Source organism: Gopherus evgoodei, chromosome 4 (assembly GCF_007399415.2).
Source record: "Gopherus evgoodei ecotype Sinaloan lineage chromosome 4, rGopEvg1_v1.p, whole genome shotgun sequence".
NCBI classification, from domain to species: domain Eukaryota; kingdom Metazoa; phylum Chordata; order Testudines; family Testudinidae; genus Gopherus; species Gopherus evgoodei.
In genome coordinates this window covers 150,143,621-150,211,084 of record NC_044325.1, presented here as the reverse complement: position 1 = coordinate 150,211,084, position 67,464 = coordinate 150,143,621, and the positions used below count along the sequence as shown (strand labels likewise).

Genomic DNA, 67,464 nt, shown 5'->3' with positions numbered 1-67,464 from the left:
GCAGCAGCATGGTGAGCAGCAACCCAGTGTCTGGCTGATGGCCTGTTCAGGATCTCTTCACGGGCCCAAATGGGAGCAATGATTGAGTCAGAGTCACTGGTTGGTCTCTTTCTGAGCAAAGTATGACAAACGTGTAATGCCAACGCAACCCCTGGGTGGGGGCTGCTCCAGCTAGCCCCATGCTGGAGGGGTTGAGCTCGGATGAGCTGAGTAGCAGGCATGTAGGTTCTTTTATTGGTTTGAATGTTTTCCCTGTAGTGCTTTTACCATAAGAATAAAATGCTCTTGCTTAGAAGAGCTGAGTGGTACCTTCTGTGGGCAGTCATGCTGTTGTTGGCCGATGGAGAGAGAGCAAGCAGGCCTACTTAGACAGTCTGTTCCTGAAAGGATTGGCCAGGACACATGTGAAGGGAAAGGTGGGAAGAGCGCTTCTTGTTGGGGGATGACTCCCTTCCCTGGGGTGCCTCTCTCTGCACTGGGAGGGAGTAACCCTGCGCTTGCCTGGCAAGAGGAAGACAGATATGGGTCTCCCCCTGTGAAAGGCAGTGGCTGGGGAGCTAGGCAGGGCCGTCCCTAGCTATTCTGGGGCCCTATGCAGCCACCCCACAGGGGGCAGGGCTAGCTTGGGGGGTGGGGGAGAATCACCCCCCCCCCCCAGCATCACCAGCAGCCACCCCACAGGGGGCAGGGCTGGCTTGGGGGGCAGGGGAGAACCACCCCACACCCAGCATCACCAGCAGCACAGTTGGGGCCAGATTGCTGCACTTCTCGCCACCGGTGAGTGCAGACCCAGCCCTGCTTCAGTCCCCAGGGGAGTGGGGGCAGAGCTGGGGCGGAGCAGGGGCGGGACTGGGGCAGAGCAGGGGCAGTGTGGAGGCTTTGGGGAAGGGGCGGAGTGGGGGCAGGGCTGGGGTAGAGGAGGGACAGGAAGAACAGGACTGGGGCAGGGGCTTTGGGGAAGGGAAAGAGCAGGGGCAGGAAGAGGCAGGGGTGGGGCAGGTGCCCCAAATTTCCTGTGCGTATGGCTAGGGCCGGCCCTGGAGCTAGAAGCCTTCAGGTGGTGGCCTGGCTGGACTAAGGAGGGGGAAATGCAGGTGCGGTTGCCCCGACCAGTGACACTATCCAGGTCCACACTGGTGGGGCTCGTGCCAGGACTGGTACAGCTTTGGCTGTAGCTGAGGGCTCAGAAGCTGAAGTTACGCCCCAAGGAAAGCCCCAGCCCAACAAGGGCTAAGGTTTTTCTGCCAAGCAGAGGTACAACCGCTTCCCCAAGCAGGGGTGGTCTTGGTGCTGAAATCTCAGCAATCTCCCTAGCTGGGCATGAACAGATGAGCCCCGGCTCTAGCCAATCTGGTGCTGATCGGTGGTGATGGTAACACCGGCCACACAGAGCAGGAAGCATCGGTTACGTGTGCCTGCCACCTCTGTGTCCCACAGTAAGCCTTGGAGAGAGCCCCAAACTGGGCGCCTGCCCCAGCCCAGCCCAGCCCAGAGGGACACTGATGAGAAAGTGAGTTTTATTGATTAAAAAGCCCTGGCATGGGAGAATGGAATCAGCACTGGAGGGGGGTAATAGCACGTCCCTGGGCCCGGATGTCCCGTCATGACCAGGACAGCTTCCTCCCCCCCCCTCTGGAATCTGTGAATCTGCCAGGATGGAAATAGAGGCAAATGTGGGGAGAGCACCTGTCAAAGTTAGAATCAGGACTTACAATTTGTCAGACTACTCTGTTTTATTAGCACAGCGCTCTGCCAATAACACCCAGATAATGTGAGTGGCCATGCAAGACCCAAACAGTCTTATTTATACAGATAAAAGAGTGGGAATTAGACAAAGGGACAAAGAAAGCAAAACAGTAAAATTCACCTGGGGCACAGCATGCATATCCTACTTCCTTACTAACTCTGCTAGATCTAAGGCCACGTCTACACTAAGGCATAAAATCGAAATTATTAAAACCAGTTTTATAAAACTGGTTTTATAAAATCGATTTTACGCGTCCACACTAGGGCATATTAATTCGGTGGTGTGCGTCCATGGTCCTAAGCTACCATCGATTTCTGGAGCGGTGCACTCTGGGTAGCTCAGTAAAAGAATGAGACCAATAACTTCGATTTCCGTCCACACTAACGCTAAATCGATATAGTAATATCGATTTTAGGGTTACTCCTGTCGTTGGGGAGGAGTACAGAAATGGATTTTAAGAGCCCTTAAAATCGATTTAAAGTGCCTTGTAGTGTGGACGGGTACAGAGTTAAATCGATTTAACGCTGTTTAAATCGATTTAACTGTGTAGTGTGGACCAGGCCTAAGGCTAATACTTCACCAATTGCCCTTAAACGGTGCAATTGTTCTATGTTAATGTCTGTATTCCTGACAGCTGGATTGCAGCATTCCAGCAATTTTGCTTAAAGGTACAGACAGCATTTCTTTAATCCTTTCTATTTTCACAATATAATTCATTCTACTTTCACAATCCCTCCAGGGCCAGCTTTGCCATGACCAACATTGGACTGGGTTCCACATATTAACCGTTCCTTACCTCTTTGTTCCTCAGCGATATTCAAAATCATCATATTAGCACTCTGTTTTGGGGCAGTCACCTGGGTGACACAATTCTGGATACAGCAGGAGATTAACTGAAAGCATACAAAAATCACTAGGATTCCAAACAGGATAGTCAGGGCTCCCTGAAACAACCAGTTTCCTATGCCAGAGAAATTGAACAGGTTACTTAGCCACTTCCATAAAGAACTCAGCTCTTCATGGGGAAGATATGTGATTTATTCTAAGTGGCTAGCGCGATCTATTACCTCATTGGTATTGTCAGGTATAAACACACAACATTCTTTTCCAGTGAGAGGTCAGGTCCCACCTTTGGCTGCCAGCACTATGTCCAATGCTTGACGGTTTTGGAGGGCCACCTGTTGGATCGCCCCTGTTTCTTTGGCCAGGGTTTTTAAACTTTCTCCGGTTTCATTTGTCATTATTTCAACTACTGCTTGTAACCACAGGAGTCTTTTTGCGTGGTGTATTACTCCCCCAAGTGGGATAAGGGAACCGCCAATGGCCTCTCCCCAGGTTAAGGGGCTGACGTTATTTATATACCATTGGGCATCTGGTAAGTCCCTTCTTTTTCGCCTGAAATTACGGAGGTGTTCTCGTGGGAGGGACCCTAGTACTCGGAATTGTGGGAAGAGTTGGGCGGGATAAGAGATACCTGACCAGTTAGCTGGTAATGCAGTATAAGCTTTGGTTCCACAAACCCAATGATGGCCTATAAGGCCGGGAAGGGTCGATTGCATCCATTTATTACATAGGTATCTGCAAATGAGGAGTAATATCCTCCAAAGGGCACAGGTTAATCCTCCTTACGAGGAGTGGTAGTGTTTGTATGGCATTGGAAGATTGTATTATTTTTACTAAGATTACTGTAGGGGGAACATGAGATTGATTTTTCTGTTTGATCCCAGGTTGAGAAAAAATTCATATCCCCATATCCGGCCCGCCACTCTTTAGTTTTGTTTGAATAATCCCATACGTCACTGGCCACAATATGCTGAAGGCAATGGCTTTTTCCAAGATCCAGCCCTGTCCCATTACACACCCAACACCAAGGACCTTTTCCCTCCACCACACTTATCCATTTAGATACATTTATTCCCACTGCTTCCCAAGTGTCATTGCTGTTCCATGTTCTGTTAAACGGACGATGTCCTCCAGTGAGGTCTGGGGAATTGAGTGGGATAGCCAGGACAGGAACACCAGCTTGAGAGTGGGCTGGGATGTGGCTGCAGACCCAGCATTTAGAAATAATAAGGGTCTGAGCTATCCACACTTGCTGCTGGATACAAGAATTGCCATTGTGGGCTCCCCAGACCTTAAGACACCAGCAGCCGAGGAACAGGCGCCACCAGAGGCGCATGTTGGAGGCAAGGCCCTTCTGGTTCTGACAACCTCAACTGAGGGAACCGCAGTCATGGTTTTACGTCCACCAGGCAGCAGGCGCTGGGCTCACTACTGCTTCTTTTGGTGGGCCTTGCTTTAGGTTGTCGTCTGCTCCCGGCAACCCTTATGAGAGCATAGATTGTAAGGTATTGCAGGCTGTTCCTCTGCGTCTTCTTCTGGGGTCAAAACTGACTCTGTGCAGTTCTGAGGTGATGATTGGTTCGCCGGGGAGGGTGTCTTCTTACACTGTGAAGCATGTATCCACGCTGCGATGCCAGATAGTTTAACAGCTGTCTAGGTTGTAAGCAGTACCTGATGAGGACCCTTCCACCGAGGTTCCAAGGCATGTTTTCGATGGTGATGCCGTACGTAGACCCAGTCACCTGACTCAAGGTTGTGGCAGGCGTCAGAGGTGGGTTCCGTCGGCCAGGCGGCTCGAACCTGTGAATGGAAGTGACTTACAGCTTGCATTAATCCCTTGCAATATTGAAGGAGCGTACTGTGAGTCAAGTTCAAGTCTGGGACTGGAGTAATGGTAGCCACAGTTCGCATAGAGCGTCCCATAATGATTTCAAAAGGACTCAGTTTATGCCTTTGGGATGGAGTGGATCGCATTTCCATAAGGGCTAGTGGTAAAGCTGCTGGCCAGCTTAACCCTGTGGAGTCACAAATCTTAGCAAGCTTATTCTTAAGTACACCATTTCACCTTTCCACAGCACCTGCACTTTGTGGGTGGTAGGGACAGTGCAGCAGGTGTGTGACATGTAATATATGATCCAGGTGTTGGACAATTTGTCCGGTAAAATGTGTACCCCGGTCACTGGACAGAGTGGCAGGAATTCCCTTGGCAGGCATAATATGATTTAACAAACATTTAGCAACGGACAGTGAGTCAGCCTTGCGACAAAGAAAGGCTTCAATCCAACCAGAAAATAAACATGCCATAACCAAAATAAATTCATATTGTTGACACTTAGGCATTTGTACAAAATCAAGTTGCCAATGCAAGAAGGGTGCTTGGGGCAAGCCCCGGAATCCCTGAGCCACTTTTACAGGTTTACCAATATTGTGGCTTTGGCAAGTGGTACAGGCGGCACAGTAGCGGGCTGCAAAAGAGCTGAAATGGGGAGCCCACCATCCCGCCTTAGTTAGAGCAGAGACCATTCCCTCCTTTCCGACATGCGAAACACCGTGTAGCAGGGTGGCCAGCGATGGGTAGAATGAAAAGGGGGCCACAAAGGCACCAGTGGGCGAACGCCACAGGGAATCAGGATGTAGAGAGCAACCCTGGGCAACCCAGGAGTCTTTTTCGGTTTCTGGGGCAGAGTCCCGGAGCAGGGTGAGGTCAGTGAGGGACGACGGTGGTATAGAAACAGAGAGGGAACCTAGAAATGCATCTGGGGAAGGTTCTATGGCAGAAGCATGTTTAGCAGAGGCATCAGCAAATGCGTTACCTTTAGCAACATCAGTATCCGCCGTGGAGTAGCCAGGGCACTTAACAATAGCTAGGGCAGAGGAAAGTAAAACTGCATACAGGAGAGCAGCGATATAGGGGCCATTTTTAATAGGGCTACCAGCAGAGATAAGGAAACCCCGAGCTTGCCAGAGGGTGCCAAAGTCATGTACAACCCCAAAAGCATAGCGGGAGTCAGTGTAAATGGTGGTGGAGCGTCCCTCCGCCAAAAAGCAGGCACGGGTGAGGGCAACTAATTCAGCAACTTGCGCAGAGGTTACAGAAGGTAAAGGCGCAGCTTCTAGGGCTTCAGAGAGTGACACTACAGTGTATCCTGCAAGGAGACGACCTTGGTTGTCTCGAAAACAGGAACCATCAGTAAACAAAACAAGGTCAGAATTAGGGAGAGGGACATCAGAAAGGTCAGAGCGTGGGACGGTGATAGCAGAGACAGTTGCAAGGCAGTTGTGAGGATCATTGTCATTAGACAAGGGAAGGAGAGTGGCAGGATTTAATTGAGAACAACGCTTTATGATGATATACGAAGCCGACAGCAGGAGAAGTTCATACCTGGTAAAGCAAGTGGAGGAGAGGTGGCTTGTATTGTGTTGTAACAGCAGAGTTTCCACAGAGTGAGGGACCATGAGAGTAAAGGGGGAGTGAAGGACAAGGGATTCAAACATTTCGACTAGGCGTGCTGCGGCAGCCGCAGCACGCAGGCAGGGGGGTAGGCCTTGGGCGACAGGGTTCAAAGTGGCAGAGAAATAAGCCACTGGGCAGTTCTTGCCTCTGTGCACCTGAGTGAGAACTCCAAGTGCACATCCAGATTGTTCATGGCAGAAAAGGGTAAAAGCCTTAGAATAGTCTGGCAGCCCTAAAGTGGGGGCAGAAGCCAAACTTTGTTTGAGGGAAACAAAGGTAGAGTCTGCTTCAGGTGGCCATGGCATGGGATTAGGCACAGAGAGTCGAGTGAGTTCTTGGAGAGGTTTTGCAAGGGAGGCATATTGGGGAATCCATTGCCTGCAAAATCCAGCCATGCCCAAAAATTTTTGGACCTGGTGTGGGGAGCAGGGTCAGGGAAAGTGAAGGATAGCCTGGACGTGGGTGGGAGAAAGCATATGGGAACCCTGGGAGAGGAGACAACGAAGGTATGTGACATAGGCTTGACAGAGCTGTAGTTTAGAGCGAGAAGCCTTGTGACCTTTGTTTGCTAGGGCAGTAAGGAGCACTAAAGAATCAGTTTTTGAGGCAGATAACGAGGGGAAACAGAGGAGCAGATCATCTACATATTGGACTAGAGTGGACCCGGATGGGAAAACAAGATCAGCTAGGTCTCGGGCTAATGCCTGGAAAAAGTAAGATGGACTTTCCATATACCCCTGAGGGAGTGTGGTCCATGCATATTGCTGTCCCTTGTAGGAAAAGGCAAAGAGGTACTGGGAGTCAGGGTGAACCGGAACAGAAAAGAACACAAATCAACAACAGTAAAATGAGTTGCAGCTGGTGGGACAGAAGCCAGGATCGTTGCTGGGTTTGCAACAACAGGAAAAGCGGGTATGACAATACGATTAATGGCTCGAAGGGCCTGAACAAATCGCCATGATTTGCCATCAGCTTTTCAAACTGGGAGGATAGGGGTGTTACAGGGACTGAAACAGGGAACAATAATGTCTTGCTCCCGCAGGGCAGTTATGACCGGAGCAATGCCAGCCTCTGCCTCAGGGTTTAAAGGGTACTGAGATAGGCGACACAGGGGTTTGGAAGAGTCAACAGTAATGCAGATGGGGTCACTATTTAAGCGGACCACCTCAGAGGGATGAGTTGGCCACAGAGAGGATGGTACCTGCAAAATTAGGTGTTCAAGGGACGGGACCAGTGGGCAACAAGGGACTGGAGTGGAAAGGGACGTTTCAGACAGCAGGGAGGCTACAGAATCACTCAGGGAGGACTGGGGAATCTGTAAATAGACCCCATCTGGGGAACAGTATATATGGTGCAGCCAAGCTTAGATAACAGATCCCGACTCAAAAGGTTTACTGGAGTGGAATCAGAGAGAAGGAAGGCATGATCCACAGAAAGGGGACCAACCTGGACTGGTAGAGGTTTTGAAAGGGGATAAGGGGTTGGGACTCCTGTAATGCCCACAGCGGACACGGTTTTTCCGGAGCGGGAAACCGCAGGCAGATCGGTAGTATGAACTGCAGAGAGCGAAGCTCCTGTATCAACAAGGAAAGGGAGAGAAAGATCATTGATAGTTAACACACACTCACCCAGGGAGTGAGAGGTAGTAAAGGAGCTAAAATTTCCTGCGGTTCCCCAGTGTCCCATCATTGCTATGGGGCAAAGTAAGACTGGGGACTGACTGGCTGTGCTGGCAGGGGGTCTAACTGGTTATTCACAGAGTTACCAGGCCGGCTCAGACATTCATTCTTCCAATGTCCTGGCTGTTTACAATAATTACAAATATTTCCATAACCTGAAAATCCAGTTCCCAGGCCCCTCCCACGACCATGTCCCCATCCCTGGTATTTTCCGTCCCCGGTACTGTTTGCCCTGCCCTGAATAATGCTGTATTTGCAAGGCCATTAACTGTTGAGCTGATTGTTTTTCCTTTCCTTTTAAAGTACGTTGCCAGTGCTCTGCCACTGTTTGCAATTTGTCCACGGTTTCAGTCTCCCACCCAACACTTATTTGTTTTAGCATATTGCCAATAGCAGGCAGGAGGCCATTAACAAACGCACTAGCCAGGGCGCCCTGTTCATTTCTATCTGGTTGCTGTATACCAGAATGTTGCAGAAAAATGTCAGTTAGCCGGGTGCGATAGTCGTCCGGGTTTTCTCCTTGTCGTTGCTTACAGCCATTTATGGCTGTCCAGTAGCTTTTAGGAGTCCATACCCAGGGGATGGCTTCAAATAGATTTTTAGCTCGTTCCTTACACTTTTTCCGGTATTCAGCATTAGGACCAGTGTCTGGTAAAGTAGAGTGGCGGTCAGTAGCGAGCCAATCTGCTGCTGTGAGCCATTTTTCATGCTCACTAGGGGCTGCTACAAGTAGCTTGCACAGCTGCAGGAGGTCTGCCTCAGAGGGTTCATAGGTATCACATACTAACAAAAATTCCTCTGCAAATTTGGTAGGATTTTCTCGGGGCCTTGGAAAGCCTTTTACAATTGAAAGGAGCTCTGTGCGAGTCCAGGGTTTATAGCTCCAAGTGGGACCCCCATCTTGGCCCCCAGTATGCAGGATTCGGAGGGGAGCCTGGATATTTTTAAGGCCCAAGCACAAGCTTTTACGAGGCAGAGCGAGTCCAGAGGAATGGGCCTCGGCAGTACTGGACGATCCGGATGGGTCTGAACTGGAGATCTCTGGGAATTGTTCCTGAGCCAGGAAATCTGGTGACAGTCATTCCTGAGCTTGGAGATCTGGTGACAGTTGTTCCTGAGCTGGGGGCGTGGGTGGCTGTCTATTGATTCGACGCAAGGCTGCCAGGCCAATTAATGCATCTTCTTCATCCTTGTCCCTGGAATCTAGCAAGGGGTTTTCTTCGTCTTTTCCCACCCGGAGACAGAAGTATGAAGTGGGGTCTCCTTGGAGAACAGGGTAAAGGGGAGCGCTCGGTCTAGTGGTGGGAGAAGAGGTTTCCAATAAAACTTTTAACTTATCATTTGAATCTTTGAGAGAGGCGAGTTTCGATTCTGTCCATCTACAATTTGCCCCTTCCCATCATTGCATGAAACAATCGACCTCTCCTTTTGCCAATTTAGTTTTAGAATGGCTGAGTTTGTCTTTTAAGACATTTACTCGGTCCTTGTCCCAAGATCCTAACAGTGGCCACTGAGTTTTGGGATCTCCCTGAGTTAGCCTAGACCATTTTTCCAGAAATTTAGAGGAGTCTGGACCTTTCCTAAAATACATAAAATGAGCCGGTGTTCCTTTAGGGAACTGCCCCGACTTCGACGTCTGGTTACCTATACGGGAGGACTTTACACATCAATCACACAAGAAGGAAATTTGGGTTCATCAGAGCGATGCCCAGTGCAACACACAAAAGCAGCCCACAGGCTACTGTCTCAATCACCCTTGCTTTCACACCAAGGGTTTTACCCAAAGTGCAGTGCGGCTGCGATTGTGCATATTTTACTCACTCAGACCGCGGGACAGGAACCTCTTGGTCGGCCGATCCCCAGACGGAGACGGCACCCAGACTCAAACACTCCACAGAGAGGATGGATAGACTCAGAGACAGGACAGTCCTCAGTCCAGACAAAACACAGAAATAATTACCTGACCAGATTCTTGATGTCAGATCCCAGGATCCCTACCAGAACAGAGTGGGAACCAACAGGTTCGATGTTGTAGACTTCACTGTGGTCGTGCACCCTTCCATTCAGAAGGAGGACCGCTCGGGCCAAATGCCCAGGTGCCGGCTGCCACGGTCGTCCCACAAAACGGTCAGGAATCACACGGCCCCAGTGAAGATGGTTGCCACCTTGGTGGAACCTCCAAATTGTCAAAAGTTAGAATCAGGACTCACAATTTGTCAGACCACTCTGTTTTATTAGCGCAGAGCTCTGCCAATAACACCCAGATAATGTGAGTGGCCATGCAAGACCCAAACAGACTTATTTATACTGATAAAAGAGCGGGAATTAGACAAAGGGACAAAGAAAGAAAAACAGTAAAATTCACCTGGGGCACAGCATGCATATCCTACTTCTTTACAGACAGCATTTCCTTAATCCTTTCTATTTTCACAATATAATTCATTCTACTTTCACACACCCTCCGCTGGCAAAAGGAGACCCCACACTCCCACCATTGGGTGCCTCTCTCAGTGCTGGAGAGAGCATCTGAGCTGGAGAGAGCGCCCCCTGCTGGGACATGGGAACCAATCCCATCCACCCCTCAGTCCCAAAAGCGCCCTCCCGAGCTCTCAGCACCCAGCCAAACCCAGAGAAAGTGCCCCCAGTTGGGACAAGGGAACCAATCCCATCCACCCCTCAGTCCCAAAAGCACCCTCCCGAGCTCTCAGCACCCAGCCAAACACAGAGAGCGCCCCCTGCTGAGGTGCACACACTCCCCAGGGTGAGGAGTGCTGCCCATTTCTGGTACAGTGCCAGGCATGCTTGTAACCGAGTGGTGCCGGTACCAGCAGCAACCAAGTTGGCCCCTGCCTGCCATGCCTCCTCCCTGGCACTGCCCAGGTTCAATGGGGAGGGAATGGTACATGCTTCCTGAGGGAGATGGCAGCGCTTTCATGAGGATGTGCCGGAGGAGAGATTTCCGTCCCCTTGGCGAGGGGGCCCATGAGGAAGACTCTGGCCAGTGATGAGGAAGAAGCAGAGGATCACAGGAAGGGGGTGTACAAAAGATGCCCTTGCCAGTGAACAGGGGTGAGGTGCCTGCAGCCAGCAGGGGGCGGGTAGGAAACTGTCCAGTCGCCAGGGCCAGGGGCGCTAGAGGCCGATGGAGTAGGCCCCCGAATCGGTGGACTGCTTCTCGTCGTTCCGGCCTCCCAGCATCTGGCTGCTCCTGTACGCGGGGCTGTGGCGCAGGGTCACATCCGTCACCTGCAGGGGGCACAGAGCCGGGTCGACGCCCACTAAAAGGGCATGGAATGACCTCCCCACAGGCAGCACCCATGGCAGGGACTGCCAAGCTACTGCCACAGCCTTGCTGATAGGAGTCAGGAGCCTGCCCCACAGCCAGTGCTCCCAACCCCACTCCCCATAGTGCCCCTTGCTGGGAGAAGCTCGGACTGGAGCAGCTGGGTGCTCCCCCCACAGCCAGTGCTCCCAACCCCACTCCCCACAGTGCCCCCTGCTGGGAGAGGCTGGGACTGGAGCAGCTGGGAGCTCCCCCCACAGCCAGTGCTCCCAACCCCACTCCCCACAGTGCCCCCTGCTGGGACAGGCTGGGACTGGAGCAGCTGGGAGCTCCCCCCACAGCCAGCGCTCCTGCCCTGCTCCCTGCAGCGCCTCCTGCTGGGAGACACCAGGACTGGAGTAGCCAGGCGCACCCCTCAGATCCTGCACTCCGCTCTCTGTTGGGTGTGCCAGGCTCTGCAGCACCTTGGGCTCCACCTCCCTTGGACTCACCTCTTCGAACTTCTTTGCCTTGTACTGCTCTGCGCCCTTCAGGAAGTTGAGGAGGATGATGTCACACAGCACAGTGCCCTGCCGGGGAGGGGAGACAGGCTGAAGGGGGGCCCAGCCAGGCTCAGCAGAGGGCAGGGCCTTCCTTTCTGGGTGTGGGGCTGTCCCCAGTCACCTGGGGGTGACAGGGGCCCAAAGGCAGCAGGGCAGGACCCACAGGCCTCTGGGTTCATGGCGGGGGGGCTCTGGGAGCGGGAGGCAGGACATGGATCCTGAGCCGAGAGAGGCTGATGAGCGGGCCTGGCTCTTCCCCTTCAGAGCAGGGCTGAGTGCAGGTGCCCAGGCACGTGCGTTCAGAGCCCGCACTGCTGGAGTGTCCGTAACCCTCTCTGGGGTCCGGCCAACACGAGCAGGGACAAAGCCCTACACCGAGTAGGGTGGGTGACACACTGCTGAGTGGAGGCTGGAGCACTTCCCGTGGCATCGCCATGCTGCCATCTTGGATTCCCCCTGGGGCCATTGCCATGGTGCCATCTTGGATTCCCCCTGAATCGTTACCACAGCCCCCCACCCTGTTACTATGGCACCATCTTGGATTCCCCTGTGTCATCACCATGGTGCCGTCTTGGATTCCCCCTGGTCCATTGCCATGGTGTCATCTTGGATTCCCTCTGAGCCATTGCCATGGTGCCATCTTGGATTCCCCCCGCATCGTTACCACAGCCCTGTCTTGGATTCCTCCCACCCTGTTACTATGGCACCATCTTGGATTCCCCTGTGTCATCACCATGGTGCCATCTTGGATTCCCCCTGTGTCATCACCATGGTGCCATCTTGGATTCCCCCTGGGCCATTGCCATGGTGCCATCTTGGATTCCCCGTGTCATCACCATGGTGCCATCTTGGATTCTCTCCGTGGCTCTGCAGTCCCTGGCAAGCCTGGATTTGACTTTTGATTCAGGGCTTCACTAAGCAGCAAGGTGGCCTGCCCAGATGGGCAGCTCTTTGCTCTGCCCCGGGGCTTCCTTTTTCCCTGCAGCCTGGGGCTTGCTCACCCCGGCTCCTGTGGAGTGTGCAGAGAGGAAGGAGGAGACGGCGGAGAGACGGTTGCACTCACCACCCCGACGGAGGTGAAGGCTGCCACTGTGTTGATCAGAGTTGGGATGATGTTGAATTTCCCAGCCTGAGGGGACAGAGAGTGGACTTAGTGGTTGGGGGAGGGAAGGTTTGCCCCTAGGACACCACATGAGGGCCCCCCTTCTTCTCCTGTATAGGGTGGTGTAACCCCCTCTCCACACCCAGCCTCAGGATCTGTGCCCCCTCCACTCCTGCCTTATGGCTTCTGTTGGGCACGTGAGTCTTGGGGCTCTTGTCCTCCTTCATTAAACATGGCCACCAGGTGGCACTGCATCTCCAAGCACATGACCACAGCCAGCTAACTCCCCCTACACCTCATGGCGCTTTGGCAGGGGCCTGAGTCCGTGTGGGGGAGTCCTCCACTCTCATTGCATGGGGAGGAAGGACAGTGAGGGGTCAAGCTGGAACCCTCCTCGCCAACAGGAGGTGGAGTGGCATGGAGAGTCAGGCACATGGGGGCAGTCCCAAGCGGAGGGGAGGAGGAGCCCCAGTGCTCTGATTGGCCAAGATCTATACATGCCCACGGGGTGGTCTCTACCAGCCTTGTATGGACCCCTCACACACATTGGTGATTCCCCATCAACTCCCTTCCCCTATCCTAGGGCATCAGTGCTGACTCCCTCCACTGACCCTGCTGGCTGCCTGGCCGTACATACGTTTCCATAGACCAGCACATCAAAACGGATGCCAAAAGCCTTCATCAGGGTCCGGTACTCAGTGCCGTTCTCCCGCCTGTAGTACTTGGCATACCTGGGGGACAGAGAGAGGGGCTGTGACTTGCCACCCCCAGTCCCCGGTGCACCATGTGCACACCGACGGGCAGCTGTGTGTGTGGGGGAGGTGACACACAGTGTGTGGAAGGAAGGGTCTGGTATGAAGGTAATGTGTGTAGCGGGGAGGGTGTATGTAACTGGGTGAGTCAGTATGTAGGTGTGGGGGTGTAACTGGGAGAGTGTGTGTAATAGGGTGTCTGGTGTGTTAGTGTTGCTAGAGGGGAGCATGTGTAATTTAGTGTATTTGGTGTGGAACTGGAGGGGAGTGTGTGTAGAGTCAGGTGTATGAGGTGTGTCAGTGTGTATGTGGAGAGCAGTGTGTGCTGTGCATGTAGTTGGGTGTATCTGGTGTGTCGGTGTGTCATTGTGTATGTGGAAAGTGGTATGTGTAGTTGGGTGTATCTGCTGAGTCAGTGTGTGTCTGGAAAGTGGTGTGTGTAGAGTTAGGTATATTTAGCGTGTATGTGGAGGGCAGTGTGTGCTATCCATGTAGTTGGGTGTATCTGGTGTGTCATTGTGTATGTGTAGTTGGGTGTATCTGCTGTGTCAGTGTGTGTCTGGAAAGTGGTGTGTGTAGAGTTAGGTATAGCTAGTGTGTATGTGGAGGGCAGTGTGTGTTGTGCTTGTAGTTGGGTGTATCTGGTGTGTTGGTGTGTATGTAGAGGGCAGTGTGTGTAGTCAGGGATATGTGATGTGTCTGTGTGTAGCTGGAAGGTGCTGTATGCCCGTATGAGAGGAGGGACATGCGCCCTGAACATGTCCAAGCGAGTGACTTTACTCTGGGGTCTCACACAACTTCTTCCGTGTGTTTGCGTGTGTGTGTGTACACCCGCTGCGCTTGCCTGAAGTTGTAGCCGGGAGAGACATTGTTCTTCTCGGAGACGCTGTCGAGGCGGGTGAAGGTGTAGCTGGGCACGCAGTGCTCCCACGAGCGATCCAGGTCACACACCCACCCGATCTTGATCCCCAGAATTCCTCCCTGTGCACAGAGATGGGGTGTTAGGTCAAACTGCCCCAGGGTGCACCATAGAGGGGCCACTACGCCGAGTCACTGGACAGACACCTTCCCCCATTCTAAGGGACTGACCAAGGCCCCAGAGTCCCCTGCAGCTCCCCCCTTCTGCTGTGTGTAGAAGGACGGCCCCTGGAGATGGTCCTAATTCACATGCGCCATCACATGTGTGCTCTGTCCTGGCATGTGGCTGTCAGGCCAGAGCCCAACGTGGGGAGTCACTCGTGAATCTCACCGTGGAGGCCAGCTTGGAAAAATCCTGTCCGGCAAAGCGGACGATGTCGCCCAGACGCAGGATGGGGCAGAAGGGCTGGGTGACTGGGTGGAAGCGGCACGTCCGGATGTCCTGGGCCGTGAGGTTGGGCAGCAGGTTACCCCTTGGAGGGAGGGAGACAGACAGAGGGAACTGTGAGAACACGGTCCCATGGGGAAAACCCATCCCTAACCCCATCCCATCAATAAACCCAAAACCTACTCCCAACCCTAACCCCCTTCCATAGCCTCCAACCCTAACCCTAATCCTAGCCATAACCTCAACCCTAACCCCCTGGCTGGCTCAGCCACAGGCTCCCCTGCTGTTATTCCCAGCTGGAGGCAAATCTTGACCATCACCAGGAGGGTGGCCCCAGGAGCTGGGAAATCCTGTTTATCTGCAATGCAGCCGATTGGATGAACACAGCCTGGGGGCATGGCACTCTGTGACCCTGAGGGTCAGCTCCTCGGCTAGTCAGATCCTGTGCTTGAAGCAGGCTCAGATGGGGAGGTAAAGGCGCTTCAGACCTGCTTTGCACTTGCCATATCCTGGGGGCCTGCCTGGTCCTCAATATCAAATAGAGCAGCCTCAGGGCTGCATGGACTTAGACCCTATTTTCCATGGCCCGGGGGGGCAGAGAACAGCCACAGTGCAGAGACACCTGGTCATGTCCCCACTCCATCCCCTATGGGCCCTGGTGTGGCAGAGAACAGCCACAGGGCCATCACCCCAAGTCACGACCCTGCTCCATCCTCTAAGGGCCTTGGGGTGGGCAGAGAACAGCCACAGCGCAGAGACACCTGGCCATGCCCCCGCTCCACCCCCATTGGCCCTGGGGGGCAGAGAATAGCCATAATGCAGTTCCATTTGGCCAAGGCCCCGCTCCACCCCCGTGGGCCCTGGGGAACACAGAATAACCACAGTGCAGCGCCGCCTGGGCCATATCCCTGTGTCTGAGAGCAGGGTGAGTGCAGGACCCTTGCCCTAGCCCCATGCCGGCTGGGAGACTCCTCCACCGTAGGGGTCAGGGGGCCACTTCCACCCACCTCAAGGTCCCTCTACGCTGCCAATGCAGGGCAAAGCAGGTTCCGTGTCCCTGAGCGTCGGGCCCTGACCCCAGGAGAGCTGAGGTGGAGGGAGCCCTGTACATACCCCATGCAGCCGCCCCGAGTACTCACTTCTCAAAGTCAAAGAGCGGGAAGCGGATACTGTTCTTAATGAAGAGGGTGAAATTCTCTGCCTCCAGCATGATGGGCCTGCAGGGAGAGAGCCCCGGGAAATCATCCACACGGGACATGGGCAGCAGCCTGTGGCCTGCCTGGGTGGCTGTGTCCTATCCCCATCTGCCCCCCTGCTCCTGGCTATTTTCCCACCACAGCTTAAGGCTCTTTGTGTCTGTGGAGTCTGTGCAGCGCCTTGCACAACCAGGGAGAGCCATGCATGGCCTGGGCTGAGGGGCGCTGCTGTGACTGAGAATAATCCTGTTGGGCTGGATGGGCTCTGAGCCCAGGTACAGTGTGGGTGGCAGTAGCCTGAGCTCAAGGTGACTAAACAGTAAATATCCCTACGGGCCCTGTGGGGCAGAGCATAGACACAGCACACTGCACCCTGGTCACGACCCCAATCCATCCCCTATGGGCCCTGTGGGGCAGAGCATAGTCACAGCACAGTGCCATCTGGCCACGACCCCAATCCATCCCCTATGGGCCCTGTGAGGCAGAGCATAGTCACAGCACAGTGCCATCTGGCCACAGCCCCAATCCACCCCCTATGGGCCCTGGGGGCCAGAGCATAGCCACAGCACAGTGCCATCCGGCCACGGCCCCAATCCACCCCCTATGGGCCCTGGGAGGCAGAGCATAGCCATAGTTCAGTGCTATCCGGCCATGGCCCCAAACCACCCCCTATGGGTCCTGGGGGGCAGAGCATAGCCACAGCACAGTGCCACCAGGCCACGGCCCCAATCCATCCCCTATGGGCCCTGGGGGACAGAGAATAACCACAGTGCAGTGCCACCTGATATACCACCTCCCTTATGGACCTCATGAGGCAGAGAATAGTCACAGCACAATGCACCCTGATCCACCCCCTATGGGCCCTGTGGGGCAGAGAACAGCCACAGCACAGTGCACCCTGATCCACCCCCTATGGGCCCTGTGGGGCAGAGAATAGCCACAGCACAGTGCACAGCGGGGTCCCTCCTGCATGTCGAGAGCTGAGGATGTGGGAGGTTCCCCACCCCTGGCCATACGGAACAGGTGACACAGCCAAGCACAACTGCCACCAGGAGGTGGCCCTGGCGCGGTGCCCCAGACTCCTCTAGGTGCCAGTGACTTCCAGGAGGGCTCTCGGGCTGGGGACAGAACAGGGTGCTGAAGCAGGGGAAAGGGGGTCTGCCCTGAAGGGTCCAGCTTACGCCTGGACGGTGTCCACCTCAGCCGGGCACCAGCCCTGGATCTCACAGGTCCGCAGGCTCCTGTTGTAGTTCACACACCGGCCCGTCAGGATCCCTGTGAAACCACCCCCTATTAGCACCACAAGCCCCATTCCCAGCCCCTCCACCCTGCCTCCTGTGCCCACATGGCTCCCGGCTGCCACCCCCACAGAGTCCAGATCCTGCAGAGAGGTTTGAGTTGGCTACCACCTCCCAGCTCCTGATTTTCCATCTGGAAGCGGCAGGTTCAGACACCGCCATGCATCAATCCATCCATCCACCCCTGCTTCTTCCACTCACCTATTCTTCACTCTCTCCTTCCTCACCGATCCCTCAACCCCAACACACAGCCTGATGCTGCTCCATCCTGGCCATTGCACCGTGCTAGGGCATCCATGCACCATGCCCGGGCATCCGTGCACCATGCCCACATGCTAGGTCCCAGCCTCCTGTTGGAGCTGCTGTGTGGTTCTGGGTTCTTACCGCCTCCCGTGGTAGGGACGGGCCTCTGGCAGTCGCTGTCAGACACACAGCTGTACTTCACTTCGCTCTGGAAAAGGAGAGAAAGGGAGAGGCAGGCAGAGAGAATGAGCCCCAGGGACAGGCAGGCAGGCACATAGATAACTCCCCCTCTCCTGCCACCACTTTGATGGCAGAGGGGGACCCCAGGTGCCCCAACAGCAGGTACCTCAAGAGAACCTCTCCAGAGAATAGCTTCACTCTCAGCTGGGGAAGATCAACCCTCCTCCCCCTTCCCAAGCCCTCCCACCATTCTCTCTTGCTCCTCACCTGCTTACCTCAGGGCAGAAGCCTTGCACCTGGTTCTCCGTGACAATCTGCTTAGTGATGATCACGAAGACAGATGTCCCCTGCAGAGTTGGGATGGGGTCAGAGAGATAGGATAGTGAAGAGTGCAGAGAGGAGACAGAGCAAGTGAAACAGTCAGAAGCCGGGGTATGTTGAAAACTGTGTTAAAATTGTGAGCGATCACTTTAAATTCTCTGGGGATTGCCCAGGCCTGCATGTGATCAGCATCAGTCTGCAGAGAGCCAGCCTAGAGTAAGGTGGGGTGAGTAGTGCTAGGGAGCAGCCTGCTTTGTCTCACTCTGCTTTTGGTTTTAGTTTGTTAAGGTTCTGAGTTCTAAGAAATAAAATCCTGTTATGTGGCAGCCTTCCAACAAGAACATTTGATATTTTTATTAGGGCTGTCAAGCGATTAGAAAAAGCGCCGCAGGACGAGGGATGTGCTGGCCGCAGCTTTCCGCCACCCTCATTGGCCTGGGATGGTGAACCATGGCCAGTGGGAGCTGCGATCAGCCGAACCTGCCGACGCAGCAGCTAAACAAACTGGCCGGCCCGCCAGGGTGCTTACCCTGGTAAGCTGCGTGCCAGAGGTTGCCGACCCCTGGTTTAGACATTTGCGCAGTGAAACCTTTCCATCTTTTCAATGCGGAGCAGATTTTCCTTTCAAAACTTCCAACAATTGTATTTTCTAAAAATTATTTAAAATCCACTCGCAATCAAAACAAAATGTTTTATTCTACTCAAAATGATTTCCCCCCCAATTCACTGAAAATTTCAAAACACTTCATTTTTGGGTGGACCTGAAACAATTTCTCCCCTGGCCCCTTCTTTTCCTATTTGCCAAGGAACCCAAAATGTTGTTGGTTCCTGAAGATAACTTCTGTGGGAGGGTGTGTTCCTCCCTGGGGACAGACCTCACAGCTTGCTCCTGACCATGCATATGTTGCATCTGATCATGTCCTGCATAGCTGGAATCCTGCCCCCAAGCCCAGAGCTCTGGGATCTGCATGAGGCACTATGTGTGGGTGGTGGGCTCAAATCCTAAACCTGTACCTGTAGATTCTGAGCAGGGCTCTGCATTTGATACAGAAAGCTGGTGGAAGCATAGAATCTCAGGGCTGGAAGGGACCTCAGGAGGTCATCTAGTCCTACCCCCTACTCAAAGCAGGACCAATCCCCAAATTGCCCCCTCAGGGACTGAACTCACAACCCTGGGTTTAGCAGGCCAATGCTCAAACCACTGAGCTATCCCCCCTCCCGAATACAAAACCTGTATGGCCTGGGTTTGCTGTGGTCTCTACTTACCAGGCCAGTGAGCAACTGGGTGCTGTATGAGCTGGAGTTTCCATGTAGGTTTTTCTACCAACCCCAGCTGGCTAAAGATGCACTGTTGTCTCTATAGCACAACCTGTGGGCAGGGATCCTGTCCGAGCCAGAGAGCACATTAGCCATAACAACCGCTGTTCTACAGCATTCTCAACCACCGAGCCCAGTGCACATTACAAGGGGGTCCCTGCCAGGGGAGCGGTAAGCCCTCACTTTTTTTGATTGTGCAAAGATGATCCAAAAGGGAACCCCAGTTTGTTCCCCAGGCTGCTGGGTCAATAGTACAAGGATTACTCTCAGCACGCTGAAAACTGAGGCTAGATGCAGACAGCTTTCACACACTTAGGGATTAGTATTCTCCAGATTGAAGCTAGGGCTCATCCACCCTGTGATGTGAGAGAAGCAAAGTGATTCTAGACAACATGAGTGAAAACTGTGTTGTACCAGAGTGTGTGTGTTGTGTGTGTGTGTGAACTTCCCTTTGATGTACGAGCCAGGGTGTGACATTTTTTGTAACAGTATGAGAGCAGTAACTGAGACTGGGGACCTGTTGTGCCAGGCGCTGCACAGACACACTGTGAGAGACAGGCCTTGCCCCAGCCGAGATCAGGGGCTGTGTTGTGCCGGGTGCTGCACAGACACACAGTGAGAAACAGGCCCTGCCACAGCTGAGATCAGAGCCCTGTGGGGCCGGGTGCTGCACAGACACACAGCGAGAGACAGGCCCTATCCCAGCTGAGATCAGTGCCCTGTTGTGTCCCTGCCTTAAAGTGCTGAAATCTGAGAGACAAAGGGTGGGAGGAGAAACTGAGGCACAGAGTGGAGCAGTGACACGCAGAGGACAGTTAGCTTTCAGAATAATCCCAGCAGCCAGCCATCCCAAGCCTGTCTCACTATGCATTCAGCAGGGGTTGCCCATCACGTTCAGCTGTGAAGTCCAGAGAACCAAGCACGTCTCACATGCCCACTGAGCACTCCCCTGGCCTGCCCTCCATAAGGAGCTACAGCAGCGACCCCAGGAGAGTAGGCGAGCCTGGGACACAGGGGCCATTGAGGAAGGCTTGGCCAGCCCACTCTGCCCCCTGCCTCTCAGCATGAGGCCAGTAGCCCCATGGCTAGCGCTCCCTGGAGCTCACATGAGTAAAGGTGGCTGGTCACTGACCTCCTCTGTGACCAGCCACCTCACTAGCCTGGCAGGACACCCCCACAAGTCCTTTTGAGAAGGCTTAATGGTCCTGGCCCCTTTAATGACCAGAGCAGATCATGGGGCTGGTGGGAAATGAGCGAGTTGCTTATTGCAACTGAGCAGCCAAGCCTCAGGATAAGGTCAGCCTCAGCATAGCTGCAGCTACAGCTTTTCAGTGTGCGTGCGTATTGGACACTGGGCCAGATCCCCAGCTCGCGTCAATGGACCATGGCTCCATTGGAGTCAATGGGCCAGATCTGCAGTCCCAGCACTAGGGGCTCCTTCTCCTAGAAACAGCGGGTCTGAAAATGCCTTTTATTTCCACAGGAAATTTTGAGTTGTTGGCAAAAATAACTAGAAATCAAAATATTTCCATTTGGAAACATCACTGTGGTGCCTCATGGGAGCTGTAGTTCCAATGCCTCATGCACCCCCCCCCCCCCGTTCTCCTCCCTAAGCCACATTTCTTAGCCAGACTACATCTCCCATGATGCACTGCAGTCTCCCCTCATGGTGAAGGGCAGTGGGTGTGTCATGAAAGCCCCTAACCATTCATGGGAAATGTAGTCTGGCCAGGGAGACCAACCCACACAGAAGAACAGGGACAAGAGGCAAATGAACAACAATTGCCATGAGGAATGAACGAAGTAATTCCTGATTGAAATTTTTTTTGAGTTTGGTCTTTTTAACAAAAAAAATCTAAATTTTCTGAGGAAAGCGGGCACCTCTCTCAAAAAATATGTTTAGTTGAAAACCCCATTTCCACTAAAACACAGTTTTAATGGAAATTTTTCAGTCAGCAAGTCTCTTAGCTCGAAGCACCTTGATTCAATCCCTAGGCATGGCCCTTTTCATAGAGCCGGGAGAATTATTTTTTTTTATTGACAAACAGATCCTTCATCGACAAATGCATTTTTCAGCATCCTCCCCCACTCCGAAAAGTCAAAACATTTCATTTCAAGATGTTTTGTGTCATTTTTCACTTTGTTTTTTTATTCAAATTTGCCCCATTTTTTTCAAAATATGCAAAAAAGGAGAAATCCACCCAAAACCAGGTGATTAAAAATGAACAATGTAAACAGAATTTCATTTGACTCATCCAGGATCTGTAGACTAAAAAGCATGAGCCCCTCCTATCTCAGCTAACAGACCTGAAGATGAGCTCTGTGCGCTTTGAAAGCTTGGCTCTTCCACCAGCAGAAGTTGGTCCATTAAAAGATATGATCTCACTCATCTTGTCTCTCAGCTACTATGTTAGTTCACAGCCAGCAACAGGCTTTACATGATGCAGCCACTAGAGGAAGAAAGCGCCCCATACTGAGTTCTCATGGTTTCTCCAGGAAGAGCGTGACCTAGGGGTTAGAGCAATTATTGCTCCCCTCCCAATTCAACTAAAATTTTTGCTCAGTTCTAGTTCTGTATCCTCCGTCTTCCTAATTTACTCTGCACCTACTCTGGGAATTTCCAAGCAGGAGAGCACTGCGTTGTACGTCCCTGTTTGAAGCTGGGGGAAAGAGCAGTAGCTGCAATGCAATGTCAAGGCTGGTCTGTTTATCCTGAACACTGTGTGCTTGTGCTCACAGCTTGTAAAGGGGACACAGGAAAGCTGCTGACAGCTCAGGAAAATGCTGTCTTTAACCTTCTATGTCCTAGGCGGTTCTAAGGAGGGATCAGATGTTTTGCTTTATGATTCTGATGAGGCCAAAGTAAAGGAACAAAATTCTTCCAGCTCTTGCGTCCCTTCACAGATCCCCCCGTGGGGAGGAGTGTCTCCCCCTCTATATTCATAAAGCTGCTGCCTTCTCCTCTTTCAACCTCCTCCTCTGCCATGACGCTCACAGATCTCTTCCTGTTCTGACCTAGGGTCCTCATCCTCTCACAGAAGTGATACACAGGGGGAATTCCCTGCAGTCGGGAGTAAACAGGCCAACAGCTGCTTGTTTAATTGAATAAGGCAGGTATCAGGGATACAGTTCTTTGACTTCAAGCTTAGAGGCTGAAGCAGCAGACAGCAGGGACCAGTATTCATTATATCACTATAGTATCAGCCAAGATCAGGGTCCCCACTGTGCCAGGTGCTGCACACATTAATAAGAGAGAGTCCCTGTCCCAAAAAGCTAGCTAGATAAGATTAGACAAAGTATTATTTATCGCCTCATTTTCTCAGCCATGGCAGGGCCTGTCTCTCACTGTATGTCTGTGCAGCGCCTGGTACAATGGGGCCCTGATCTCAACTGGGGCAGGGCCTGTCTCTCGCTGTGTGTCTGTGCAGCACCCGGCCCCATGGGGCCTTGATCTCAGCTGGGGCAGGGCCTGTCTCTCGCTGTGTGTCTGTGCAGCGCCTGGTACAATCGGGCCCTGATCTCAACTGGGGCAGGGCCTGTCTCTCGCTGTGTGTCTGTGCAGCGCCTGGTACAACGGGGCCCTGATCTCAACTGAGGCAAGGCCTGTCTCTCGCTGTGTGTCTGTGCAGCACCCGGCCCCATGGGGCCTTGATCTCAGCTGGGGCAGGGCCTGTCTCTCGCTGTGTGTCTGTGCAGCGCCTGGTACAATCAGGCCCTGATCTCAACTAGGGCAGGGCCTGTCTCTCGCTGTGTGTCTGTGCAGCGCCTGGCACAATGGGGCCCTGATCTCACCCGGGGCAGGGCCTGTCTCTTGCTGTGTGTCTGGGCTGAGCAGAGCTCAGCATGACCGGACCCTGATCGCAGCTGGAGCCTCTGGACACTACCATAACATGAATAATAGTAGTAATAATCAAGTCCCTCCAGCCCTTTTCGGCATCCTTAGCTCACATCACACAATACCCCAGTACTGACTATTTTTAAGCACTCCTCTGGTACTGGCCCTCCAGCATGAGGATTACCTGTGGGGGTGTAACGTAGTCTGCTGTGTCCATGACTCTGTTGGTATATTTGCCGAAGCCCTTGACCTTGGTCACCACGGAGGACTCAATGAAGGTGTCTCGCACCTGGTATGCCTTTTCATGGAGAAACACCCAGCTGCAGGGAGAGAGGGACAGAGACCCACATTAGCCTTTCACCAGAGGGGCAGGTTGGAGAAACTCCCTCACAATTCGCCAATCTGGGACAAGCTCAGGAGACAGCTGTGAAGACCCCTTTACATTGTCCCCAGCTCTTGGGATTTTATTGGGAGTGTGTGCTGGCGTTGCTAGAGCCCCACCTCCTGGAGTCATGGGATTTAATGTGTCTAAATGGAAATGGTTTTGTTTTCGGGTTAACTTTAGTTTTCTTCAGCCTAAACTGCATTGGGTCCACACACGTCCTGTTTTCAAATGATCCAGAATTTTGTGCCGCATTCATCAATCTGTTTTGGAAGCGGGTGAGCTCTTTCAGACTGAGTTCCTGGAATTCCAGTGTGGGTGGACACATCCTCTTTCAAAAGGACCGTTTTGCTCCTGCCCACCCTCCTGCTGCCATCCCACACTGCACTGCTGCCCACCTGGGGCAGCTCATCCATTTACCTTCAGTCCTTGCTGCGGGATCACCTCCCCGTTTAAATACTGGCACACAACCAGCAGCTCCCCTTGGCAAGCTGAGGTCACGCACTTTGCTTTCATCAACAAAAACCAAATGCAAGTGTCTTGCCATGCTGATTACCAAGAAGAACATGATAACAGGACCCCCATGTCCCCTACCAGCTCAGGACGCAGAAAGCAAAGGAATTTTATAAGACTGTCGCCTGATTTTGGGGGTACGTTGATTCAATAATCCCAGTTACTGAAATGACACTTCCTTCTGAAAAGCGGCAGCAAATGTTAAAATGTCCCTTTAAAATAAAGAGTGAGCGGAGTGGGCTCAGAGCCAGCCTGGATGTAAAAGCCACACCGAGCTCTTCTTCCTAAACATTTCGTGCCACCTAGTGGCCCCTGCAGATTCTTCTCTGCAATTGTACCCCCGCTACCTTCACTGCTTTTTCTTGTTGCTCCGTGGTTAAGGAGCATAAGTCCCATTTTCAAAAGTGCCAAAGGGGTCACTGGGGCAGAGGGTGAAGGAGAGGGGTTGGATGGAAGTCACTGGGCTGAGGGACCATGCAAGGGGGTGAAGAGGTGGCACGGGAGCTACTAGGGCTGTTGTGGGGGTCAGAGGGGGCTCAGCAGCCCCACACTGTCTGTGGTATAGCATCCCTTTTGTGGGAGGACTGCAGGTTAATTCCCTTGGTTTTCACTGACGGTGGAGAAAGTGCCTCACTCTCCCACCCCCGTGTATCCTGCCCATCAACCCTCTGCTCCGTCCTCCCAGACCCCACCCGCTCACACAACCTCTGGTGCACCCCTTCCTCCCAGCCCCCCCTCCCTCCGCCCTCACTCCTCAGATCCACACACAGCCCTGCCCCTCCTGTTCACACAGAATCACACACACACCAGCCCTGCCCGGACATGCAACCCAACGGCTGTCTCTGCACCCTCCCGCGGGGAGGCTGATGGGCGGGGCTGGGTACTGTCAGGCTGGACAGTGTGTACAACCATGCACCAAAGGCTTCTCCAAAGCCAGCCTCCCACTCTTCAGTTCAGCACATAGGTGGCAGAAGGGGAATAGCTGCCTCTCTAGGAGACGCTGTCTGGCCCCAGTGGTTAAGGCCAGCAGGGCTTGGACCTCTTCTGTCTCCCAGCACAGCCCCACCTGGCAACGCCCATCGGCAGCTAGGAGCGGGGAGGAGAGAGACCCTTGCGGCTGGACAAGCTGATTACATTCCTCCCAGAGAGCATATCCCCACCACCACCCCTCTGCAACCCACATGCAGGGTCGGGTCAGTGGGCAAGCGGGGCTTTTTAGCCTTGGGAGTAATTCTGTGCCAAGGTGAGGTTGGCTCATCCCCCAGCCTCCTTCCTCCAGGAGTGGGGCTCTCTGGAGAGCAGCAGATGATGCTATGCACCCTGGAGGGTAATTCTCCTGGTCCTCTGGGACGCAACCCCTTGATCCCCCAGATAACAAGGCCCGGGGGGAAGGGAGTTTGGCCATGAAGCCCGAGTACCAGTGAGACTCCCCTGGCCTGGGGGGCACTCACCCGATGAAGTATGAGATGATGAGCAGCTGAACAGCCCGGTTGATCACGCCAATGGTCCAGCTCTTCACCACCACCGACTTGGTGGTCTCGTAAGTGAAGAACTCGGCTACGCAGTTCATGCTGGAGGAGAGCATGGGCATCAGGAGCAGGGCGTGGCCCACCAGCCTAGGGCAGATGGGATGCCTGGACTGGAGACTAGGGGGAAAGGGGTACCCCAGGGGGTGACGGATGCCCAGAGCTAATTGGGAGGGCTGTCCCTTTAAGACAGGGAACAGGAGTGGAGCCTTCCTGTGTCCTGCGGCTACTCTGGGCTGCCTGGAGCCAAGGGACCCCTTTAATATACTCCCCCCCCCGCCCCATGGTGATGCCATCAAGGAAAGGTGGGGCTTCCTAGCCCATCCATTACCAGTTGGAGTCTCTGGGGTGTGGGGGAGTCGGAAGGTCTTTAATGCATTCCATGTGTCCAGAAAGGAATCTGCTGTCTGCGCATTTCATCTCAGCTCTCATCTTTCCCCCCGCCCCAGCTCTGCCGGTGCCCCTCACTTCCAACCCAAACCCCTATCCCCACCATGGGCTCCCCCACCCCAGCACTGCTGGTGCCCCTCAATCCTGACCTGAGCCCATGTCCCACCACAGCTCTGCCAGTGACCCTCAGTCCTGACCCAAATCCACATGCTAGCCCAGCCCTGGGTTCCCCGCACTAGCTCCGCTGATGTCCCTCAATCTCGACCCACCGGGGACCCTGCAGTGGCGCCAGACCCCCCACAGCCCCCACTGCCCGCCAGACCCCCCACGGCCTGCCAGAACTGGCAACCCGATCCGGCTCCCCCCCACTGCCCGCCACACCCCACGCACCTCCCACACCCCAGAGACTCCAACTGGTAATGGATGGGCTAGGAAGCCCCACCTTTCCTTGATGGCATCATCATGGGGCGGGGGGGGAGGAGTATAGTAAAGGGGTCCCTTGGCTCCAGGCCCACAGGCCCACCAACCCACAATCCCCAGCTATCCAATTCCACCACCACAGCTCTGCTGGTGCCCCTCAATCTTAACCTGCAGCCCCTGGCGATTCCATCTCTGGCACAACATACAGGCAGCAGTGGAAGAATAGCCAGAAAGGAGAGAGCCAGCTAAACAAATACCACACTAATTTTTCTCCGGAGGCAAATTAGCAGCTGGTGGAAGATGCTGGGCAGTGGCAGTTCCTGAGCCTGAGGTTCTGTATTTAAATTCAGACCATACACAGTATGGCAGGGCTGGTGCAACCCATTAGGCGACCTAGCATTTGGGGGGCAGCATTTCGGGTCCTTCGGTGACTACTGCGGTGGCCGGATCTTGGCCGCCCTGGTCGTCGTCATTTAGGCGGAGGGACCTGGGGCGGGGGGGGGGGTTGCAGGGAGGGCCACCTGCAGCAAGTAAGGAGGGGTTCGGCACACAGGGGAACAGCTCTCTGCCCCAGCTCACCTCTGCTCCGCGTCCTCCTCTGAGCACGCCGCCCTCTCTGCTTCTCTCCCTCCCAGGCTTGCAGCGCCAAACAGCTGATTGGCGCCGCAAGCCTGGGAGGCGGGAGAAGTGGAGTGGCGACGGCGTGCTCAAGAGGCAGAGCAGAGCTGAGCTGGGGCGGGGAGCTGCCGCATGGCTCCCTGGGCCAGGGGGAGGAGCTGCTGCGGAGGGGTGCCTCAGGGTGGATGGGGGGAGCTGCTGCAGGGAGAGGGGGGGAAAGCTGCCATAGGGCTCGGGGGGCAAGGGAGGCGCAAGGCGGAAGTTTCACCTAGGGCGCAAAACATCCTTGCACCCGCCCTGCAGTATGAGCTGACACAGGGCCCTTGCTTGGCTTCCCCTGGGGACCCATCTCTAGGGGTGGCGTGAGACAGATCCCCATCCCCCAAGGCCCAGATTATCCTTGGCCCTGACCCCTCTGCTTAGGCTGCCAAGAAGGGAGCCACCTGAGTAACTTGCGCCAGTGGGACTGGTGGCTTCTGCAGTGTTTGACCCCTCCCATTCTGCTAGAGCAGAGAAACGACCCCTCATCCAGTCATTTCCCACAGCCCTGTGGGTGGATTTTCCAGGCCAGTTGGGGAAGGATGTTGCGGAGAAATGCAAATCCCACCAAGCCCCCTACAAGCAGCAGCCTCCCATGGACTATCCAGTAAGGTTTGCTCCTCCGGGGCACTGTGGGAGCAGGAGCGGCAGTGTAAACGCCGGCTAGGCTGCCCAAGCACCCTGCCAGGGGCAGCTGGCTGGTGCCACCCCCACCCTTGCCAGAAGTGCACCAGGCCTTTGCAGAGGGGGAGCAGCTCAAGGGAGCGTTCAGTCGAGCTGGAGCAGCGTGCGGGGCCCCAGGGTGACCAGATGTCCCGGTTTTATAGGGACAGTCCCGATTTTGGGTCTAGGCTCCTATTACCCCCCACCCCGTCCCGCTGTTTCACACTTGCTGGCTGGTCACCCTGCGAGGCCCCCCCGCCCCCCTTGGGGGTCACCCTAGCACAGGGCTCGCGGCCGCACTGCAGGGTCCCCGGTGGGGCGACGTGCTGGGGCCGCCCTGGCTTTGCCGAGCTCGGACCCGGGCTCACGGGCCGCGGAGAGTCAGGGTGGAGATGGGGGAGGGGGTCTAGGGGCGGGGCCTGCAGGCATGGGGGCGGGGCTCCGCGTGCGCGCGCCCCCAGCGCTGCCAGACAGCTCGGGAGCGGAGCTGGAACCGCCCCAGAGGGCCCCGTCTAGCCGAAGCCCCGCTGGGACTCTATGGTAGGAGCAGTGCGCACGCGCATGGGGCCCTTCACGGCCGGCGTGAGCCGGAAGGCGGATGGGGGGGGCGGCTTCCGGTGGGGAGGGAGGCTCCGCATGAGGTTTGTGTTGCGCAGGCGGGAAATTGACCCCCGGGGGGGTTGGTATCGGGGGCCGACGTGGGGTCGGTGTCCCGGGGAGGGGAGGGAAGTGCCGGGGCAGGGGGTCCTGGGGCAAGGAGGGGGCTGGGCTGGGCTGGGCTCTGGGGCTGGGATGAGGGGGGTGAGGGGGAGGCTGGCTCAGGGTGGGTGTGGATTGGTGCTTGGGGCAGGGCTGGGGGGTCGGTGTCTGGGGGAGGATGGGGCAGGGAGGGGGTCGGTCTCCAGGAGGGTCTGGTGTCTGGGGGAGGATGGGGCAGGGGTTCTGGGGCAGGGAGGGGGGGGTCGGTCTCCAGGAGGGTCTGGGGAGGATGGGGCGGGGGTTCTGGGGCAGGGAGGGGGGGGGTCGGTCTCCAGGAGGGTCTGGTGTCTGGGGAGGATGGGGCAGGGGTTCTGGGGCAGGGAGGGGCTCGGTCTCCAGGAGGGTCTGGGGGAGGATGGGGCGGGGGTTCTGGAGCAGGGAGGGGGGGTCGGTCTCCAGGAGGGTCTGGTGTCTGGCGGAGGATGGGGCAGGGGTTCTGGGGCAGGGAGGGGGTCGGTCTCTAGGAGGGTCTGATGTCTGGGGGAGGATGGGGCAGGGGTTCTGGAGCAGGGAGGAGGGGTCGGTCTCCAGGAGGATCTGATGTCTGGGGGAGAATGGGGCAGGGGGTTCTGGGGCAGGGAGGGGGTCAGTCTCTAGGAGGGTCTGGTGTCTGGGGAGGATGGGGCAGGGGGTTCTGGGGCAGGGAAGGGGTCGGTCTCTAGGAGGGTCTGGTGTCTGGGGAGGATGGGGCGGGGGTTCTGGGGCAGGGAGGGGGTCGGTCTCTAGGAGGGTCTGGTGTCTGGGGGAGGATGGGGCGGGGGTTCTGGGGAAGAGAGGGGGTCAGTCTGTAGGAGGGTCTGGTGTCTGGGGGAGGATGGGGCGGGGGTTCTGGGGCAGGGAGGGGGTCGGTCTCTAGGAGGGTCTGGGGGCGGGGTGAAAACAGGGGTGAGGAGGGTTCTGTCTGATCCTTCTGCTGGGGCTCAGCTTCCAGCCCCTGGATGACTGTAATGCTCTCCAGCTGCCCAGGCCTGGCTGAGTGAGGCTCACTGGGTGGGTGGGAGCCTGCCCCTGTATCTATTCTGTGGCTACCCCATGGGTTCAGTCTCTAGTGTCTCCTGAGTTGGCTGCCTGCTGGGCCTCATCCTACTAGTGGGGTCATCTCTCTCCTCTCCTCCTCAGGTGCTTCGCTGTTTTGACACTCACCCTAGCTGCAGCTTCCTCCCCTCTGTGCTACCCCGGGCATGTGGGACTCAGGAGAGGACTGAAGAACTTCTTCATCTCTGAAGAACTTCCTGACTGAACCTAGTTTCCAAAGCTCTGCCAAACCCATCGCTGGGAGACACCCCGCCAGAGTGGGCGAGGTGGGGAGGGGCCATCATGGCAGACACGCTGGAGTTCAACGAAATATACCAGGAGGTGAAGGGGTCCATGGTGAGAGATGCAGGAAACCTGGAAAGCCAATCCTTCCTGGGGGTGGGAAGCAGAGAATCTGGGAAGGTATTGTTATTGTGGCTGATGGAGTGGTGTATCTAGGGCTGAGACAAGGTGCTGAAGTGTGGTTCTGCTTTCATTACAGCTCTCAAGCTAAGTGGGGTCACAGCTGGAGTGCCACCCCAAAGTAAAACCTAGAAGCTGTAAGTGACTTGGGGGAGGAGGGTGTGCTTTTTCCCTGAGTAATTTCTGAGCCCACAGATCAAGCAGCATGCTAGGAGAGCAGGGCTGCATCATTCTGATGAGACAAAACATGGCCAGACCCCCGTAGATATTAAAGATCCAGTGACAATTTCCTGGGTGTTGGGTAGTTACTGCCAGTGTTTTGGCTGCATTCCCGCTCTGGTAGGTAACACTTGGCTGACCAAAGTTCACAGCCCGTTGGACTTCAGGGAGCAGACTCTTTGCATTTTGTTCTAAACTGTTGCATGGTATCACCAAGTGCTGTGGGAGTTGATGGGTGGCCTAGCCTGAATGGCTGAAACTTGAGAGCCTTTCAGAAAATGCAGCACAGGATTCTTTTATTCCCAGACATGAGTGTTTGCCAGTTTACAGCGAAGGTGCATGGTGCCCTGAGCTTTATGAATGAGTCGGTTCCCATGCCAAGAAATCCAAATCTTTGGCTGTTGCTTATGATGGTTACACTGAGGAATGTTGTCCCTACGTCTGTGAAACGTCCTTGATTGGGCTGTTGCTCCTAAGTGGCCAGTCAGTGCTCTAGCTAAAGCGAATAAAGGCTTGACGGTGCCCCTCTGGCTGACTTAAACTGGAGAGCTGGTGCTATGGCCCTGTGATGCATGGGGGGTAGTTGAAGTGGGAGGCGAGGGGATCTTGGAGTGAAGCTTGCATGAGGGCAAGGGAGGGTGTTTTGGGTGGGTTTAGTGGTATGTGTTAGATATGGGGTGCATGCACCCCTGTGTGGGAGAGGAGAGATGATGGGGTTTCTGTTTTACATCCATGCGGATGGGTGTTAAGTAGCCTTTTCCCTGGAAGAGGAAGAGTGTTGCTGGCTGTTGTGGGATTCTGGGTGTATTCTGTGACACCATTCCAGAGAGTCACCACTGTTGTTCTCCCCAGCGTGTGCACTTAGCTCTTGGAGCATTGTCCGTGTGCCCCCTACCAACCCCTGTCTCTCTCTGCCAGAATGATGGGCGACTGCGGCTGAGCCGCCAGGGCGTCATCTTCAAGAACAGCAAGACAGGCAAGGTGGACAACATCCAGGCCTCAGAGCTAGCGGAGGGCATCTGGCGCCGGGTGGCACTGGGGCATGGCCTCAAGCTGCTCACCAAGAATGGACACGTCTACAAGTATGACGGCTTCAGGGAATCGGTGAGACCTTTGGCCTGGCCAGCTCCGCCTTCTAGAAGCGCCCACCCCAGCCAGTGCCAGGAGTCCCAGGGGGAAGTTACGTGGGTGGGCATCCCCAACCAGCTACAAGGTGACAATTGCTGGGCAACCTCCTGGATTTGCCACTGTGGCATTAGTGCCTCAATGCAGCCCACACCCTCACAAGCCCTGGATCCCGTCTGGCTCTGTGTAAACACCTCCCTCGTCCTGCCCTAAGGATCCTGTTCTTGGCCCAAACAGTTTGCCATGAGTTTTAGCTTCAAGGCTCTCTCCTAAGAGTCTTTTTTTAATTAATTGTGTTTATTATGGTAATGCCTAAGGGTCAGCTGAGAATGGGTCCCATTGCCCTAGGCTCTGTACAGAGTAGTAGATAGTCCCTGCCCTGAAGAACTTGTAGTCTAAATAGACCAGACAGACACTGGGTCGGGAGTAGGAGTGGAACACACAAGCCCAGTGAAATATGTGATGGCAGCAAGTGTCTTGTTAGTGCCTGGTATTCTTTTCTGGTGGGTGTAGTTGGGGGGATAAGCTGAAGGGAAGCAGGGGAGAGAGTGGACCAGGTGTTGAGGGAAGTTGAGGCAAAGAGACTGTGAGCGAGGGGCAGTGTTCCCTCTAATTTTTCGCACATATGTGTGGAATGAATTTAATTATGTGCACCAATATAGGAAGTGAGGTGTGACTCATCATTTTCGTATTGGTGCACATAACAATTCCTGTGTTGGGGGTGTGGCCAAGGAGTTTGGAGTGTGGGAGGGGGCTCAGGGCTGGGGCAAAGGGTCGGGGTGCGGGCTCTGGAGTGGGAGTACGGGCTATGGGATGGCACCAGGGATGAGTGTCTCAGGGCTGGGGCAGGGTTGAGGTGGGCGGGATGAGGGTTCCAGCTGGGGGTGTGGGCTCTGGCAGGGCCATCCCTGGGGAGTGTGGGGCCTGGGACAAATCAGCCTGTATGGGGGCCCCTTAACATTTTTTATACAGGAGAAATCTGGTGTGGGGAGGGGACACCGGTGCTGCGGTGGCAAGAGGAGATGGAGAGTCACAGGGTGGCACCTATGCTAGGGGTGAGGGGGCCCCCTGTGCTAGGGGGGTCCTGCAAAAAGAAGGGCAGTGGATGGGGTCACCCTGGTGCTGGCATGTTCCATTGGCGCTAGGATGCTGGCAGTGCAAGAAAAAGAAATACAACGCGCGCTTCCTGCTGGTGAGTGCGGGCCCCACCCCTGCTGCTGGCACCAGGCCCCCTGCTACCTCCCCGGGCTGGCCTGCACCCCCTAACCCCACCCCTCCTGGGCTGGCCTATCGCCCCCTGCATGACTCATTCACACTGAAGTGTGGAGCCCGGAGCAGTTGCCCCGATTCGCCATACCCAAGGAATGGCTCTGGGGTGGGGCTGGGGATGATGGGTTTGAGGTGCTGGGGGGAGTACTCCAGCCTGCATCACCTGGGCTGGCGGGGAGTGCTGCCTCTCCCTTGGCCGTGGCAGGTCTGGGCTAGTGGGGCTGGGGGAGGAGCACCTCTACCCCAGCCGTGGCAGGTCTGTGGCTGGGCTGGGTTGGGTCCGAGGCCGTGGGAGAGGAATCTCTCCCCACCGCAGCCCTGAGCGTCTGCGCAGCGCTTAATAGGCTGCTGCATGGCCATGCAGCTGAAAGGGAAGTTAGGTGCGTGAAAGGGCTGGAACAAACAGCCCATCAGCACCAGGTAGAGAAAGTCCCGTCAAACTGCAGGGAGTTCTTTGAACATGTGAGTGTCCCTGCTTTGGCTGAGGCTGCTCCGACCAGCTGGGGTCTCTGACTGACTCCTCTGCAGTTGCCAGTTGTGTACTGGGGCGTATCCCTGCGAGAGGTTTCAGCTCCACACAAGTGTCCAGCAAAGATGCGGGGCTGGCAACTCCTGCTTGCTCTCCCTTCGCTCTGTGGTTGTAGTTTGCCTAGTGGCTGATTTTTTCCCCAGCTCAGTTGTTTCCTGGCATGTGCTTTGGGTTGCATGGGCCTAGATAGGAGAGCGCTGGAGCGCCTCGCTGCTGCTGTTTGTTAGCCGGGGGAACTATGGGGTACTAGCAGTGGCCGGGCCTCTCTGGGAGGGAAGGAGCCCTGAGGTGATCCGGGTGTGGGGAGGGAGGATCCCTGGGATCATGGCTCAGGCTGCTGGGGTATGGTCGCTTCTTATGGCCATTCTCTACTTCCCACTTAGGAGTTTGACAAGCTGTCGGAGTTCTTCAAGTCCAATTATCGCCTGGAGCTGGCAGAGAAAGATCTGTGCGTGAAGGGCTGGAACTGGGGGACCGTGAAGTTTGGAGGTGACTCTGGGGCTGTGTCTTCGCTGCTTGTGAAGCATGGGTCATGTTTACCTGCGGTAGCCTAGCCCGTGACAGTGCAGCCACGTTTCCCCTGCTGTGACACCTGTGCTGGTGCTGTATCTGGCCCTGGCAAGCAACAGAGCCAGCCCAAGGTTCATAGCGCCACAACTCCCTGTGTCATTCTGCTTGTATTCGCGGGGCAGTGGGCCTGACTTGTCTGGACGCTCATCCCCGGCCAGGTTAGCCAGCCTCCTCCTCTACCAGACACCAGAGATGGAGGGTAGTGGAGAGGCTGCAAATGGAGAACCGAGCAGAGGCAGATAGACAGTTGGCTTCGGGTCAGGGGCTGATGGGAAGGGATTGGAGGCCCTCGTGTCTCAATGGACGTGATCACCTGTGGCTTTGTCCCTTAACTGCATCTACCTCGGGGTAGCAGTACATGTTAACAGCCGCCTGCAGCTTGGGGAGTGCTGGCTTCAGCGCTGTTAGCGGCGTGTGGCTGTGTGAACACAGAGCGTGTTGGGGAAGAACCTGTGAGTGAGCTGGAGTTAAGCCTGTGGTGAAGGCCAGCTCTGGGAGATGAGGGGTGTAGAGCAGGGAGAGGAGCACAGGATGTAGGGGTCGGCGTTGGGAGTGGATGGCTAAGTGTGCAGCAGAGAGGGAGTAGCTTGTAGCTCCTTCTTCTCCTGAAGGGGGCGCTTTGTTGTGGGGGAGCTCTGAGTTGCTCTTGTCTGCCCAGCACCACCTTGTAGCTGCTCAGCCCTGTCCTTGCCATCCGGGCTGCCGGCTGCAGAAGTTGTCTGATGAGGAGGAGTGGCTGGTTGGGCGAGGTGGTCCATTGCCCTCTGCCGACCCACTGGGTTCCCCCTCCACGCAGGCCAGCTCCTGTCTTTCGACATTGGGGAGCAGCCTGTGTTCGAGATCCCACTCAGCAACGTGTCCCAGTGCACCACGGGCAAGAATGAGGTGACGCTGGAGTTCCACCAGAATGACGACGCCGAGGTGTCGCTCATGGAGGTGCGGTTCTACGTGCCACCCACGCAGGAGGATGGCGTGGACCCTGTGGAGGTGCGTTTGGGCCGAGCTGGGGGTGGAGGAGGTGGGAGTTCGTGGGCTGGGGGGAATGGGGCTGTGGCCTGTGTGAAGGGGCTGCGGGAGGAGATATGGGAGGCTGCATTCAGCTGTCTGGAATAAAGGCCCCCTGTCCTCCCCCACCCATAGGCCTTTGCCCAGAATGTGCTGTCCAAGGCAGACGTGATCCAGGCGACTGGGGATGCCATCTGCATCTTCCGGGAGCTGCAGTGCCTGACGCCACGTGGTCGCTATGACATCCGCATCTACCCCACCTTCCTGCACCTGCACGGCAAGACCTTTGACTACAAGATCCCCTACACCACCGTGTTGCGTCTCTTCTTGCTGCCCCACAAGGACCAGCGCCAGATGTTCTTTGTGGTGAGGAGAGGGACGGGGAGCTGGCAGATCTCGCACGCATGCGCGCGCACACACACACACACACACACACACGCTCTCGCTCTCGCTCTCGCTCTCTCTCTCTCTCTCTCTCTCTCTCTCTCTCTCTCTGCATTTGGGGGGGTTGGCAGATCCCACTCCAGTGTGCCTGGGAGACGGGGTAGCCAGCAGATCAAAAGGCCCAGACCATCTACTTCTGTTGGGGGCTGAGAACTAGGAGGGAGGGGACTGCCCTGTGGTACTTGAGAGGGATATTGCATGGAGGTGGGAGCTGGAATGGAGGAGATCCCTGATCTTGGGGTACTGGGATCCCTCACCTGTCCATATCTTTTGCTTCCTTTCCAGATCAGCCTGGACCCTCCGATCAAGCAGGGCCAGACGCGCTACCACTTCCTGATCCTGCTCTTCTCCAAAGACGAGGACATTTCCCTGACCCTTAACATGAATGAGTGAGTGGCCTTCCTTCCCTAGCTGGTCTGGCCCTGCCCCCAGCCCTGTACCTTGTCAGGATCCCTCTGCTCCTGCCAGCCTGGCTCTGCCCTGTGTCCAAGCCTGACCCCACTCTTCTCCCCGCTCTTGTCAGCCTGGCTCTGCCCCCCAGCAGGACCCCTCCTGCCATCCTGTCTCTATCCCCAGGCAGCCCCCCAGCCATACCCATCCTCTGCTAGCCTTGCCATGCTCCAGGCAGGATCCCTTCAATCCCATATGGACTCCAAACCTTGTCTGGCATGAGTGTCTGGCCATCCCCCTCCAGGTTCGCTCACTTCCAAGCCTCAGGAGCGGGGTCTCTTCTCCTAGGAGTAGATGTTGTTGCCCGAGGAGTATGCGTTGTCCTCCTTGGCGGCCCTCTTATCGCTGAGTGCTGAGGGCTTCCCATGCTCCTGTCTCTCTGTTGGCGTGGGAGCTCCTGGGTCATCCCATGTTGTTCGTGCTGGGCTCTCTCCTGCCTTCTGTCTTCATGCTACCATTTTCCCCGTGCTGTAGGGATGAGGTGGAGAAGCGATTCGAGGGCCGACTCACCAAGAACATGTCCGGCTCACTCTATGAGATGGTCAGTCGGGTCATGAAAGCGCTGGTGAACCGCAAGATCACCGTGCCCGGCAACTTCCAGGGGTGAGCACACGGCGGGCAGGGGAGTGGGTCATGGGGCCTTCCTCTCTAGGGGGCTCCTGTCCCAGGGCATGGGTATTGTCTAACTGAGGGGGTGGTGAAAAGGACACGGGGTCTTTTTCCTTCTAATGGGTTCAGGCTCCAATCCAGTCCCAGGGCGGGAGATTGTCTTGGGGTGGACAATCGAACATGGGCCCTTTCTTCTCTAGGTGCACCAGCTGGACTTTCTAGCTTGGGTGACAGGGAGTGGGATACAGAGCCTGTTGCTAATTTAAATGTTTAGAAATGACTGAGCTGTGAGGTCTCGTCCTTATATGACGGACTCTGATGGACATTTTTCCCTGTCCTGTGTCGGGGAGTTCCCAGTGGTGGGTGGGAGGAGAGTTGTGCCTCAGAGGGACGTCTGACAGATTCTCATCCCTTTATCCACCCCCCCCACTTGGCTGCTGTCCCCCAGGGCAGCATCTGTGCATGGGAGCTTTGCTGGTGTAACCCCCTGTCTGTCTCTTTTTCCCTCCTCCCGCTTCCCTGCATCCCTAGGCACTCGGGAGCCCAGTGTATCACGTGCTCCTACAAGGCCAGCTCGGGGCTGCTCTACCCGCTGGAGCGTGGCTTCATCTATGTGCACAAGCCCCCGGTGCACATTCGCTTCGATGAGATCTCCTTTGTCAACTTCGCCCGCGGCACTACCACCACCCGCTCCTTCGACTTCGAGATCGAGACCAAGCAGGGCACGCAGTACACCTTCAGCAGCATAGAGAGGTGAGCCTGGCCCCCCTCGCCCACTCTGGGCGCACGGTAGACCTTCAGCAGCGTAGAGAGGTGAGCCTCCCCCCCCCACCCGCTCTGGGTGCGCGGTAGACCTTCAGCAGCGTAGAGAGGTGAGCCTGCCCCCCCGCCCCCCGCCCGCTCTGGGTGCGCGGTAGACCTTCAGCAGCGTAGAGAGGTGAGCCTGCCCCCCCTCCCCCCGCCCGCTCTGGGTGCGCGGTAGACCTTCAGCAGCGTAGAGAGGTGAGCCTGGGGCCTCCCGCCCGCTCTGGGTGCGTGGTAGACCTTCAGCAGCGTAGAGAGGTGAGCCTGGGGCTTCCCGCCCGCTCTGGGTGCACGGTACACCTTCAGCAGCATAGAGAGGTGAGCCTGGGGCTCTCTGCCAGCTCTGGGCGCGCGATACACCTTCAGCAGCATAGAGGGGTGTGCCTGGGGCTCCCCGCCCGCTCTGGTGGCACGGTACACATTCAGCAGCGTAGAGAGGTGAGCCTGGGGTCCCCCCGCAAGCGGCTACTGTCTGCTCTCTCCCACCCTGTACCCATGGCTGTACTGCCTATTGCCCCATCTGTTCTCCTGGGCTGCCGCCTTCTTCCGTGTGACACAGCCCTGTCTCATGGCCTGCACTGGTATCCTGCTCCTCACTCAGCCATGGGAAGTCTTTGGCACCACAGCCTAGTGGTGCAGGGCTGCCGTTTTCCATGCCATCACCGTGCACTGCCCTCTTGCTCGCTCATGAATGGGGGAGTGTTAGACTCTGCCTCTCCGTGACCCTGTTTCCCCACTGTCACCCCCCTGCAGAGAGGAGTATGGGAAGCTGTTTGACTTTGTCAATGCCAAGAAGCTAAACATCAAGAACCGAGGCCACAAGGAGGTACCTGCAGTGGGGTGGGGCTGGGCGCTGGCTAGGTCCCCTGTCCCTTCCTGACCGGGAGCCCCATAGCCGCTGGGTGAGGGCAGGGGTTCATTCTCTCTCTCGCTGCAGATTCTGCCTCCTCACTTTCTCTTCTCTCCTTGCCCTTGTAGAAGAAAAAGGTCCGTGCGATTTCCCCTCCTCCTGGTGCAGGTCTCCTCTGAATGGCTGTGGTGCTCTCTACTAACCACAGTAACCCCGCATGAGCCATGAGAGGGAAGGGAGGGCTGTGCCCCCTTCCCCCCTGATCTCCTTGCCGAGTGGGCCCCACCTAACCCGGTTAACACCGCTCCTCTGATCCCTGCATGCAGCCTGTGCTTGGGGTGCTGAGGATCCTTTCCCAGAGTGGGGTGGGGGTGCACCCAGGAGCATGGTGGGAGTTGTAGTTCTCAGTTCTCTGCACATTTGGGGTGGGGGGGTGGCCTCTGCCCTTCCCCTCTGCTGGGGGGGAGGGTTGGAAAGTGGCACTCACGTGACCTTGCCTTGCTCCCCATGCAGTCCATGCCGCAGAGCTATGATGAATACGCTGACTCTGACGAAGACCAGCATGATGCCTACCTGGAGAGGATGAAGGAGGAGGGAAAGATCCGGGAGGAGAATGCTGATGACAGCAGTGATGAGTCTGGGGAGGAGACTGGTGAGACCTGCCCCTGTGCCTGGGGCTTCTCCCCCTGGCTGTGAGATCTGCCCCAGCTGGGGTCAGAGAGACATTCCCATACTCTTTACTCAGCCCTTTCCCCTGGGCTGTTGCTGTCCCCATCCCCCTCTCCTGCCCCGCCCCCACCCAGAGAGGAAGAATGACACCTGCATTCCCTTTCCTTCCAGATGAGTCGTTTAACCCTGGGGAGGAGGAGGACGATGTAGCAGAAGAGTGAGTAGGGGACAGGGGCTGCCTGGCATGGGCTCTCGGACTGTGACCTTGCCCTCTGGCCCATTCTTGGATGGGAACCCTACCTGCGGTGGCTGCTGGGGGCTGGACATTGTGCGTGTAGTGCCATCAGTGCTGGCCTCCCTGTGTGCTGGGGGGTGCCGTGCTGCCATGCACAGCAAGTGGCTCAGTATGGGGCACTCTGCCTTTATGGGGCCTCCAGAGCTGATGGTTCAGCCAGAGGCACTGTCACCTCTGCCAGGGCTCCAGTGCGCTAGGTGGCCTGGTGCTGCTGTCTGAGGCTTGTGTCTCCCTGACCCTTTTCACTGGCTTAAGGCCATTAGGTTCAGTGGCCAGCCATTAACTTGGGGACCTCCCTTCTGTTGACCTAAATTGCCCTGTAGCCCCAGTGGGTTCTTCTCTTCCTATCCTGAGCTGTTAAACAGCTGCTGCCTTTCCCCTCTGAGGCTGCTGCATCTCCGTGGTGGGTTGTACAAGTGTCTGAAATCGAGGGGCTGCTTACATTGTCTGGGGCAGGGACTGTCTTTCTTGCTATGTGCCTGTACAGCACCTTGCATAGCAGGGCCCTGATCCGTGACTGGTGCTATCACAATACAAATCATAGGCTCCCTGAATGAGGCAGGGTGGTTTCAGAGCAGAGGATAGGCACTAGGTTTTTGCCTCTGCTGCTTGCTGAGATTTGTGCTCTAGAGCAGTGCAACCGGCACGCCTGCCAGAAGGAACACTGCTGCCAGCCACAGAAATCATCCGGGCTGAGGGGACTGCCTAATGGGGAAGAGATCTTTGTAGCACGGAGCAGTAATAACTGGGTGGATATTGTGCGGCTCTGTGAATCCCGGACCTTGGAGGACCAGGAATCTGGGGGTGCCACTCAGAGCATGGTGGGAGCAAATGGCAACAGGGAGAACTCTGGCAAAGATTTCCCGCCACCAAGATCTGCTGGGTTGTGGGGTGGTGTCCCAGATCCACAGTGTCTAGTCCATGCCCATCCTATAACCAGTTCCTTGGGAGTGACCCCCGTGTGGGTCCTTGGGGCCTAACACACTACAGGGGCAGGCCCATGGCCTCTAGGACTCCCAAACTGGGCCTTGGGGCCCCAGTAATCCCTCTCTCTCTCTCTGTGGCTCCCTGCAGCAAATCCATCCAAGCCAGACCCCTGCAGGACGTTTGTATCATCCCTGTTCGAGGCGCTGTGCTGTCAGGGGTATCTGCAGCGAGAGCAGCAGCCTTCCCAGACACGGGGGAACATTAACCGCCTGGCCCACGGGATCGGAAAGGCCTTGTGTTCACACAGAGAGGCAAAGCTAGAGCCATAGTCCAGCCTGGCCAGTGCCGCTGCAATTAGCCAGCCAAGCTGTTATGGTCTCTATCCATCTGGCTCCTTGTCAGCTCCGAGGCCTGGCCACTGGCCTCCTTTCCCCTTTGTTCTCCCTCTGGGGCCTTTGTGCTGCTTCTCGGCTGAGGGCTGGGGGAACGTCTCCTTCCTCCTGGCTAATGGCTGCTAGGAGTGAACAGCCTAGCCATTGGGGTTCCTGCCCTCTTGCTGGATGCTTCGTTGATGTGGGTTGGTTTTCACCAGTCCTTTGCTGACCCTTCTTCCATCCCAGCCAGCCATGGACTCTTGCTCTTAGAGCAGATTTAGCCTTTTTGCACCCCTGCATAGCAGTGCAAAGTATAGAGGGAAACTGAGGCGTGAAATGAGGTTCATAACAATGTGACAACATTCTCTCTTGGTCCCAGGTGGGGTCCTGGGTCAGGAATGGGGAACCCGTCGCCTGGGAGGTGGCCCAGAGGAGCGGGCCTGTGCTGTGCCCCATCCTCTGCTCAGAGGGGCTCACATCTCTCCAGCTGGGATGTCTGTGCTTAGCACTGCCACTCAGGTTCTGCTGCCAGGAGGTCTGGGGTGACACCCAGGGATGGGAGCAGTTGGTGTAGGGACGAGCTGGCTCTGCCTCTTGTACCCTGCCCAGAGTGCTTGGTGGTGCCCCTTGCCACCCTGTTTTAAGGGACAGGTGAGGAGGCCTTTCCTGTTGCCATGCCCAAGCCATACTAGGAATGCCCTAACCCTTCCAGCCAGCACCCCGGAGCAATCTGCCCATGCTAGGCCTGATCTGTTCTGACCTCGCTGAGCTGGGGCTGCCAGCCCTGGGAGCAGTGGTGTTTGGTGCAGGGGGTGGCTGATGCCAGGCTCCTATTCCCTCCTGCAGGTTCGACAGCGAAGTCTCTGCCAGTAGTGATGGTGGCAGTGACCGTGAGGAGAAGAGGAAGCCTGCCAAGAAAGCCAAGATTGTCAAGGAGCGCAAGCCCCGCAAGAAGTCGTCAGAGGTGAGAGCTCTGCCCTGGCAGAGGGGGCTGCATGGGTCCTGACTGCTGGCTCTGAGGAGTGGGATCCTCTACCGCCAGCATGCAGGCCAACCCTGTGGGGAGATTGAGCCTTCGGGAGCTCTGCTCAGGGGGCTGATGAGGCCACGAGTGAGTGTCCTCTGTGATGGGGAACTGTCCTGAGGGTCCCGCTGCTCCCCAGCTCAGGACACTAAGCAGCCTCCAACTGGGGGTGAGTGACTCCCCCTCCATGCCACGGAGCTCTTCAGTCCTGTACCACTCCCCCAATCCCAGTCTCACCTCACAGCCTCCCTGCATTCCTGCCCCGCTGGCTCCGTTGGGCTCCTTGGCTCTAGTTCCCTTGTCTTAGTCTTGTGCTGCCTGGGCCCCGTGAGTGTGTCTGGCTGCTGGGGGGAAGGGCTGGGGTATGGAAGGCCCCGCCCTAGCGTTAATGGGGAGCACAAGGGGCCTTTGCCATGGGAGCCAGAGCCTCTGGCCCGAGGAACTGTAGAGCTACGTCTTGATGGATCCCCTGCTTGTTCAGTGTTTGCACCTGCCACCTCCTCTTGCCAGAGTAAGAAAGGGAAAGACCCCAATGCCCCGAAGAGGCCCATGTCTGCCTACATGCTGTGGCTGAACGCCAGCCGCGAGAAGATCAAATCAGACCACCCCGGCATCAGCATCACCGACCTGTCCAAGAAGGCTGGGGAGCTCTGGAAGAGCATGTCCAAGGAGAAGAAAGAGGTGGCCTTGAGTTGGGGGCGTGGCATGTTGTAACTGTTGGTGGTGTGGGTGTTTGGGGGAGGGGGCTGTGTCTGGGGATGATAGGGGTAGTGTTGGGTGTAGGCCTGTGTGGGGAATTATTGGGGAACCAAATGAAAGAGGTCTTGGAAGCCAACCCAACATGGGGCAGGGGCTGTGTCTTGTTCAGGGACGGGATGGGCATGGGCATGGGCATCTGTTTTTGGTGGGCTGGCAAAGCATGCTGGGGGTAGCTTTGTATCTGATGGGGCTCAGAAGTGAAACTGAGGCAGGGGGGCAGATGAGCAAGGAGGGGCATCACCAGCTCTGTGCTCTGGTGGCAGGAGTGGGATCGCAAGGCGGAAGATGCCAAGAGGGACTACGAGAAGGCCATGAAGGAGTACAGCGAGGGGGGCAAATCGGAGAGCTCCAAGAAGTAAGTTGGCTGGGCTGCTGGGGACACTGGGGTGGGTGACGAAGGGCCGTGGCCCCGTCTCCCCGGAGGGTAGGCAGCGAGATGACGGGGAAAGGTGTGGCCTATGTAGAGTGCGAGGGGTGGAGGATTGTCCGTTTCCTGCCAGGCCTGTGGCACCTCCACTAATGCAGCAGGGGCTTGGGATGACCCTGTGATTGCTTGCTGTCCCCCATCCTGCACAGAGAGAGATCCAAGAAGAAGCAGCAGCAGCAGCAGGGGAAGGGGAAAGCAGAGAGGAAAGCGGCACCGTCCAAGGCCCTAGCCAAGTCCCCCGCCAAGCAACTGGGCGAGAGCTTCAAGAGCAAGGAGTTTGTCTCCAGTGAGGAGAGCTCTGGTGACAACAAGAAGGAGGTAGGTGCGGGTGGGGCAGGAGGGGTGCCTGCCCCAGTCAGCAGCTGTGGCTGTATGTGGTCTCCTGTTAACACATTTCCCCTCCCCCCACAGGACTCGGAGGAGGAGGAAATCGCCAGCACGCCCCCCAGCTTGGAAGACTCAGCATCTGGCTCGGATTAGAGCAACCCCTCCCCCTCCCTTTAGCCCTGCCCCTTTCCAGACTGCACAGGTCATAGGTCACTGAGTTGAGGCCTAGACGCCTCCCCAATGCCCCCACATCCCTTCTGCCAGGGGCATGGGCTGGAGGGGTGACGCGGCTGCTCTGCTGGCTAGAACCTGCCCTACTTCCGGACCTTCCCTGCCCCCTCCTCCCTTGTGGAATTGCAGGACCTGTGCTGAACTCTGGAGAAAGACAGAGGGTGCTAGAGAACGGGGAGGAGGCGCACCCCTCCTTTCTCTCCATGCTGTGGGAGCCCCCCGTGTCCTATCAGGAAGCCCTCCCAGCAAATGGGAGCGTGGGGGTGGCCCGCAGGCCCGACGGGGGAGCTAGCTGGCTGGGGGAGGGTTCCATCCCTTGACCTGTAGTTGGACTCTGTCGGTGTTTTTTATGTTCTGTTTATTTTTGTATTTCTGATCTGTTCACATGGCAATTGAATGGAATAAAATCCAAGTGACTTTGGACGGAGCTTCTGTCTGTCGGAGCGTGGCCTGGGGACAGATCTTCCAGTGCTGACAGCTTCCCCTCTAGAGCAGGCAAAGCCCCACTCTTGCCAGAGGGGGCAGGAGGCCAACTCTGGAGCTGTGGTCTCCCCTCCCGCTGGCTGCGTTTCCCAGGCATCGCAGCAGGAACAGCTCTGCCTGCGTGGGGCTGAATTTGGGCCAGAGCCTTATCTCACTGCGTTCCAGTAAGCTCTGGTCCTAATTGTATTAAAGGCCAGCAGGCACCTTGGGTAGCCACCTAATGAAGGAAGCAGTCGATAGCAATGAGGTGTAACCAAGTGTTAGGGGCTCCTTTCCCTCCCGTCTCCTGCTGCCGGGGCCATCACTAGCCTCAGCAAGGTTGGGAGGGTTGTTCCCAAGATGGCTTAAGGTAGGGAACTGTAGCCCCGCAGGGGGTGCTGTGACTCAGGCAGCAGGAGCCCTTCCCTCCTTGTCACACCCAATACCTCCCAGCTGCGTGTTGCTGAGGGATGCAGTGTCCTGGGGCTGTGGGTACTTGGTTGGCATAATGCTTCCCCTTCCCCTGGTTCTGCTAGCGGCTGCCCTTGGGGCTACATGGAGGGCTCAGAGCCTCATTGCTCTCCCTTCTGGGCCTGGAGCTCTGACCAGCTCGAACTGCGCTGAGAGTGGGCGAAGGGGAGTGTGTGGCGCTGACCAGACGGTGGATGCAGCATCCATCTCTATTACAGCCATCGCAGGCCTTGCTGCCAGGACAACTAATCTGAGTTGGGGGAAGGAGGCCTGATCTGATTAGAGCCTATTATCAGACCTCAGTGCTCCATTAAAGTATCTGTGGCTCCACTTCCAATCACCTGTGTGTCAGAGGGCACACTCTGCCTCACTCTAATTGAATCAGCACTTTTGCTAGGCTGCAGCTCTCAGAGAGGGAAGAGAGCTGTGTGCGCTGGGGGAGGGAGAGGAATGTGCCCCAGAGGCAGTGGCTTTTATAACCAAGGCTGCAGCAGGTTAATTGTGCAGATGGAAGCTGGCTCCTGTGGGAAATTCTCCAGAGTCCCATTTCCTTTGGCCTAATTTCTATGGGTTATTTACCAGAACTCCACAGCTGGAGTAAATGGGAAGGAAGAGCTGCAGGCAGCCATGGCAACTCCTCTCCAAGCACCGTGTACTACGCTAGAACAGGGGGGCCCAGCAGTGGCGTGGAGTTTAAAACCAGCAGGAACCGCCACATCTGCCCACCTGGGTGTTACAGCTGCCCAACGCCTGTGCACTAAACCCAACAACCAAAATCAGACCAAAGCCTGTGGGCGATGGGGCCTTTCTTTGTTCCACGACAGCTGCCCCTTTTCACCCCTCCCATCACACAGGGCTAGAGCATGGTGTAGGTTCACCAGCCGCTGCATTCGTCCTGCAATCCTACCCCAGCTGTAAGGAGGGGGTTGTTTTGCCCTGGGTGCTGGGCAATGTAAGCAACTGCCACGATGAGACTGGTTGGTCTTATGAGGGGTGGCTGCCTGGCAGGGGCAATGTGCATAGGTGCCAGGGGTAGGCAGTCCTTAAGAGTGAGACTTTCCAGGTGGTGTGTTAGGTCATTGCTTAAGACCGGGGCTCTCCTCTGTGCCATCCAGCAGTCCGGGATTTTAATGTAACCAGCACTTAATAGTTTGTTTTAAAGTGTACACTGATTAATATTGCATGTGAAACACTTAAATATCCTCATTCATACTAAAGTCTAGGGCACCAGAGAAATCTCTATGCAATGCAAACCAGTAGATTTTAATAAAAACAATTATTAGCTGGTTGAAATAAAACCCTAGATGGTTGGAGAGCCCTGAGGACATTAATTTGGTCAATGTGTTTTAAATTTTGAACTGTTACTTTGCAGAACCTGCAAACTTTCAATCAAGTCTTGCTTGTTTTGGGGCAAACTCACTGCCACAAGTACTCCTGTTCTTTTTGCAGATACAGCCTAACGGGGCTGCTACTTTGAAACCTGTCATATTTTCTTGGCAATCAAGTATTCATACACACACCCCTTCCAGTCTCCTCTCCTGCAGATAGAGCCTGTAGTCTCCATGGTCACCACAGTACACAATCTTGGAAAGTGGCTTTCCAAGCCCTAAGTCCCAGATGTATTGTCTCTTACTGTGCCCAAGTAAAAATATTTTAAATCTATCTTTACGCAAAATGAGTGAGAAGCTTAGGAATGAGTGAAACATACTAACAAGCGAGTCTCACACCCAGAGAGTGACATTTGACGTGTCTGACTGTGGGGGAAACAAATTGAGATGGACTCTAAGTCTAGCACAATGTGGACAAATGTCCTCCATCTGAGCTATGGCCCTGACTGGCCCTCCTTGCTGGCGGTTTCCCAAGAGATGTTAATTAGCAAACAGGCTTTCACAAACTGAGCAAAGTGGGCGTGAGGGGTGTTCGGAGAGGGGACTCTAGCCTCTGGCCCTATCCCTCCAGCATTAAAATTCATGTCACTCTTACGCTACTGATGCACCAAGAAGCCTTTTTTCCCTGGGGGAGGTCAGAGGAGGCTTTAGGGGAGCTGGGGGGCAAGGAGGGGTGCAGGGTCAGCTTTAGGAAGCGCGGGGCCCGATTCGAACAGTTTCGATGAGGCCCCAGCAGGGATGACTAAAAAAAAACCATAAAAAACATGGGGCTTGTACTCACTGGGCAGCGCTCCTAGCCTTTGGCAGCGGGTCCTTCACTCGCTCTGAGTTTTCGGTAGCACTGAAGGACCTGCCGCCGAAGTGCTGCTGAAGACCTGGAGCAAGTGAAGGAACCGCCGGCGAAGACCCAGAGCACTGCTGGGTGAGTAAAAATTAAAAAGGAGCCTCTAGCCAGGGAAGGGATTCTCGACCACTTGCCCCACCCCCCAGCGGCTCTGCCACTGGGCGCAGGGCCCTCTTAGGCACGGGGTCCAATTCGGGGGAATTGGTGGAATTGGCCTAAAGCCGGCCCTGGAGGGGTGAATAGTTAAGATGTCTCTGGATCTGGGCAGTGCAGGCTGCAGTGATTCTATGGGGCACTGGGTCTGGGGCGCGGGACACTTGCTACCAGCCTGTGGGGGCTCAGGCTGAGAATGGTGGGGGTTAGCAGCCAGCCCTCTGCAGTTGACAGGTATGGAGTTGCCTGTTGTGATACCAGCTGGGATGAATACACAGACACACGCCCAACGTGAGCTGGGGACAAGATCCCTCCCCACTTAGGGGTTAGTGCCAGTGGGGTCCTGGCTCTCCGGCTGGCAGAGGCCCCAGGGCTGTTCCAGGCTGTGGAGGTAGGGCTGAAGGGGTCATGCCCTATGGGAGTGGCGAGACTGGTACTCCAGTAAGGGCTGGGGAGGACGCAGTCCATCTGTGGGGCAGCATGGGGGGCCCCTGGGCTCTACCTCCGCCTATGGCACATCCTGCCTGGCGGACGATGGCTTCAGCAAGATCACATGTGGGAGTAGGCGAGCCCAGGGTGGAGTTATTTGCATAGCTCATGAATATGCAGCAGGGGGCGGAGCCGCCCCCGCCCTTGTTTTGCTTCTCATGAATATGCCGCGGAGGGGTCGGGGCGGTGCCGACTGCGAGCGCGGCGCGGAGCCCGGTGAGGAGCCGCCGGGACCCGGGTAGGGAGGAGCGTGTGGTGTGACGGGGGGTGGGAGGGTGTATGGTGATTGGGGTCCCAGGTGGGGGGGTGGGTGTTTGTTGAGCTGCAGGTGGTGGAGAAGGGGCCTGGGGTTTTGAGGCTTTGGCGGGGACGAAGCATGGGGAGGAGCAGGAAAGTCCCAAACTTTGCAGAGTGTAACAGCTCCGGGGTGGGAGACACTGGCAGCAGGGACGGGAACACATAGGGTGGGGGAGGGGCAGGCTATGGATGCCAGGGGGGCTCCCCTGCCGGACACAGTGTATCACTGGGGGTGTCAGTGCAGTGTCCCCAGGGTGCCCCTCACTAGCGTCACTGATCCCCAGCCGCACCCTGGGGCTGATCCCAGCTTCCCTCCCTGGCCTGTGGCCTCGGCCTCTGCCTGCCCTGGAGGATTCAACCTGCATCTCCTCCACGGCTCCTCCCATCGCTTGGCCATGCCAGAGCCAGGCCCTGGACCAGCTCATAGAGTTACCTGCAAAGGGCTGTGTGTGTTTGTGTCTCTGGGAGCACCCGGTCTGGTCAGACAGGGCTCTAGGGTGACCAGACAGCAAGTGTGAAAAAACAGGACGGGGTGAGGGGTTAATAGGAGCCTATATACGAAGAAGACCCAAAAATCGGGACTGTCCCTATAAAATCGGGACATCTGGTCACCCTACAGGGCTCACAGTGCCACCCTCAGCCACTAGGCCCCAGGTTTCTGTCAGGGGTGCACCCCTCCCCCCGACCCTCCCACTTAAAGCCCTGCCTGTGCCCTCATCAGCAAGGCACTCTTTCCAGACCACCCCGCCCTGCATCCACCCTCTGCCTGCCTACAGCTGGACATGCCCTACTGCCTCCACACCTGCCTGGTGGTGTTTGTCCAGCACCTTGATTCCAACCTCCCCACTGCAGCTGCTGACCCCCTTCTCCTCCTCTCCATCTGCACAGCTCCCTGCCACCCTTCCCCCCTCCCTCCTGCAGTACCCTGGGCTGGTTTCCCTCTGGCTACAGTGGCTCATAGCCACTCTCCCCAAAGTAGCTAATCAGCTTCTCCTTCCTGCTGGAGGGGGAAGGTGAAGACTCAGCTTCGCCTTTCACCCTCCTGGATCTGAGCACCTGGTTAGCTGAGCTGTCCCCTAGCTCTGCAGGTGCCGGAGGTCCTGCGAGCCAGGGCTTGGTCCTGTCTATTGCACTGTGCTGCTCCCTGGAGCCATGCAGGGCTTGGCCCTCTTGCTCTTTTCACTTTGCCTCCGCGGGCTTGGGCCTGGTCTGCACTACAGAGTTAGGTCAACACGGCTGCTACTCTGAAACCTAACTCTGTCAGTGTCTACGCTACAATGGGGCTCCTGCTGATGTAAGTCCCCACTACACTGACTTAATAACTCCACCTCTGGTGAAGGAGTAGTGCTCAGGGTGATGCAGTGTCCATGTAGATGCTGCTTTACTTACCTCACCTGTAGGCTGTCAGCCCGGCATGGGGCTGACAACTGGAGCCCCTCCCCACTCCTTCCCAGTGCTGACAGCCTGAGCTGTAAGACCGGCATGGGGTGCACAGCTGGAGTCCCCCCCACCACCCAGCATTGACAGCCTGAGCTGTCATCCCAGCATGGGGCTCACAGCTGGAACTGTCCTCTGCCCTGGGGCCCCAGCTCTGAGCCAGAGGGCTCAATTTCACAGTGGGGAGCCAACCAGCAGTGAAACTGACATTCTTGTTGGTTTCACAAATATAATTATTTCACATTTTGTGAGCCCTGTGTCACAGTCAGTACCCCACAATGACCCACTTCCGTCAATGCAAGCGCTCCTGGTGAGGATGTGCACCACCAGCAGTGTGGACACCAACCTCTGATTTAATTGCTGTGGTGGCTGTAGGTCGACCTAATTGAAGTTGACCTAATTTTGTACTGTAGACAAACCCTTGGTCTCCTGCTCACCACCTTTAGCTGTGACTGTGTAGCTTGGACTTCTCCCTGCTCGCTTCCTGTGCCTGTCCAAAGAGAGCTCCTGGCTTGGTTTGAACATTTCCCATACGAACATGAGACATTCTGGGGAAGACCTGCCTCAGAGGCCTGGCATCCTTGGGTATTCCTTCCCCGGCTTCAGCTTACCCTCTGCTGGTAATCTTGGCCTCCTTCTGCCTGAACTGTCCTCCATCCCAAAGCCTGGTCTCCACTTAAAATTTAACTAGAAACTTGCATCAGCACCGCTGTAGCGATTGTGGTGAAAATGCTCCAAGATGACGGGAGACAGGTTGGTAGCTACGTCGGCAGGAGAAGCTTTGCCGCCAACACAGCACTCTCTACGCTGAGGGATAGGTCAGTATAACGATGTCACTCAGGGTGTGGATTTTTCAATAGTTATACTGAAGAAAGTGTGTATATAGACCTAGCCTTAGGCTGACATACTTTCTGCACTCAGAGGCATGACTCATCCATGTGTAGTGGACAGATGAATGCTCTATTGGACTAGCTACTATCGCTCAGGGAGATGGTGTTGCTACAGTGATGAAAACTCCCTGTTCATCGCTGTAGCATATATCTACACTACAGCATTACAGCGGCATAGCTACAGCACATTAAGTGTGATGCTGTAATGCCCTTAGTGTAGACATGGCCCAAGTCTCCTTTGCTTGCTGTTCTGCCTGTGGACTCTATCTCTGTTGAGGATCCTCCCCCAGGGATTTCCTCTCACCTTGATGATTAGGTTCCCTTCTCCATGTCCCAGTGTGACCAGAAGCCACCATCCACCTTCTTGCACCTAGACAGAACCCCAACCACAGCCCCCCATCATAGAATTTCAGGGTTGGAAGGGACCTCAGGAGGTCATCTAGTCCAACCCCCTGCTCAAAGCAGGACCAATTCCCAAATAAATCATCCCAGCCAGGGCTTTGTCAAACCTGACCTTAAAAACCTCTAAGGAAGGAGAATCTATTACCTCCCTAGGTAACCCATTCCAGTGCTTCACCACCCTCCTAGTAAAACAGGTTCCAGGTTTCCTAATATCCAACCTAAGCCTCAAAAGTCATGTGCTCCAGCCTCCTAATCGTTTTTGTTGCCCTCCGCTGGACTCTCTCCAATTTTTCCACATCCTCCTTGTAGTGTGGGGCCCAAAACTGGACACAGTACTCCAGATGAGGCCTCACCAATGTTGAATAGAGGGGAATGATCACATCCCTCGATTTGCTGGCAATGCCCCTACTCATACAGCCCAAAATGGCATTAGCCTTCTTGGCAACTAGGGCATGCTGTCCTTGGACTTCTCCTTTGGGTCCATGTTTGGCTGTAGACATGGTCTATGTTGTTGATCCTGTTCTCAACCCCCTCTGTGGAGCTACCTGTTATTTTAGTAAGTATTTGATGACTGGCTCTTCAGTCTAGCAGACAAAGATCTAACGAGCCAAGGTTGAAGCTAAACAAATTCAGACATTTTTAACGAGGGGAATTAACCATTGGACCAATTTATCAAGCCTTGTGGTGGGTTCTCCAGTACTGGCAAGTTTTCAATCAAGAGGAGGTGTTTTCCTAAAAGCTCTGCTTTAGTTGGTCAGGGAAGTCCTATGGCCAGTGTTACAGATGATCACTGTAGATCCTTCTAAATTCTCTGACTATCCCATGAACCCTGTAGCCAGCTCTTCAATCCCTCTACTTGACCTCCTCCCCAAGCCTTCTCCTTTGGTGGCCCCTGAGACTTGCCTTCCTCCCAGGGCTCATCTGGGAGCAGCTTAATTCTCCCTAGAGCCCGAACGGCTCTTAAAACCTCTTCCACTTGATTCCTCGCCTGGGGACCGCTCGTGCTGTAATTGAATCGCTCTGTAATGGTTTAGTTATCTCCGCAGAGCTCCGGGACCCTAGCCTAATCTGTGTAGTTTGTCTGCAGTGGTGTTGGGGGTATGTCACTTTGGGGGTGCAGGAGGATTCCCCAGGAGTGGGAGAGGCAGGTTGGGGGGTACAGATCACCAGGGGAACATCCCTCCATGACCATCTTTTCCTCCCCCAGCACCTGCCCACTGAACCACTTGCCCCGCAGCAGGCAGGAGAACTGGAGATGTTCAGATCCTGCCTGTGTTCAGTCTGGCTTGCCCCGGGATTGGCACAAGCTGGGATCTGTTACCCACCAAAGGGAGCATTGTGCAGGGTCTCAGAGCAGAGCTCAGGGGACCAGGAGGTAGGGGAGGGATGTTGTCTGCTGGCCAGTGGTGACAGCACTAGGAATCCTCACTCAGATGGAAGGTCTGGTGATGCCAGGGCGTGGTGTGTGAGGGAGGCAAGGGCCATGCTGAAGAACCTGCAGCAGTGTTGGGAAGCAGCAGGAGAGCATCAGGGGGCACAAGAGGAGTGGGAAGGGGGTAGGCAGGGTGTGGGGGATGGAACGTGGGGATATTGGCTTGGGGAGGCAGTGTGTGGGGGAGGGGTGATGAAGTGTGTGGGGGTACTGGCACAATGGAGGGAAGGCAGGGTGTGGGGAGGATTGTGGTGTGGATGGAGTATTGGCCTGGGGGAGGTAGGGTGTGGGTGAAGGGGCACAGTATTATGAGGTGTGGGGAGTATTGGCATGGGGGGAGGCAGAGGGTGGATGCAAGGTCGAGGGGATTGGCACAGGAGAAGGCAGGGTTTGTGGAGGGGGCATGGTGTGATGGGGGGGGTATTGGTACGCATGCCCATTCTTCCCTGATTCTTGTTCTGCCCCGTAGGCCCCGCCAACTCCCTCCTGTCCCAACCCTGGCGGCCCGTCCTGCCCCGCCCTCCCAGCACCCCCCGATTCGTGACCCGCCCTGCCCCCTAGAAGCCCGTGAGGGACTGGCACGAGAAGGCCACCCCTCCTCTTCCTGGCCCGGCTCGGCTCGGCTCGCTGCGCAGATCAGGCGGAAGCCAGCAGCCGCGGCCCAGCTGGGCCGCCGCGGATTCCAGCGCCGCGCCAGGAGGCTGGGAAATTGGGGGAGGGGAGAAGGGGGAGAGAAACCCGATGGCTTCCAGATGTGCCCGTCCCGCCCGGCTTGGCTGGGGCAGCTGTGACGCCAGCTCCCCGGGGAGGGGCGGAGGTCGGTTCCCACTGCGCCGGGGTGGGGTGGGTGGGGGAATGAGGCAAGAGGACCGGTGAAGGGGAGGGGCTGGGGGAGTGGGCAGGGGAAGGCAGGCGGGGAGAGGAGAGGGGGAGTGGGACAGGGGAAGCTCTGTGAAGGGCAGGGACTGGGGGAGAGAGGAGAGGGGCAGTGGGGTAGGAGGAGCGGTGAAGGGGCGGAGCTGGGGGAGTGGGGCGGGGCTGGGGGAGAGAAGATGGGAGGGGGAAGGAATGCGGGGCTGAGGGGGAGAGGACAGCTGCAGTGGGGTAGGGGGAGAGGTGAAGGGGAGCGGGCGGGGGAAGAGAGGGTGAGTGGGGTAGGAGGAGTGCTGAAGGGGTGGTGAAGGGAGGCGGGGCTGGGGGAGTTGGGTAGGAGGAGCGGTGAAGGGGAGGGGGGAGCAGAGGGGGAGTGGTGAAGGGGCGGGGCGGGGACTCGGACGTGGGGGCGGGCTCGGAGTCAGGCCCTCGGGAGAGCTGGTTTTTCTCGTCCCTGCTGCCTGAGTCACGGGAGCTTGTGCGCCCCAGCTACCCACCCTGTCCCCCCCCCGCGCCCGGCCTGCGATGAGGCAGCTGCGTGGAGGGAGATCCAGGCTCCCCGCGGCCGGCCCAGGAGAATCCAGCTGCTGCTGCTGCTGCTGAGCCACGCGGGAGACCCAGAGGGGCGTGGGCACTGTGCGTGCGCGCCTGCGGGGGCGGGCAGAGAGGTGGGGGCTAGGGCCGAGTGGGCACCGTGTGGATGGGGAGTCAGCGCTGTGAATGGGCCGCGGGGGGGGGGGGGAACGTGGAGTGTTTGTGCCGGAGTGAGGGGTTGGCACCGTGTGCAGAGGGCTGGGTGGGGCAGAGGGGCTGGCACTGCGTAAAGGGGGGTTGGCTTGTGTGGGGAGGGGTGGGGGACGGGGGACTGGCACTGGAGGGTACAGGGGTTTGGCTCCATATGTGGTGGTAGGGGTGGGGAATTGGCCTGTGCATGGGACTGCTGAGGGAGGCAGGGGCCTGGCACTGTAGGGACATGGGAGGTTGGCACTGTGTAGGGAAGAGCAGGGGATTGGCATTGTGTGGGGGGTAGTGGTGGGGAGTTGGGGCTGTGCATGGGGGGACTGAGGGGAGGCAGGGGTCTGACACTGTGGGGAGTGCAGGGGTTGGCACTCTGTGAGGGGGCAGGGTGGAAATTGAGGGAGGGAGCTTTGTTTGCCAGCTGTACATGGGATGCAGAGCGGTGGAGGTTGGGGTGTGGCTGGAGCTGTGCAGTGAGATGTGGGGCCTGCGGTGGGGGGCAGTACAGTGCCCAGCACAGCTAGGGGGCATCCTTGGGAGGCAACAGCATGATGTGACCAGAGGGAGGCGGGCGGTGATGGGGCCATGTGGGGCTTTCACAGGAGCAGCAGGGAGGGGGCCGGAGATGGAGCTGAGGGGCATGCTGGGAAATCGGGCCATGGATGGGAGCTGGGGTGGGGGTGAAGGGGACAGATTCTGGTTACTCCTTTCCAGGCCAGCCCCGATCTAGCATCCCTCTCCTCTCTCTTAGGGGCTGACGTGTTCATCGAGCCTTAACCGAGGTGCCACCATGGCCTCCCAGACGCACCCCCTGCATTCCTCACCTCCCTGCCCTACCTCCAATGGCGGCATGGGGGCCAGAAGTGGGCAGCCGGCGGGCAGCCCCAAGACAGGTACATGCTGGTGAGGAAGGGAAGAGGGGGGAGTGGGGGCTGGGATGGAAAATAACAGAGCTAGGGAGCAGCTCACTCGAGTGATGGGCACTGGGGAACAAGGAGCATCCCTGAGTTCAGAAAATGCCTGTGAGTGGGGAATGGGAAACGGGACCTTTCCCTGCCAGGGGACACTGGCTTCGATCCTGCTCTGGGGATGGGAGATGGGACCAGGCTCCCAGCTGCTTTTCAGGGGTCCCTCTGTGAGACAAATTTGAGTTCTCAGCCAGGCGCCACCATCACAACCCCCCAGCACTGAGCATCTGTCAGCGCAGACCCTGGAGAGCCATGTCCACCCCAGAGTGGCCAGTCTGGAGAGTGGGGGTTGCCTGGGCTGTTCCTGCTGGGGCACTGACCAGTGCAATGCCTGCTCCGGGGGGTGCACTACTGGGGCTTCTTCGCCATGTGGCTGGGCTCTGAGATGGTCTCTTTCTCTCCCCCACCCCAGGTGACACTCGCCTGAAGCCGCCGGTCGGGCCCAAACCCCGCACGCTGCCCAAGCCAGCTGTACCAGCCAAGCCTTGCACCCCGCCGCCATCCCCTGGGTCGCGGCCCCCCCGCCTTGAGTTCCCCTCTGCCGAGAAGATCAACCTGCTGGCAGGTCCCAAGCCGTACGGGGGCAGCAGCACCGCCCTTAAACGCCTGTCCTTCAGCCTCAAGAGCCCCCCGGCGGAGACCTCCATTGTGAAGGGGGCACCGCCACCCGCAGCCAGAGCCCTGCCCTTTACTACAGAAGAGAGATCGCTGGCTCCTGTGACGCCTCCTGCTGGGGGGCCCCTAGGAGTTCTCAAGGGCGCTGCCCTGTTCAAAGTGAAGCCGGTGCCGGTGGTGGCCAAGCCGGAGCGCTTCCCTGGAACAACGGTGGAAGAGATCTTGGCCAAGATGGAGCACCCCCGCAAAGAGGGGCCGGGCAGTCCCGACCTGGCCTGGGGCTGGCGCTCAACCTTCAGCCCTGACAGCAGCTCCCGCTTTGGCCTCAAAAGTTATGCTGCCTTCTGGAGACACCCTAGTGTCGAGGGAGGGGAAGGTGACACTGTCACCCCTGGCTTTGAGGCCTCCTGGGAATCTGGGTCCCCGGAAGCTCAAGAGAGCAGAGCATCCTGTGGGGACAAGCCGGTCGCTGGCAGGACGAAGAGAGAAGGAAGCCCAAGTCCCATTGGAGAACGCCCGCCAGAGCCCCCAGACGGAGAAGCAGAGAGAGACCCTGGCACAGCCTCCAGGAACAGGTGAGGGGCTGATGTGCAGGGGGTGAGGCGGGCAGGGCATTGTGAGTAATGGCCTTGTCTATTCTGGGGAGTGGGCAAGGTGTGCTGCACCGCACTGTGGGTAAGAATCTGGCAAAGGCGCTAGAATCTGGTGCCTGGTCTTCCCCCCAGGAGGCAGAGAGGAAGCCAGAAAGGGGATTGTTATGTGGTGCTTCCTGGAGGTAGAGGGAGAATCTTAGAGGCATCCAAAGAGCTCTTTGGCACCTGTATAAAATAAGCCCTGTAGTTAGATGAGTGCAGCTCTGCATATGGACAAGACCTTAACACCTAGTGCAGCGTTAGCCTGTGGAACTCCTTGCCACAGGATGTGGCTGAGGTCACAAACTTGGCTCGATTCCCAAAGGGAGTGGATATTCGATAATTATAACATGTCCACAAGGCCTTGGTTTATTTTGAGTTGGTTAAGAATGTGGTTAACCTAAACCAAAATAAGCCACTCAGTAAGGGTGCACATGGCAGGACTGTGCACTTGGTTTAGTTAAACCAGGGTGAGTTGACAGTAGATGGGGGGGCCTGGAACATGTTCCCAGTCCCCGAGAGCTGGCAGTTTGAGACCCACAACTTGGGGGTGCATGGCGAGAGCGCTGGGTAGGAAGGGTCTCTGGAGAAAGGTTTGGAAGAGGAGAGTGGACCAGGAGCATGATCCAGGTGCAGGGGGCACCGGGGTGGTGTGGGAGAGGATGGGAGAAGATCAGCTGTGGGCAGGTGGTGAGGTTCTGACAGGGCTTGGCTGTAAGGGTGAGGGGTTTGTAGTAGAGAGAAGAAGGGGCCATCAATGGAGGTGGGAGTTGAATGGGAAGCGACTGTGGAGTTAGAGAGGACAGGGTGGTTCCTGGTGAAGATAAGTGTTGAGCTCTTTTAGAGAGCTTTAAATCCATAGATCTCAAAGCACTTTCCCAAGGAAGTAGGTATCATTAACCCCATTTTACACATGGGAAAATTGAGGCATGGGGAGGGGCCATCCAAAGCACCCAGCTGCAGAGCCAGAAGTAGACCCCAGGAGTCTGGAGTCCAGTCCCCTACCCACAAGAAATATTTTAGATATTCTGGAGACTAACCCCCCATTTCTCCGTGTTTTCTCTCCCTCAGTGGCTCCTCCCCGGCCAGCACCAACTGCGACGGGGACCAGTCCGGACACAGGAAGCCGCCATCCCCCCCTGGTGTGAGTTCTCGGCTCGCCCCCTCCAGCGTGGCAGCTGCTCTGCTCGGTGCTCTCCTTCTGGGCTCTCCTGTCTCCTCCTGGGCTCCCTCTCTCTGGGGTGCGTGTCTCCTCTCCCTTCTCTGCCAGCTCTAGGGCACCAACTCCTGCAGCTGTCCCAGGAAGTGAGGCCACGGGAACCCAGGTGTCCTGCTTGGCACCATGGGTCCCCCACCTGTTGAGTCCTTGGCCCACTGAACCTCCCCCATGCATGGGAAGAGAGTGGTAAAGAACCCAGGTGTCCTGCATGGCACCATGGCTCCTTCACTCATAGGCTTCTAGGCCAATGCTGTTTTATCTTGCTCAGCCCTGGGGGGTGGGGTGGACACATGAGACCAGGCCAGCCAATTGACTCAGGGTCTCCTGAAGGGGGCGCTCCCCCTCTGTGGCAGCAGCCCTGGCTCACCGGCCCCGGGGACTCAGAACACTGCACTTGCTCTCGGCCCGGATGCCTGTGCCCAGGAGGAAGCAGCCCTGACTCACCGCATTGGGCTCGCTGACCTGGCAGGTATGCGGCAGGCGGGCGGTTCCCGGCCCCACTGGGCCCTTGGCCAAACTTCTAGACAGGGAAGGCGGGGCGGGCATGCCCCCCTCTTCCCCTCCCTCTCAGCCACTCCTCTCAGGATGCCTAGGAGATAGCCAGGAAGAGGTTAACCATTAACTCCCTTTTCTTGGTGGAGGCGGAGTGGGGAATTGTCCCTCAGGCCCCCTTCCCTTCTCTCTGGTGGGGGAGGGAGCATCTGACCCTCCTGCCCTGGGGCTGGGGGCCTTCAAAGCCCTGAATGCTACTCTGCAGCCAGATAGCTTGATACCTCCTGCTTCCTTCCTCCTCCTCCTCCTCCTGTCTGCCTTCATCTCCTGGCCATGGGGCTCTCTGCAGTGGGAAAGGGGAGGGCACCGTAGATCATGGGAGGCTGCAGCTGAGGCTGAGCGTGGGGCTGGAGTGGGGCTGAAGGGGTCACCTGAGCACAAAGGGTGGGACAGGGTAAGGGATAGGGCTGGGCAGCAGCCCCCCACAAGGGAGATTGGGATCCAGCTAAGTGATGTGGGGAACATTCTTGATGCCTCTAGTGAGATGCTTCCCATGGGGAAGGGACAGGGGGACCCGGGCAGTGGAAATCAGGGGGCATCTGGGGGTCAACGGTGGTTCCTGGGTGGTGGAGATCAGGGGCTGTCTGAGGGATGGAGGGAAGCCCCAGGACAATGTGGGTTTGGAGGGGGGGAGTTCTGGGGATTGGGGGCCATCCGGTAGGGGGAGCCCCAGATCTTGGGGTTGGGGGGGAGGAAGCCCTGGGAGCTGGAGGTTGGGGGTTGTCTAGGGCATGGGGGAAGCCCCATGAGCTGCAGGGGTGGGGACTTAAGCTCTGGAGACTGGGGGCCATCTGTGGGATGGGGGGCAGCCCCTGGCACTGGGGGAGGGGGGAGGTCTTGGCGATGGGGTTCAGGAGCCATTCAGGGGATGGTGGCAGGGATGATCCAGGTGTTCGGGAAGCATCTGGGGATGGTGGTAGAAGCTCTGGGCACTGGTGGTTGGGAGCCATCCGGGGGGAGCCCCGTTGGTCTGAGGAGTGCATGGATAATGACTCTGATCTCCCATTCTTCTCACAGTTCTCCTTGGCCTGGACCTGCCCCATCCCTGTGGCTCCTGCTGAGCTCTCCCTCGGGGCAGCCCCTGGCACCTCTGCTGGCCTTGCCCAGGCCCCAGGATCCCCCATCCTTCCTGCCGAGCATCCTGTCTCAGCCCCGGGGTCCCCCGCTGTGCCCGTTGAGCTCCCTGCACTTGGTTCTACCCCTACCCACACTGAGCTCCCCTCCAAGGTCGGGCCCTGCTTCCCAGGCACCCCAGAGTCTCTGGCTAAGATCCCCATAGGACTACTCCCGGCCCCTGGTGCCCCAGACGCTCCAGCTGAGCCCTGCTGCAGAATCTCCCTCTCCCTGGGGTCTCTGGAGGTTCCTGGTGAGGGGTCCCCACCTCCGTCCAGCCTCCCTGAAGGCCTGGCACCAGGCACTCCGGATGCCTCCACAGAGCTCCCTCATAGCCTCACTGCAGTGCGGGCCCTGTCACCAGGCCCCCCTGATGCCCCTGCCAGGCTGTCCCCTAGCCCCCCTGCAGAGCAGCCCCTGGTACCAGGCCCCACTGATGCCCCTGTCAGGCTCCCCCACAGCCCCCCTGCAGGGCAGGCCATGGCACCAGACTCCCCTGATACCCCTGCCAGGTTCCCCCACAGCCCAACTGAAGAGTGGGCCCTAGCACCAGGCGCCCATGATGCCCCCACAGAGCTCACCCACAGCCCCCTTGCAGGGCAGGCCCTTGCACCAGGCCCCCCCGATGTCCCTCCTGAGCTGCCTGCCAGAATCACTCTCTCCCCAGGGGCCCCTGAAGTGCCTGTTCCATCCCCAGAGACCCCCAATCTATGTCCTAAGCTCCCCACCAAAGTGTCTCGATCTCCGGGGTCCCCTGATGGAGCTCCTGAGTCCCTGGTGTCTCCATGCAGCCCCCCATCTCCTGAGCGGGGCTCCCCTTCACCCCTCAGCGATGCGGAGCCATGTGCGGGGCCTGCGCCAGCGGATGAGAGCCTCCGGTGCCCACAGCTGGGGCCACGGCGCTCCTCAGACGGGGTGGTGCAGCTGCCAGACAAGGGGCTAGGAATGGGAGTGCTGGGAGGCTCCCTGGCTGCCCTGCCTCGGGGAGGGCCCCCCCACTCCGGGCCACCCCTGGAGGGTGAGTCCAACTGGGCCCTGTCGCAGTCGTTCGAGTGGGCGTTCCCATCCCGGACTGCAGAGTGGGAGCCCCCCAGGTCCCCCATCAGAGAGGCGGATGACTCCGGCCTCTCTGAGCAGGGAGACTCAGATGGGGAGGGCCTGGCCTCCACCCCCAAAGGGTCTGAGGAAAGGAGCAGCTCAGAGAGGTTGGATTGGCAGGACGCCAAGGCTGCTGAGAGTTCTGCCCACCTAGATGGTGCCACGGGGGCTCCATGTGATCAGGGAGCAACAGAGGTGGGAGGTCTGGAGGCCACATGTCTTGGAGGCCCTGTAGCAGAAACGGAGCCGGCTGTGGCTGAGCTGAAGGGCCCTGCAGTGGTGGATGAGGCGGGCACTATCTGGGAGGAACAGGGCAGGCCACTGCTGGGTGCCCCCCTGCGGCCGACTGAGCCGAAGCTGGGCCAGGAAAGAGCCGCCCCCATCTTGTTGTCTGACACTCCCCGGCCAGCTGGTGCCAACCGATGCCAGGAGGACAACTTGATGCTGGGCCTGGCGCCGGTGAGGAGCTGCCAGGATGGCCCGAGGCCGGGCGAGGAGGGTTCTGAGCCGCATCCCAATGCGCGCTGGCTGGATGAGCTGCTGGCATCGCCCCCGCCCAGTGCTGATGAGACCAAGAGAAAGGGCACGCCTGAGCCCAGCGACCCTGCAGGGCCAGAGGTAAAGGAGAGGTGACCGCGTGCAGGAGGGAAGGGGGAATCTTTTGGCACCAGTGGGGGTGGTAGGAGGACATGTCTCTGTCTCTCTCTCCCCAGGGTGAGCATGGGAGAGGGGTGCCTCCCGAGGCCGAGCAGGGGGCAGTCTCCCCAGGGTGATTGTGAGGGAGGGGAGAGGGGGTGCATCTCACTGTGGGTAGAGCACTTCCTGCTGGATCTGGGGGATATGTGTAGGGGCATCTCCCTAGGACCTGCAGGGGTGCTCTCCCCAGACTGAGTGTGGGGGAGGGGTGTTTCCCGAGGCCCAGCAGGGGGCGCTCTCCCCAGGTGAGTGTGAGGAAGGTGAACACCACCTTCTCAGCCCATCCCTGGCTGTGGCAGCAGAAGGGGTTAACTCCCTGCTGGGGCAAGGAGTGGGCGTTCTCTTCTGAGCTCTGCAGGGCTGGGCATTGGCTGCTGGCGGAGTGTGCAGAGCAGTCGGACGGGTTGGGCAGAGGCGGAGTGGAGCGTGCTGGGGCGAGCTGGGACAGGGAGAGCCGCTGAAGGCAGCAGTAGAGCTGGTCTCTCCCGGGCTCTCCTTCTTGGGGTGCATGGGTTGGCCTGCTACAGCCATGACCAGGGAGGCTGGCGGTATGCCTGTCCTGGAGCGACTTTTGGCTAACTTGGAGCTGCGGGACGAGGCTGGGCGTGCTCGGCACATGAGTGAATGGAGCGCCCCCTGTCCGGCTGTGAGTACAGACGGTGCTTCCGGCGGCATCTGGGTGGGGGGACCCAGGAGACCTCATTCCTGTGGCTGCCCCGCTGGACCGGGCTGGAGGTGGGGGTCAGGGGTTTGGATTGGCTGGGGCTGCCCAGTGAGATCTCACCCCTCTCCCTCCAAGTGCTGTGGCAGAAGGGCGGTCCCTGAGAGCAAAGGGCATTGGGCCAGGATCAGAGGGCTAGTGAACCGGAGACCTCAGCAAGAGTGGGCGAGTCTCCTGCCTATCTTGCTGAGCGGAGAGAGGTGATGCTCAGGAGTGGAGGGTAATCTGGTACCCCAGTGCTGCAGCTGTGGGGGATGTGCCCCCAAGAGGCGGATCCCCTGGCATCATGCCTGGCTGGTTTGGGATGAAAGGGTTGATGCTCTCATACCTCCCCCTCTCCCCCCAATTCTTGCCTCTTTTAACCCTATTCTCCTCCTCCCCTCCCAGGATCTCCTCGGCTGGTCGCGAAAGGATCTGTGCAGTGAGTTCGGCATCAGAGGGGCCCACCGGGCTGGTGAGTTTGGCTGGGCCACTGAGACCTGCACGGGGAAGACCGACTGGCCCGGCAGTTACAGAGCCAGTGAGACGGAGCAGGATCGGGAGTTTGGCACCGGCACACAGGACTGGAGCAGCACATACAAAGAGACGGAGCTGCTGGGTGATTCCAGTGTGGGCCACGGAAACTGGCCCGATGCCTACGGCATTGGGGACAGCTGCCGGAAGGAAGGGGAGTTCAGCCCCGGCAAGCCAGACTGGAGCAGCCAATACAACACTGGTGGTGCTGACAGCCAGGGTGGGGAGTTCAGTACCAGGAAACTGGACTGGACCAGCACCTACAGCATTGGGGATGGCGCCCAGCAGGACAACATGTTCAGTACCAGCAAGCCGGACTGGACTCCTGAGTACAGTGTCGGAAATACAGCCCGGCAGGATAGAGACTTCGGTACCCTGAAGCCAGACTTGGCTTGTGAGCCTGGTGTCAGTGATGCAGCCCTGCAGGATAGAGAGTTCGGTACCGGCAAGCCAGACTGGACCCATGAGCACAATGTCGGTGATACTGACCAACAAGATAGAGAGTTCGGTACCGGCAAGCCAGACTGGACCCGCCAGCCTGGTGTCGGTGATACAGCCTGGCAGGATAGAGAGTTCAGCTCCAGCGAGCCAGACTGGACCTATGATCGTGGTGGTGATACAGACCAGGCAGATAGAGAGTTCGGTACCAGCAGGCCAGACTGGATCAACATGTATGGTGCTGATACTGACCAACAGGATAGAGAGTTGGGTACCAGGAAGCCAGGCTGGACCCTCAAGCATGGTGTCGGAGATACAGACCAAAAGGATAGAGAGTTGGGTACCAGCAAGCTAGACTGGACCCGTGAGTACGGTATCAGTGATACTGACCATCAGGGTAAGGAGTTTGGTGCTGGGAAGCCAGCCTGGACCCAGGACTGCAGTGTCAAGACCAATGGGCAGAGTAGAGAGTGGACCTGCGAATATGGTGTTGGCAATACCACCCAGCAGGACAAGCCAGATTGGACCTGCGAGTTCAGGGTTGGTGATGGTGCCCAGCAGGACAGAGCTTTCAGCCCTGACAAGCCAGCTTGGCTTGGTGAATATGGCATTCACCATACAGACCGGGAGAGTGCCTTTGGCTCTGGTGTTGGAGACTTTGACAGCACGGCCCAAGAGCCTGGTGCCAGGAAGCCTGGGTGGAGTGGCACCGACTGGCAGGAGAGCAAGTTCCCCTTCGCTAGGAGGGATTGTGCCAGTGATTTCAGGATCAGAGGAGCTGAGCACGAAAGCCAATTTGGCGTCATTGGGACTGAACGGGCGGGTGGCTTTGGCTTGAGCACTTTGGATCCATCTGGTGCCGTTGGGACCCTGGGCCCAGCAGAGCTTGGAGAGAGACGGACTGACTGGGCTGGCTATACCAGGACTGTGAACGTGGATGAGCCGAGAGAGGCTGGTGTGGGGCAGTCTGACTGGACCCAAGAGCTAGGCCTCAGTGGCACAGACCCCTCTGTCAGCCTGGGAGCAATCAGTCCTGAGGAGCCCAGCGGGGGATGGATGGACTGGACAAACGAACTGCGAGTGAACAGCATGGATCCCTCCAGCAGTCGGGCGCTGAGGGGCTCCGATACATCCAGAGAGCCTGGCGTGGGGCAGCTGGATGGAGCCAGTGACCTTGGCCCGGGAGGCCCGGCCACAGCCAGTGGCTTCGAGAGCATGGGCCAGGCAGAGACCAGAGTGAGACAGACTGACTGGAGCCGTGAGCTTGGCTCTGGGGATGAGGGCTCCACTGAGACCAGGGAGGCTGGAGCAGGGCAGATGGACTGGGCCAGCGAGGTCGGGATCGTACATGAGAAACAAACCTATGCCACAGCCATGGCTGGCTTGGAGCTGCATGGAGACAGGTGAGGGCTGCGCTGGGTGCATGAGGTTTGGACTGAAATGTAGGGTGCTCCATCCTGGCCTTCACTGCTCATCAGAGCAGCCGGTGACCCACCTAGGCTGGGGTCCGATCTCAAACAGCAGCTGTTTTCAGTGGGGCTGAAGGGAAGGGGGAGATCTCACCCGATCCCAGTGTCGGGCTGTTTAGACAGAGTACTCTTGTGGGGATCAGCACCCCTGTGCTTGCCTAAATGGCTGATGCCTGTTTGCTGCTGAGCTCATGGCTCTCAAACATCCTGCTGCAGCGAGTTCCACTGTTTCACACCTCCTCTCCTTGGGGATGCCTCCTTTGGATTGCCACCCGGCATGGTCATGCGCCGCCTCGTGCTGGCTTGATCAGGGCAGCTGGGTTGCATTCCACCCACCACCTTTGGACCCCCTCCTTCCTCTCCTGTTACCCTCCTTGCTTTAGCGCCTTGGCTTTGAGTCAAGTCGCTGCCGTAGCCACAGGAACATTTCCGTTTGCATCTTAGTCCCCTTTCTTGCTGGCTCAGCTGGGCTTGGATTTGAGCTGCCTGTGTCCCTGCCAGGAGCTCTGCTGTTCACCCACAAGCCGTTAGTTCAGGGCTGTAGGTGGCTACCCAGGCAGGAGGCGCTGCCCCACTCGCATGTCTCAGGGCAATTTCATTCTTCAGCATAGGCAGGACGTCTGCCCAGAGAGTCACTCCTCCACCTGCGCTGGGCTCCAGCGCTGAGACACTTCCCTCCCATCTCTGTGTGCTGAAAGTAGGGTGCTCACCTCCGTTCAGCCCCCCTGAATCAAAGCCCAGCTCCCTTCCCGGTGAGCTCCACCAGCCTGGTCTAGAAAACCCCTTTCCAGCTGGCCCTGAGAGTCGATCGGGGTGGCCAGACACAGGCCCCCTGGCCCAGGCGGGCAGGCTGTTCCTTATAACACCCCGTTGGTTGCATCTGTTGAATTCCATCTTTCGCTGGGTTTCCTGGCCTTGGGTGAGTGACCTTGGCCATCCAGTAGCTTCATCTCATTGGTGAGTGTTGCCACCCATCTATTTTCTCCTCCCTTGTCTGGTGCGTAGTCTATGGTGCATCAGGCCCACGGGACTTTCTGCCACTAGCTTCTTCGTACTAGGAGAACGGGCCATGCATACTTACAGTGCTTCCTGTTTTAGAATCCTAGACGGTGTTTCCCCTCCCGCCTTGGCTCCCATGTTCTTAGTAGCCTCCAGTGTGGGGTCTTTTGTCCAAGCCATTAGAGCCACTGAGCAAACTCATCAGCCCAACCGGAAGTGCCTTCAGAGGACCTCCTTCCCAGGTGCTCGGTGCTTTCTGAGAACTGAGCCCCTTTAAGCTGTCTCAGATTGGTCCCCCCCAAAATGGAGGCCCCCCCAAATCATTAACTACTGTGGAAATTGGAAGCCACTGTGGTTGGGGCATTCTCTGGCCTGTTTCATCTCCCAGATCCTAGTCACCTGAGCCCTCATCAAATGACATATTCAGAGTAGGAGGAAGGGCCACACTTTGAACAGCTGCAACACACGGTCAAGGGAAGTAGTGGATATTTCCATCCCTTGATGTCTTCAGGTGAAGCCTGGCCACCCTCCTGGAAGACACACATGAACCAAACACAAGTTACTGTGCTCAGGATGGGGGGTAACTGGGTGTGTTATGCAGAAGGTCGGGCTAGATGATTGATTGGTCTCTTCTGGCCTTCTTCCATATGCATGGGGGAGGTTCCAGAATTTGGGGGAGGGAAGGTCCCTTGCCAAAAACCTTTCCCCCCCCCGCACAGCTGTTGTGTGTACTTTGTGCTTTTCCCCACGGGGTGCTGTCTGAGAGCTGATCGCCAGTAGTGGCCTCTCATCCCAGAGGAGAACACAGGCAGGGAGAGGGAGGAGAGCGAAGCCAACATGTTGGAGCAGAGTGGGGGGGCAGGACCCAGATCGGTGTCCCAGCCTAGAGCCCAGCCCCATGGCCCATCTCTCTGCATGGGAGCTGTGCTGCTTCAGGGACGTCTCATGTGCCGTGGCTATCAAAGCAGTGGTTCTCGAACTTTTGTACCGGTGACCCCTTTCACATAGCAAGCCTCAGAGTGTGACCCCCTTATAAATTAAAACTACTTTTAAATATATTTAACACCATTATAAATGCTGGAGGCAAAGTGGGGTTTGGGGTGGAGGCTGACAGCTTGTGACCTCCTATGTAATAACCTCACGACCCCCTGAGGGGTCGCGACCGCCAGTTTGAGAACCTCGGCCTTAAAGCCTCATCATCACCCCCTGCCCTCCCATGTAATATCTGTTCTCAGCTGGCCTCGCTTAGTTCTTCAGATTCCTTCCCAGCTCTCAGGCAATGTGTCCCTATCCTGTTCCTCCGCAGGATCCAACAGCTTCGCTTGGCCTGTACGGAGTAACCTGGGGTTGGGATCCAAGTTCCTTGTAAGCTGTAGGGTTGCACAATAGCCTATTTAGTGCCATGCAGACGTTCAGGGGGGGAGGCCGGGGGAGGGGAGCCCCTCCTCTGGCCCCAACCTAGTCTGGCCCCCAACCCAACCTGGACCTGTCGCAGCCGTGGCACCTCTCCCTGAACCCAGCCCAGGCCTGGACCTGCGGGGGCCAGGGGAGGGGTGCCTATCCTGCACCCCAACCCCGGAGCTGCCGTGGCGGGGGGAGGTGCCTCTCTCACCCAGTCCAGGTGCTGCTGCGGGGAGAGAGAGCTGGGGGGAGTCCTGTCTCCCAGCCATAGCCTCGGAGCATCCTCTTGCACCCCAAATACCTGATCCCCCAACCCCACCCCAGAGCCTGCACCACAACCCGAAGCCTTCCCCTCCCCCCTACCCCAACCCTCTGCCCCAGCCCTGAGCCGCTCATCCCCGGCCCCACCTCAGAGCCCGCACCCCTAGCCGGAGTCCTCACACCCCTGCACCCCAACCCTCTGCCCCAGCCCTGAGCCTCCTCCCACACTCTGAACCCCTCAGCCCCACCCCATCACATGAATTTTGTTATGTGCACCAATATGAAGGTGATGGGTCACACATCACCTCCGTATTGGTGCATATAACAAAATTCATTCCGCACATGGGTGGGAAAAATTAGAGGGAACACTGTGCGCTGGCGTCCCCAGCATCTGAATACCCCCTTCACAGCCAGGGAGCCGATGGGCTTCTGGCACGTGGCTTCCCCCGCTGGAGTCCCTGGAGCAGAAGGACCCAGGCTACAGTTGGTGGTGGATGATGTCATTGGCTCTGGAGTAGCCATCCAGTTGTTGGCGATCATGCTAGCAGTCAGCTGTTGGGTGGGGCTTGGAACCCAATGTCCTGGCTGCTGGCTTTGCATGGCTTCTGGGGTTGTAGCCGGGCGCTGCCCAGGATTGAGGCCCTGCTGGACTAACCTGGCACTGCAGAGCTAACAGCCAAGCCACGGCGGCTAGGCACCCCCAAGAGCAGTGTGTTTCTGCCCCCTACCTTTGGGATAGCTGAGGCTGGAGTTGCACCATGTGTCCCCTTTACCCCTTGTCTGTACATCTGTTGCTCTGCCCATCAGTGTGGCATCCAAGTGCCCTGCTAACATGCTCCATTTGTCCTCCCTGGAGCAGGAAGGGGGCCTGGAAGAAGAGCTTCCAAAACACAGAGAACCACTGCCCTCAAAGCCCCAGTTGAGCTCCCCAGTGTTTGGGGCCAGCTGCTGGGAGTATCCAGTGTTTAAAAACTGCCTCCACCCAACCTCTGGAGTGGGCTGATCCACCCTAGATGCTGCATCTGCTGACCGGCCTCTGATGCCCTTTCTCTTCTGCCCAAACCCCAGATCCTGCTGAATCAGTGGGGCAGCACTGGGCCCCTCCTCTCTGGCTGGCATGTTCCTTCCTGGGTGCCAGGAGTCTTCCGGGCACTGTGGCCTGGCTCTATTGTCCCACCTGTTGCTCTGGGCTGTGTGCCGCTCCAGTGGCTCTCTGAAGGCCTTCGCCAGCTGCTCCCGGGCAGGACACCTTCCCACCCTCCCCAGTGAATTAGGTTAAAGGGATCAGCTTGTATCTGGGTTCTATCCCCAGCTCTGCTACTGAACCCCCGGGCAAGTCGCCGTCCCACCCTGTGCCTCAGTTTCCCCATGGGGATAATGATTTTGATCCACTTGGAGGGAGTGTTCGGGCCCTGGAGTTAGTGCTACATTGGGGAGCTGTGCTTATTTCCTGGCCTAGCTCCTGGACAGGGGCCCAGGCCAAGCTGCGAGAAGCCCTGTCTGTTGCATGCCTCGTCAGGCCAGGTGAGGGGGCTGTAGGCCTGGGCTTTCTGCACAGTGAGGGGGGAGCAAAGGGGGCATAGGGGGTGAGGGGAAGCTGAGGGGTGGGAGAAGCTGAGGGGGCTGGGAGGGGAGTGAGGGGGCATCAAGGGGAGGGGGATCAGAGGAGGCTGGGAGGGGAGTGAGGGGGCATGGGGGAGGGGGAGCAGAGGGGGCTGGGAGGGGAGTGAGGGGGCATGGGGGAGGGGGAGCAGAGGAGGCTGGGAGGGGAGTGAGGGGGCATGGGGGGAGGGGGAGCAGAGGAGGCTGGGAGGGGAGTGAGTGGGCATGGGGTGAGGGCGAGCAGAGGAGGCTGGGAGGGGAGTGGGGGCATGGGGGAGGGGGAGCAGAGGAGGCTGGGAGGGGAGTGAGTGGGCATGGGGGAGGGGGAGCAGAGGAGGCTGGGAGGGGAGTGAGGGGGCATGGGGGAGGGGGAGCAGAGGAGGCTGGGAGGGGAGTGAGTGGGCATGGGGGAGGGGGAGCAGAGGAGGCTGGGAGGGGAGTGAGGGGGCATGGGGGAGCAGAGGGGGCTGGGAGGGAAGTGAGGGGGCGTGGGGGAGGGGGAGCAGAGGGGGCTGGGAGGGGAGTGAGGGGGCATGGGG

General features: G+C 57.2%; 3 protein-coding genes across 14 annotated transcripts in view; 2 read left to right on the top strand and 1 right to left on the bottom strand.

The window, feature by feature from the left end:
• Window positions 1-10,107: 10,107 nt before the first annotated feature.
• P2RX3 (purinergic receptor P2X 3) lies at window positions 10,108-27,830 on the bottom strand. 4 transcript variants are annotated; one of them, XM_030561836.1, is made up of 13 exons: window positions 27,479-27,830; window positions 25,445-25,565; window positions 23,283-23,418; window positions 17,901-17,972; window positions 17,587-17,653; window positions 17,086-17,179; window positions 15,848-15,925; window positions 14,652-14,793; window positions 14,247-14,383; window positions 13,288-13,381; window positions 12,612-12,677; window positions 11,498-11,575; window positions 10,108-10,969 (listed from the first exon to the last, which is right to left on the bottom strand). In XM_030561836.1, exons 2-13 carry the CDS (start codon window positions 25,561-25,563, stop codon window positions 10,856-10,858), a joined length of 1,197 nt encoding a protein of 398 aa, XP_030417696.1. In that variant the 5' UTR covers window positions 25,564-25,565; window positions 27,479-27,830; the 3' UTR covers window positions 10,108-10,855. The 4 variants fall into 4 exon arrangements, with proteins under 4 accessions (XP_030417696.1, XP_030417695.1, XP_030417698.1 ...); XM_030561835.1 differs by lacking the exon at window positions 27,479-27,830 and having other exon boundaries at window positions 25,445-25,769; XM_030561838.1 differs by lacking the exons at window positions 25,445-25,565; window positions 27,479-27,830 and adding an exon at window positions 23,901-23,971.
• A 359-nt stretch (window positions 27,831-28,189) lies between these two features.
• On the top strand, window positions 28,190-43,175 carry SSRP1 (structure specific recognition protein 1). Of its 3 annotated transcripts, none has more exons than XM_030561834.1 (17): window positions 28,190-28,290; window positions 29,528-29,779; window positions 30,983-31,168; window positions 33,371-33,476; window positions 34,354-34,544; window positions 34,698-34,928; window positions 35,292-35,395; window positions 35,931-36,059; window positions 36,597-36,818; window positions 37,623-37,695; window positions 38,233-38,371; window positions 38,560-38,605; window positions 40,831-40,948; window positions 41,519-41,689; window positions 42,031-42,122; window positions 42,344-42,512; window positions 42,606-43,175. In XM_030561834.1, exons 2-17 carry the CDS (start codon window positions 29,726-29,728, stop codon window positions 42,672-42,674), a joined length of 2,100 nt encoding a protein of 699 aa, XP_030417694.1. In that variant the 5' UTR covers window positions 28,190-28,290; window positions 29,528-29,725; the 3' UTR covers window positions 42,675-43,175. The 3 variants fall into 3 exon arrangements, with proteins under 3 accessions (XP_030417694.1, XP_030417691.1, XP_030417692.1); XM_030561831.1 differs by having other exon boundaries at window positions 29,528-29,845; XM_030561832.1 differs by lacking the exon at window positions 28,190-28,290 and adding an exon at window positions 28,332-28,352 and having other exon boundaries at window positions 29,528-29,845.
• Window positions 43,176-46,716: 3,541 nt separating this feature from the next.
• TNKS1BP1 (tankyrase 1 binding protein 1) overlaps window positions 46,717-67,464 on the top strand; it is a 26,048-nt gene continuing 5,300 nt past the window's right edge. For 3 of the 7 annotated variants that reach the window (XM_030561830.1, XM_030561829.1, XM_030561824.1), the window contains exons 1-6: window positions 52,316-52,558; window positions 53,380-53,521; window positions 54,009-54,786; window positions 55,915-55,987; window positions 57,632-59,443; window positions 60,630-62,596. In XM_030561830.1, coding sequence (XP_030417690.1) covers window positions 53,419-53,521; window positions 54,009-54,786; window positions 55,915-55,987; window positions 57,632-59,443; window positions 60,630-62,596 — 4,733 coding nt within the window. In that variant the 5' untranslated portion in view covers window positions 52,316-52,558; window positions 53,380-53,418. Of the gene's footprint in view, window positions 46,798-51,741; window positions 51,835-52,315; window positions 52,559-53,379; window positions 53,522-54,008; window positions 54,787-55,914; window positions 55,988-57,631; window positions 59,444-60,629; window positions 62,597-67,464 lie in introns of those variants that run through there. The other 4 variants (XM_030561825.1, XM_030561828.1, XM_030561827.1 and 1 more) reach the window with 4 other exon arrangements.

What these genes read in the sequence shown, in the direction of transcription:
- P2RX3 (XM_030561835.1), bottom strand. Translation starts at nt 25,584, where the DNA reads ATGCCCATGCTCTCCTCCAGCATGAACTGCGTAGCCGAGTTCTTCACT. An exon ending in CGTCCCTACCACGGGAGGCG is followed by an intron (nt 17,180 to 17,586) that starts GTAAGAACCCAG and finishes GTGGTTTCACAG; the next exon opens with GGATCCTGACGGGCCGGTGT. An exon ending in AGGCAAAGAAGTTCGAAGAG is followed by an intron (nt 10,970 to 11,497) that starts GTGAGTCCAAGG and finishes TGCCCCCTGCAG; the next exon opens with GTGACGGATGTGACCCTGCG.
- SSRP1 (XM_030561831.1), top strand. Translation starts at nt 29,726, where the DNA reads ATGGCAGACACGCTGGAGTTCAACGAAATATACCAGGAGGTGAAGGGG. An exon ending in CCCGCAAGAAGTCGTCAGAG is followed by an intron (nt 40,949 to 41,518) that starts GTGAGAGCTCTG and finishes TCCTCTTGCCAG; the next exon opens with AGTAAGAAAGGGAAAGACCC. An exon ending in TGTCCAAGGAGAAGAAAGAG is followed by an intron (nt 41,690 to 42,030) that starts GTGGCCTTGAGT and finishes CTCTGGTGGCAG; the next exon opens with GAGTGGGATCGCAAGGCGGA.